This window comes from Lactuca saligna, chromosome 4 (assembly GCF_052625555.1).
Source record: "Lactuca saligna cultivar CGN05327 chromosome 4, ASM5262555v1, whole genome shotgun sequence".
NCBI lineage: Eukaryota > Viridiplantae > Streptophyta > Magnoliopsida > Asterales > Asteraceae > Lactuca > Lactuca saligna.
In genome coordinates this window covers 264,214,113-264,286,201 of record NC_136420.1, presented here as the reverse complement: position 1 = coordinate 264,286,201, position 72,089 = coordinate 264,214,113, and the positions used below count along the sequence as shown (strand labels likewise).

At 38.7% G+C, this 72,089-nt stretch overlaps 1 protein-coding gene across 1 annotated transcript; it reads right to left on the bottom strand.

Annotated features, from left to right (window-relative positions):
* Window positions 1-30,402: 30,402 nt before the first annotated feature.
* On the bottom strand, window positions 30,403-34,917 carry LOC145043569 (Nucleotide-sugar transporter family protein). Its single transcript, XM_078992266.1, has 7 exons — window positions 34,632-34,917; window positions 33,483-33,531; window positions 31,808-32,034; window positions 31,522-31,720; window positions 31,276-31,419; window positions 30,716-30,790; window positions 30,403-30,621 (listed from the first exon to the last, which is right to left on the bottom strand). The coding sequence occupies exons 1-7, from the start codon at window positions 34,769-34,771 to the stop codon at window positions 30,460-30,462; spliced, it is 996 nt and encodes a 331-aa protein (XP_078848392.1). The 5' UTR covers window positions 34,772-34,917; the 3' UTR covers window positions 30,403-30,459.
* Between the last annotated feature and the right edge of the window lie 37,172 nt (window positions 34,918-72,089).

The following is a 72,089-nucleotide window of genomic DNA, read 5'->3' as shown; positions in this document are numbered from 1 at the left end:
GGTTATAGTTACAGGCTTAAGTATAATTCTGAAGCATTGGAAATTTTTTTCCAATGTATGGCAGAACGAATGAGAAGAATCAAATTAGGCAGAAGGATAAAAGTTTCTCAAATCTGAAAAGATGGGAGAGTACTTTAGTATCATGTTATATGATCATCTTAATGATTACGAGACCTTATCACGATTCATCCTCTAAGTGTATTCTGATAACTAAGAAGAGGAGCTATGAATTGTTGAAGTGGTCAAATCTAGAAGATGAGTCATACTTTGTTCCAAAACAAGTCTTAGAGTCATACTCCAAGACTGTAAGTTGAGTGACATGTCTTAAAGGAAGGTTTAAAACACTTGTCAAATGTAAGAGTAAAAGTTTTCTAATCTTGTACATTTAAAATTGGTAGTCGTGATGTTTTGGATAAAACAAAGACCAACTAAGGCCAATTGTGTGAAGTGTTTGTCTTGATTAGAATCCACACTATCTCTTGAATATTTGACAAGAGAATCTTATATGTCAAGAGGACAGCGGGAGTCTTTAAGGTCTTGAAAGTCTCAAAAACTAATCAAGAACAAAACCTAAAGTTCTTAACTTACACATGAATTGAGGTTCATAACATATCGTGTTGACATATTCTGTGCCCATTCCAATTAAAGTTGGCTTTGCATATGAGTTCTTAGAGTTCTCAATTGGTTGCACAACAACTTGGAAGCAATGGCAGGCCCTTGAGCTGCCAGATGGCAAGAAATTAAGATTGAGTTCAGTCCATATGAGCTAGGATTTGTCATTATCCTTGTCTTGTGACTACGGTTTTGACAATTCACATGGATAAAAACACACACACCATTAAATCTAAGTGTCATAAGGTTTCTCTCCGATTCATAAAAATGATTGTGAGGAAACACTTTCACTAAGTATATTTGAGCAAGACAGCAATTGTGATATTTGCATTCTCAAAGTCGTTAGTGGAGCGTGTGTGGTTTACCGACACACTAACATGGACTTGTGAGAAGTGGCAAAGGTCTAAACAATCAAGACTATGATTATGACATCCCTTTTCATAGTACTTAAAAACTGTTTAGACACACCTGTGAGTTATCTAAGATAAGGTGTATGATTATGATAAAGTTTTATCAAAGCACTCTAGTATCAGAAATCTGAACTTTGGTAAGAAAGTCAATAAAGTATTGATTTCTAGAAGTCCAGCTGATTTCTGAGTACATGTCAAAGCTAGTAGGAGCGTAAGTGTTATGCTAATAATCATCATGTTAGTAGGAGCATGATAATTATGATAAGTATTGCAAGTTAGCAGTGTTAATTATAGAAAACAAAAAGTTTCAATTGGGAAAGAGTTGTTTTGCTATAATTAAGAGAGAGGAAATTATACCTTATCTCAAATCTAAAAGATTAGATTGAGATTTTAATCGTATTTAGTCAATGATATATACTTTCCTTTATCTATTGTAATAGACCGATGGGTCGTTATAACTCGTTATAACTCGAATTCTGGCGTTCTTTATATGTACGGAATCCTTGTAACATATACTACAACTTAGTTAACATTATTCATTCTAAATAATCTTCTATAAAAAACATCCATTTTTTATGCTTATTGTCTCTAAATTGACTAGCCCTGATATACGGGCGTTACAATTATCTCCCCCTTAGGATGATTACATCTCGGAATCATCAACGGAATATGACTTGTATAATGATTCCATGCGTTATCTTTCCATCCTAAGTAACAACCGTGATGCTCAATCTTGCATCTGTTTTTCATACTATGTTGGACTTTCAATTGTAACCTTCGAGTTACCAAATAAGTCCTTATTGTGGACTCCTTCTTCTTCTTATGATAGATACTTTCCTTTATCTATTGTAATAGATCGATGGGCCGTGTCCCGATGACCTCTCATCGTATTCGGACTCAATTTGATATGACCACGAGGGTTGGAATAACAACCATCTTACTAGTCATTACCAAAACAATGGTAACGACATACTTGAATAAAAACGAACTTAATTACAAGCTTCTTGGTAACCTTGTGACTTTACCTGATCCAAGTGCGAGTCCTGCGCTTCCGGTAGTATAGATCTTTACTACCATTCACACCTACTCATACTCGTCCCAAGTATTGTTTCGTAGTCAACCAAGTCACCATATATAAATCATATAATCATTCAACACATTAGATAACAAAACCAGGGTTTATATTATTTCTTGAAAATATTACACAAAAGTTCAAGTTCACCCTATACTATGCCTCTAACAGGCTATGCTTCCTGATATAGACTTTATATATTAATATGAAGTTTTCATCTTTTAATCCTCCCATCATTTTCTGCTTCGTCGAGGAGCATATGGAATGCTCTCGGCTGTGGCGGTGTGTCTTTCTTTGGGCAATCTTTAATAATATGCCCTTTTGCACTACATATGTAGCACACCTTCTTGATAGGTGCACACTTGTTGGCGTAATGCCCTGTCTTCCCACATTTGTAGTAAGTCATCTCCTCGCCACATTTCCCGAAGTGTTTCTTTTTATACTTCTCACACCATTTAGCTTCATCTCTTCCCCCAGACTTCAAGAATTTGCTTTCTTTGTTGATCGTTGAAGATCCTTCATTTTTCCTTTTCTCTCCAACTTCAGCTCTCTCCAAACCCTTTTATTTTATTTGGGTCTCAACATTCTTGGCTGCCCAGATGGCGGCTTTCAGAGTGGTTGCTTGCTTGACTATCGGACCAAAGTCCGCTGGTAATCCATTGGCAAACTTGTTGACCTTGGAAAGTTAAGTTGGAATTAGGTATGGAATAAGCTTCATCTTCTCCGTAAAGCTTGTAGCGTATTCAGTGACGCTCAATTTTCCCTTCTTCAGATTCTGGAACTCATTGTTGATTTCTAGAAGATCCTGCTCAGAGCAGTATTGCATTTCCAGTTGCACCACGAACTCCTCCCAAGACATCTTGCTAGCTTCCCCCTTGAGCATTGAACCAGCCAGTAACTTCCACCAGCTCAGTACTCCAGATTTTAACAAAGGAATTGCAAGAGCGGTCTCCTATCTATTGCTACACTCACAACTTTCAAACATTGTCTCCATCTCGGAGATCCAGTCCATGACTTGCACCGGTGTTGGGCTCCCAGAAAGACATGGTGGTTTGGAGGCCATGAAATCTTTATACTTGCACCCACGCACATCATTTCCTCTATCCTGGTTATTTTGCCTAACAATCGGTGGGTCGTCTTGACCAATGATCCCACTAAAGTTTCCTCCTTTAGACTATCCTCCATTTACTTCAGGCTCTTCGACGTGAATTGACAGTTCTTCGTGATTCTGCCTAAGCAGACGTCTAGTTTCCTCCATATGATGATCCAACATCGTCTGAATCATCAATTGCACTCCGGCCATTGTTATTGGCTCAGGTGCTGCTGCTGCTGCAATAGCTACTTGCTCTATTACAAGTATCTGATTCTTGTTTTCGTCCACGTTTCCAACTCCACTCCTTGTTCTCACCATTTTTGATCTATACACCAAATAAGGTAAAATTAGATCCTCATTCACGATAGATATTCAAATCATCCTTATCACTCTGAAACGTTTACATGCTAGTTCTAATAGCGTAGACATACACTTAGAATCCTAAACACATAAGGTTTCCAGATCCGGTCGGCAGCAGACCATAGATTCGAACAAATAATATCATATATGGAAAACATATAACATTTAGCACACAAAAGCATTTTAGGCAACTTTCCTAAAATATAATAGTGCTCGTGTCTTAAAATATGGTAGACACTCATCTCACAATCATCTCTTAGCATTCTAAGTTTAAGTCTATAAATCCTACAAATTCTTAGTTCGCTTAAACTAATGATCTGATACCAACTGTGACATCCCCAATTTCACGGCCAGAAAAGACCGATTTATTTATGCTTTGTTTCATAAATCAGAGTAATCATTTAAAGAAAACGGTTGCGGAATTTGTTCCCAAAACAAGATATGATAATAACTTATCAAAACATTTCTCAAAGAGAATGTATTTTATTTAATAATAAAACCTTGGGATGTCATGTTCCGATACAGACCAAAAGCATAAACAATATAAAATAGACCTTACAACAGTTATTTATAACTACTGATCTATAATCCAAAATCTCTCGTTAAGTCCATCAACTTATACCCTTGTGCCATTACCTGTAACGCAAAGAAAACTGAGTGGGTCAGGCTTGGGAGCCTGGTGAGCATATAGGGTTTTCAACCCACAATAATACATTTATTATATTCAATTATCAAACAATCAACCCAAATACCCATCCCCATTATTCTCTTTATTTCTTAAGGTTTTACCCAAAGAATCAACTATCATTTATCCATTCGTTCCTAAGGATTTACCTAAGGAATCGGCACTAAGTCCATTGCTGCCAAAGTTTATCTATCAGGTACTAAATCCATAACTATCGGGGGCTAACTCCATAGTCACCAAGGTTCACTCAACAAGCGCTAACTCCATAGTCGCCAAGGTTTACTCAACATGCGCTAACTCCATAGTCGCCAAGGTTTACTTTAACAGGCTCTAACTCCATAGTAACCAAGGTTTATACAATAGGCGCTAACTCCATAGTCACCAAGGTTTACTTTAATAGGCGCTAACTCCATAGTCACCAAGGTTTATACAATAGGCGCTAACTCCATAGTCACCAAGGTTTATACAATAGGCGCTAACTCCATAGTCACCAAGGTTTATACAATAGGCACTACGTCTTATAGTTGCCACTATTTCATCTACCCATGTTCTACCCAACATATTTTGTAGATATAAAATACATATATAGTTTTAATCATTTAACACCCGTATAAAAACATCAATTCCAAGCCCATCTCAAATAGACAAATAATACATAACACATAGCACGTATTTCATAGTTAATACTTTATATTTATGTGTTAGAAGAAAGTAACCACACACTCACTTGATTAGACGATGCTCGGATAGCACTACGGCTCTTCAAGTAGAACTCTTCGGTGAAACCAGGATACCTTCACACACCGGGTTTCTCGCGGATAGAGCTTCGGCTCGTAAACTCTTTTCATCTCAGGATCTTCGGGCTTCGGGACTCGCTTCGGGTCTCAGGATGTTATCAGGGCTCCGGGGGTTAAAATAGGGCTTAGAGGGTGTATCAAGAGTGGGAGAGAAGGGATGGAGCAACCACAATCGGCTGGCCCTTCAAATCTATTTATAGGGCAAAATTTTCCCTTGCCACATCGTGGCACCTTTTCCCACGTCGTGGGCTTGGTCGTCACTTCATGCGTCATCGCAAGTTGCGTCTGGGGGACTACTGGAGGTGTCAGAAGACTTGCCACGTCGTGGTATCTGACAGTTTTGGGGTTTCGCGCCCCGAACTTCAGAAATTCATAACTTTCGCATACAAACTCCATTTTCGATGTTCTTTATATCGATGTGTAGGTGAGATTATGATCTACAACTCTCATTTAGACCCTGTTGGATAATTTTGACTTTATTTTTAATATATTATAAATATATCACTTATATATTATTTTTAGTAGATTGAGACAGGAAAACTCCGTTCAAAATTCATAACTCCTTCATCTAAACTCCGTTTTCGTCTGTCTTTTTATCATTGGACTACTATCGACGAGATCTTCGACTCCCATTTAGATTTTTTGGATAAAAATCACTCGATCTCATATTCGAGTATTGGGGCTGCATACCGCTAAGTCGAAACTTCGGAAAATCATAACTTCCTCATACGAAGTCAGATTTGGGTGTTCTTTTTATACACGCTCTTAGTTTAACATATTCTACGACTTTCTTTTAGATCACTAAGGCTAAATATTTCTCTAACGTAAATTCACTTTTTACGTCATTCATCGTCGTGTCGGTTATGTCGCGAAACTTCGACAAGTCATAACTTTTTCGTTATAACTCGAATTTCGGCGTTCTTTATATGTACGGAATCCTTGTAACATATACTACAACTTAGTTAAGATTATTCATTCTAAATAATCTTCTATAAAAAGCCATTTTTGACGCTTATCGTCTCTAAATTGACTAGCCATGATCTACAGGCGTTACAAAATGGAAATGTTATAGCAAAAGACTGGTTTAGTCTTTATGTGTGACATCATGAATCGTGTCCCATATGCTTCGGATATAGGATCAATTACATGTGCTATATTCATCCTTTCTAAAGTTTTCCAAATACCTGGGGCATTAAAAAGGGAAAAGGTCTAGAATTGGATATGACTAAAAGGATTAAACAATTGTCGAAGACAATCTAAGGTTTACCAAAGATTGGTTGCTCAAGTATAGTTGGAAGTATAGTGATAAATCTGGAAGGACCATATTGACATAATCTGTAAGGAGGCAACTCTTGTTCAGAAGTGATAGTCAAAATGGAATCTGGAAATGTTTCAAAGTTAGAAATTATTCAATCTGTGTAAGATTAGGAAACTTAATGCAAGAAGGATGTTTCCAAGATGCTGATCTCCTTTGGAATGCTCTATAATGGTTGTTGTCAAGTCTTTCTAACTTTGTGCATAATCATTACAGGAGGATCAATGCATATAAGTTTAGAATCTAATAGATTTCAGTAAATGACATGAATTTGGAATTCTTGCATTTGCAATAAGGATTTGGGACTGTGAAAAGAGGATCATTGGAGTTATGTTCAATTGATCTATTTCACAAAGTAAAGATCATAGACAAACATAGTATGCATACTTGGTGTATAGCGTGACTAGTGTTTAGAAAACATAGTGTACATGCTTGGAGCATGGGACAACTATTGTTTTAAATTCAAGAATAAAGTTGATAGCTGAAACAGTATACAATGAATAATGTGTAAGCATATGGTGATAAATAAAAGGTGTTTTATTTATGTTCATAGGTTTTGATACCATATTAGATTCAATTATTATTGTGTTTCACTTTGCATGTTTTAACTTCCAGAATAACTAGGTCATTGTCCTGGATGACTAAGTTATTCAAACCATCCACAGTCGGTCATATGTTGGAAGTAGATATGAATTAAGACTGTCATGGGTTGGCTTGTAGAGGTCTAAGATGTTGGACAAAGGGCTACAACACTCATGAGTGCTCATAAGTTCTGAGTGTTGGATTCAACCCGCGCTCATTGGAATCACTTCATGGATTTTATCACGAGTGATCATGAGACGATTATATCTTATATTCTTCAAACCTAGAGATATGAGTTGTTACTATGAATTGGTTGTACATTGATTGCACGAAAACACATTCGGTAACTCGATGTTATAAAACGTGCCTTTGTGTATGATTCAACAAGTAGTAGAACAAGCCATATGAGTCGAAGTTTATCCATTCTTTTACCTTCGGGATAAAAGCGATATATATGTGCCCTTCGATGATTTGATGATGAAAAATGGAAGTGCTTGGCCGGGCCAGGACTGATTTGATTTGTTCAATTAGTCAGTCGTCATAAATTGGAAATCAGGAAACAACAAATGGACAGAGAGAATGATTATAATCCATGTCTCAGTCCATATGATATCTATAATGGAGGAATATATGATCCATTATCTAATGGACAAGTCATTGACAAAGGTCAGAGTTCATCTACAAGGTCAAAGTTCGACATAATCTTTTGAGAGCTATGATTTCCAGTCGGTTCTAAAAGTCATACGCAATAATAGTTTTAGACTTATCCAAGTGGAAGACTGTTGGATTGATGTCTAAGTCCATAACTATAATTAGTGAGACTTAACCCGACCCGGCATGGTCCATTTGGGTTGCATGGCATCATGCATTTGGATAGACTATAATGAGAGAAATAACACTTAAGGTTTGCTAATATATTATGAGTTCTAATATATTAATAAGGATTATTTAATTAGTATTGATCAAGAATTAATCTATGATTAATTAAATGATCAAAAGAAGACTAATTAAATATATGGGTTGATTGTGTAAATCATCCATACTTGTATAGTGGGCTAAGACTCCATGGATTATCAAGTTGGGCTAAAACCCATAGGATGGTCCATGGATGCTACATGGTGTGTTTGAACCCATGGATCCAAGGAAATGGAAAGCCATGACAATTAGGGTTTACCCTAATTGTAACACTATATAAAGATCTTATTGGTGACAAAATCAGCCACTAGAATATATGTGAAATGGCTAGCCAATTCATGAAGTGTGTATGTTCTCTCAAGTCATTCCAAGTGCACATGATGTTGTGTGAACCATTTGAGGTGTCACACTTGGGGCTAGGCACTCAAGCTTCATGAAGACAAGCTACATCAAACAAAGGTATGTATTCTATCCATTTGATTACCCAAGTATCAAGTATTGTATGCTAGATAGGGTAATACCTTGGAAAGTTCATATTTGCATGTATAATAGAGAAAACATAGATCCAAGGTATTTAGGGTTGCATGTACACTTAGGAGTGTTAGAATGATCAAAACCCAACACCCATATCCTCCTTTTTGGGTGTTTTAGGAACCACCGGTATCACTCTGTGAGCCACCGCTGTAGTATCTCAGTGTCTCCACCAGGGACACAACGGGAGTACCGCTAGGTTCGCCCTCCGCTACCTTCTTCTCCTTGGGTTCTGTTGAATGATTCTTGGATATGGCATTCAAGGCTTTTGCAAACTTTTGATCCATCTTCGACTGAATGGAAGCAATGGAGTCTGCCTGGTGCTGGATCTGGTTGCCCTGATGTCATAACTGGCAATTCACCTAGGAAATTCTATGATTTGTAAACATTAACAATTACAACAATGGTAACCCCAACTTGATGATGCATATGATGTATTTCAATAACAACGAACTTCTATCAAAATCCAATTGTAACACCCAAAACTTCGTGCAGAACATTATAAATAGTCAAATAAAGATTAGAAACCCTACAAATCCTAGTTTAAGTCCATTATGGACTAGAATTTCCTTATTGGGCCTAATGGACCAATAAGTTTCCAATTTAACTATTCTGGGCTTGGAACCCTTAAATGGGCTCTAATTGGATCCACTTTCATTAAACTTAATATCTTTGGGGCATGTGGGCCTAAAAATAATCCACTTATCTCTAATGGGCCTTTTGGGCCATAAAAGATTTCATTTGCCCTAATAGGCCGTAAACTCTTTAATTGGGTTTCATTGGGCTGAGAAACTTAACAAGGGGCCCAATGGGCCAAAAAATATTCTTAAACTTAATAAAAATCAAGCAAAGCCAAGATTGAGCCCAAATCACTTCAACTCCTTTCTCCTAGCCCAAATTCTCAGCCCAAGGTGTTTATTAGACAAAAAATGAGAAATTATTTGCAAGTGTCACCTTAATATTGCGTGGTGGTCACCCATGCTCCAAAACCCCACATACAACAAGGTAAGATCTCATGTATCTAGGAAAGTCTTATCTCTCCCTCTTCCCTCTTCAAAACTCACGGCCATAAGGCCTCCTATCCATTTTTTTACTTTCTCAAACTCTCACAAGAAGTCTCTTAAGAACTCTCCTACATTTTCCCTCTAAATTTTCAAGTTTTTGTGTGGTTTCAAGAGGAGTATTAATCCAAGATCATCATCCTTGATAAGATCTCACAAACTAAGTTGATTTACTACATCTTTAAACTCAAATCACTCCTATTACACCATATTTTCGTGGATCATGATTCTTAGAACCATCCAAGTTCAAAAACCTCTTCAAGATGCTTGCTAAAGTTGAGATCTCCTTCAATCTCTTCATCAAACCGGATCCAAACCCCAAAGTTGTGTTCATATCCCCTTGTTTTCGGTTTTTACTTGTTTTTGGGGGGAGAATACAAGTATTATGTGATGATCTATATGTGTTTGCATGCTATATGTGATTTCTTTAGTTTTTGGTTGTGATAATGTGGAAAATTTGTTAAATTTCGAGATCTATAGCAAAAAAGGTGAAAGAATCATAAACTAAAACATAATAAACAACATATATCATAAATCTAAGAGTCCTTAAGTTTAAAAAGTGAAAAACAAAACCAAAAGAACCTTACAAGTGTCATATTTGCAAAAATAACAAAGATTGGGTATAAATTGTAAATTGTTGGTTTTATGAGGGTTATAAGTTGGTTATTTATCTAAAAGCTGATTTTTATGAAAATAGCACTTTCCAAAGGGTCAAACACATAAATTTTAGCTTTATGGGCTTAAAAGTGGGCCTAATGGGTTTTGGGCCCAAGGTTGCGAAAAATGAGGTTTGAAGAGGCTGAGTTGGAAAAACACAACAAACTATGGGTCTAAAATGTAAATAAACTTTTTCAGGGGTTAAATTTGAGTTTATTACCAAGTTTGGACTAAAAATGCAAAGTTTTTTATTTTGGGGTCAAAATTGTAAAACTTACGGAAACTGAGCTAAAAATGTAAACATTTTACAAATAAAGGCTGGAAATGACAAATACAATAGTTTTGGGTTGAAATTACCATTTAAACAAAGTTTAGGTCAAAACGGTCAAGAAAAATGGTTTAAGGACCAAAAATGTCTATTTTCATAAAGAGGGACTAACAGTGCCATTTTTATAGAAAAAGGGACTGTAATGGTCAAACTAAATGTTTTTGGACCAAATAAAGAATTATAAATTTTTGGGTTAAAATATCAAGTTTATAACGCACGGTTATATATATATAAAGCTTCGTTATAAATCAAACGTTAAGATATTTTTGTTTTGTAACGCACGGTTATATATATATATATATATATATATATATATATATATATATATATATATATATATATATATATATATAAGCTTCGTTATAAATCAAACGTTAAGATACTTTTGTTTTATCATTGCGAATAAACAATTAACATACAACAAATACCAACACTACGAATTTAAAACTCGACAACCTGTAAATGATTCAATGATTGGGCTCAAATATCTTCTATTTGTGTTATTGGGCCTTATGACCCAATATCATGATTATTTGGGCTCAATATAATTACACATGTTTATTGGGCTTCCGGTGACCCAATAGCACACCTAACGAACATTATTCACTTTCATTTCTACAACAACTACAATACAATGAACAATTATGAAAGTCATTCACTCTTACATGTTTTGAAATCACCTACATATACACTTATGGGGTCATCACATTTTTTTCGTAAACAACTTTTGTTACAGAAAATATCGGATTTTTGTGGGTTTTACAAACTATATAAACATTTCCATATCAAACCTGCTTATGAACTCACAACATTATATATGTTGACGTTTTTAGAACAAGTTGTATTCTCAGGTAACAGATAAGCTAAAGAAAGTTACCAAGTACGTTAGGATGTTATGTTTTGTGACTTTAAAACAATTTATGCTATGGATATGTAATGTTTAGACAATGTACTTGATGTGAACAAGGTCAGTTGTAATGTATTAATGCATGGTGATGTTTATGTTATGTTTCATTTATATTCATTGTGATGGTATTCAATTGATAGTCACATTAGCCCTCGGACGTTTCCGCCGTCCGGTCTCAGGGTGTGACATCTGATGTTCCAACCGGTCATACAAGACCCCTAGTTCCGTCTCCAACGATTCCAACCTCTTGAGTTGAACTCCACCTGTCTCCTTTCCTCCTCCTTTCTCTTTAGCCATGATCCCAGGTTATGCTCTGGTACCAGTTTGTAATGGATTGTCAGAATAACAAGAAATGCAAGGTCAAGCCTCAAGCTTAACGAGCCATGGCGAGCCATGACGTTTTTCAAGGCGTGATGTAAGGCGGCGATTTTGTATTAATTTAAAATTATATTACCTCATAAATATAAATTTATATTAAATATAACTACTTTTTAGAAGTGTTAAATCAATAACTAGTAACAAAAATTTAACAAAAACCACAATACTTGTATCTCCGATTAGAAAAGACATAACAAAGAGCAAAAAACCATGTCTCAAACGAAAAAACACACGCCATAACACGCCATAACGCGCCATGGCACGCCATATCACGCCTTGCCACGCGCCACGCCTAACAGCAACGTTATGAGGCTTTTCGTAACGGCGGAGCCACGCCTCACGCCATGGCTCGCCTTTTAGAACATTGAATAAAACAGAATAGTAGTATCGATTCAAGAGGCTACGGTCTCCAATAGAAGAAAATTCTAAGAATAAAATTCGATACTAAACTCAGGTTGTTCCCTCCTATAAAAAGGCAAGAATGACAGCTACTGCCCTGAATTCCTAAATTGCCCTTGTTCTCCCACTACGTCTGCAGACCTGTTGGACAGGTTAGTGGACCTTCCTTCATGTGGAATCTTTTTCCTGTTATTCCTTCTCTTTGTACATGAATTTGAGTGGTGGGTGCACAACATCATGCACCAATGTTTTATCTTTTTACCAATTTATGCAACGATAAAAATGAAGGGAATATGATAAAATATGAGAAAGTATTCTAGATAAATATGAATCAACACGAATTATACACCTAGGTTTCAAAGGCTAAAACAACATGAAATGTAGTTGCAAATTTTATCTAAAAGCCCACTTCGTTGCATAAATTAGGGGAAAAATATAAAAATTCTTGATAAGCTTTCAACCCTTCACAAAAACCTCAAAAAACTATATATTTATATGCATATTTCAATAAAGCCAATTCCATTTAGTGCCTAAATCCAAAATACTTATAGAAAGTTGTAGAATGTCCTCATAAAGCACACACTTTAGAGCTAAAATTCCAATACTGAATTGCAGTTACTTGATTAATCACTAGTTTAGTAGTTTTGAATGATAGAGTAGAAGAAATAAACACTTGAGATTCAACAAATTACAGTGTACACAAATTATTTAAACTCCTGCTTATATATACATGCATATATAGTATATACACCATAGACAGAGAGATAACATGTTGCAATAGTTGAAATAGATAAGAAGGATACCTTGATATGAAAGAATGGGATAATAGGGATGATAATCCTTTTCCAAAAATAAGAATAGAAATTATAGCAATAGGAAGATAAAGTACAACTAACAATTATCAAGGCATGAAGGTCACCTCCTTGGTAAATGTTTACAACTCATTTTATGCTAATTTTAAACAATAACTGGATGCCTGAAGCTTGGGTGGTTCGAACCCTGCCAATTCAGTTTTATTATCGTCTTTCTTTTTTCATACCTTTAAAAACCCAAACAATATCGACTCTTATTCTAAGTTGAACGACAAAAGAAAAGGGAATTCTTTGCAAAAACGCATTTAGAAACAAGAAAAAAACCTAAAAGTGTACACAGGTTGCCAAGGAGAAGAAAAGGTCGGTCGAGTTTACCTACGTTGGGAAAAGGAGTGAGCGGTGGTGGAAGAGTGGAGTCGCTACTGTGGTACTTAGGTGGGTTATTGGGCGCGGAGCTAGAAAGCTTCAAGATTTATGGCATAAGCCCATGAAGGAAGGGTTTATGGTCTCGTAAAGAATTAGGAAGAACTAGATGTAAGATCCACTTAGTTTATTTAAAAGCAAATTTAACTATGAAATGCTTTAACATTTTGACAAAATTTAATTTATAAGAAAAAATAAAAAAATAATAAATTACTAAAGTTAAAGTGTTTTTTTTATCTTTTTAAATTTAAACTAATAATTTAGATAAATAAACATAAGAAACTAATAAGACTTTAATTTAGAAAATTTTAAATCAGAAAAAATATCAATTAATGATATTGATATGCATTTATTATTATATTTGTTGTAATTATTATATTTAAATATTATGTGAAATTTAATAAAATAGAAAAACCACAAAATGCTATGTTGAAAAAATTTAATTGAAAAAAACCTCAAAATGACATGTTACCAAATCAATAAGAGTGTGACATGTGGCAAAAAGATTTTCATTTATTAGTGTAGATTGCAAAAGGTAAAACCCCAACAAAAAATAACAATATTTTGTAATTATTTTTCATAAAAATTAACCAAATTCTAATTTTAACCAACAAATCATGTCCTGTAATTTTCAGTAAATGGGTTATCATTTCATGATTTGTGTGTAATTTCTTTGTTGGTTAGTTTGATATGTTTTAAAAAAGAGAAATTAAATCCCGAACATGTTTGACAAAAGTAACTGTTAGCTGAAAGTGGATAGTGGACAACTGGTAGCTGATAGTTGGTGGCAGTGTGCTATAGCTTTTAATGGTTATATGAGTGTTTGACAAAAGTAGTTGGAAGCTTTTGAAATACATAAAATTACATAAAAGGACAATTGTTTAAAAATAAATAAATATATAAATATATTTTTAAAGGTAATTATCGAAATTGATTTCAAAAGCGCGATAGCATTTTGTTAAACGCTACATGAACTAGCTTTTAGATTTGGAACATTTTGTTTAAATGAAAATGAAACGATAATACTGCCAAACAAAGTTTTTTGTTTAAACTAGAGCGTTTTGTCAAAAGCTAAAGTTAGAAGCTCCAAAACGCTTCTAAAAGCTCATTGCCAAACACACACGATCCTCTTACCTTTTCTTTCTACCCATCTTCTACTCACTAGAACAACGCAAGTGTCAAAAATTAAGAGAGAGAATTAGTAGATTCCACGTGTCATCTGAACACAAATATAAGTAGGAACAAATGGTAGAAATATATTTAATTTTTCATTAAAAAATCGCCGTCATTTTTGGATTGAAGGCTTAAAATTTTGAAAAATTCATTAAATAACTCTCTAAGAATATATATATATATATATATATATATATATATATATATATATATATATATATATATATATATAATTGTTAAAAAAGTATCACTTTTTCCCGGATTACTTAGTTTGGAATTGGTTTTTAAATTTCGGAGTTTCTTTTCTTTGAATATGTAACACCCCAAAATACGAGCCAAAAATTTCGTTTTTAAAACGTGTACTTAGCAAAACATTTAGGAATAAATCATTCAACAATCATTTCATTTCACAAAAGATGTTGCACGTCGGAATACATTGTCATAATCATAAAAGTGTCAGAGTACAATTTCCCAGGAAGATATCATAATGCGGAATATAAGCAGGTGTGTGATGTACCACAACCGCGCTAGCTCCTTCCCCTTCGAAGAAGAGGCACCTGAAACCAAAACTGGAAACTGTAAGTACAAAGCTTAGTGAGTTCCCCCAATGTACCACATACCATACAATCACATAACATACATATATCGTCAGGCATATCCGGGTGCCCGACCTACCCCTTCGGTCCTCCCGATCGGATACTGTCTAGCATAATTGGGAGCTTGCCTCCCCTTCGGTCCTCTCGACCGGATACTGACTAGCATATCTGGGTGCTGGTCTCCCCTTCGGTCCTCTCGACCGGATACTGGGGACTATTTCACCCCTACTACTACCACATAACACACATATCTCATAATCTATCTAGCATGGCTGGGCATGACCGCCCCTTCGGCCCTATCGACCGGTAATCTGGGGACTATCTCCCCCTACTGTCACTAGCACATAGCAGCATATCATACTAGAACATAAACATATCACAGGTAGTAGCAACCTTAGATGAATATCACAGAGACAATCATCCATCATACAACTCCTACTGGTGGGCCGACATTGTGGCCGTAGACCCACCGCTACTGGAAGGTAACTCACCTCGTAGCAGTTGCTGATCTGTGTGGGAATAGTCTGTCTGCTGCTGCTGCTCCGAAAATCCTCCGGCTGTAATTCCCACCAAACACTTAGTCAAATATTGCTAACCGCCCTCAGGGTAAATTGTCCATTTACCCTTAACAAGTCATGAGTCAAGTCACAGTCAACTGCCAGTTGACCAGACTCGCCGAGTTGGCTTACCAACTCGCCGAGTCCCTTTCTATATACCCAAGTCCAATATTCCTTCATCCTACTCGCCGAGTTGTATGAACAACTCGCCGAGTTCGCCTTCATCCGTAGAACACTCTAAGCTGTGACTCGCCGAGTTGTTCTTGAGACAAGAAAATTGCCATGAACTCGCCGAGTCATGGCATTGACTCGCCGAGTGACTTCATGAGTGAGTCTGGCTTCCAACCCACTGAGTCATACCCTATGACTCACTACTCCAACTCACAAACACAAAAGGGAACAACCGTGGGACTCGCGACCCGACTCGCCGAGTCTGCCTCATACAAAAACTATACACGTGATTTTGCTTGAATCCAGTCCATGCCATTCATAGATCTGGGTTCCTAGGGCCTGGTTTACACGTAAAGTTTCCAACTTTACGTGTAGATAATCACCAATGAAGGTTTTAGGGCTCAAAGTGCACCAAAAGGGGTAGATCTAGGACTTTCATGCAATATGACTCCATAAAGGCAGTAGATCCAAGCTCCAGGGACTAAATCATGCCTAGATCTAAAGGCTAACAACTTATTACAACCCACAAAGTACAAACAAGCTTGGAGAATGGCTCAAGAAGGACTTTCATGAAGCTATTAGGGACTACAAGCTTGAAAACAGAGGGGAAACGAGCTATACCTCAAGGAAAACGTTGAGATGTCACAAAAATGCTTGGCCTCCTTCTCCTCTTCTTGATCTATTCTTCTTTCTCCACAAAAACTTCAAGAACATACCCAAAACACTTCAATCTCATAAGGAAAAGGGCAAAAACAATGTTGGGGGCTTTGAGGGTGAATGGGGGCGAGCTTGGGGCAGAAATGAGGGTTTAAATAGGGTGCAAACCCTTGAAATTTAGGGTTTCATCAAACAGCGGTGACTCGCCGAGTCCAGAATATGGACTCGCCGAGTCGCCAACTTAAACGTGCTCCCGGACCGCGTCCCTAATCGGCGAGTCAGACCTACAACTTGCCGAGTCTAAGGCTAAAAATGTCAAATACTTAGATAAATTTTACGTACCAGGAACTAGGTGCTACAAATCTCCCCCACTTATCTTAGACTTCGTCCTCGAAGTCTGCCGCTCGATCCTGAAACAGCTCGGGGTAATGCTCCATCATTTCTTCCACCGGCTCCCAAGTCCATTCTAAACCCTTGCGGTGCTGCCATTGCACTTTCACTAGCTCCACCCTCTTGTTCCTTAGATCCTTCGACTTCCGGTCGAGAATTGCGACTGGGCACTCAACGTAATTCAGGCTGTCATCAACCTGTATATCCTCTAATGGCACCACCGCTGAATCATCCACGAGACACTTCCGCAGCTGGGAGACATGGAAGGTGTTGTGGATCTAGCTGAGCTCGACTGGCAGATCCAGACTATATGCCACCTTGCCCACCCGGGCTACAACCCTGAACGATCCAATGAATCTCGGGCCCAACTTGCCCCGCTTCTTGAATTGAATGACGCCTTTCCAAGGCGACACCTTTAGGAGAACCATACCCCGACCTGGAACTCCAGGTCTGATCGACGCTTGTCGGTGTAACTTTTCTGCCGACTCTACGTAGTCTGAAGCCTGCTCTAAACATGCTGGATTCTCTCAGTTGTCTTGAGCACCACCTCAATGCTCCCCATGACCCTCTGGCCAACTTCACCCCAGCATATCGGTGTCCTGCACCTCCGACCATACAACATCTCGAATGGGGGACGGTCAATACTCGCGTGGTAGCTATTGTTGTACGAGAACTCAGCCAAGGGAAGATAGGTATCCCAGCTACCACCGAAATCTAACACGCATGCCCGCAACATATCCTCCAAAGTCTGGAGGGTCCGCTCACTCTGACCATCCGTCTGCGGGTGAAACCGTGAAAGGCGGTGCTAAAATGCAGACGAGTGCCCAACTCATCATGAAACCTCTTCCAAAACCTGGAAGTGAACCGCACATCTCGATCTGATATCACCGACACTGGTACCCCGTGCCGCACCACTATCTCCCTGATATAGATATCGACCAACTTTTCGGCCGAGATACTCTCCGAAATCGGAATAAAATGGGCGCTCTTGGTCAACCGATCCATGATGACCCAAATTGAATCTACTCCTCGCGCCGTTCATGGAAGCTTCGTGATAAAATCCATCGTAATATCCTCCCATTTCCACAACGAGATATCCAATGGCTGCATCTTGCCGTGCGGTCTCTGATGCTCGGCCTTGACCTTCCTGCAGGTTAAACACCGCTCGACGTACCACACCACATCCCGCTTCATGCAGGGCCACCAATAGTTCGGGCGAAGATCCTGATACATCTTCGTTGCCCTTGGATGAATAGAGAATCGGGATTTGTGCACCTCCTCCATCAAGATCTGGCGCACGCCTCCATGATACGGAACCCACACCCGACGGTGTAGTGTCAATAACCCCTGGCTATCATAATCAAAGGAGGTGACTTGTCCCACTATACGCTCACTCTTCCGATGCTCCTCCTTCATAGCCTCCTATTAAGCCTCCCGAATCTGCTCCAATTGGGGAGTCACCACAGTCATCCTCATGCAAACATCCCTTATCGGCACCGCCTTGCAGCTAAGTGCATCGGCCACCACATTGGCCTTCCCCGGGTGATAAAGGATCTCGCAATCATAATCCTTCACCACGTCCAACCACCGACGTTGCCTCATGTTCAGATTTGGCTGATCCATGAGGTACCTCAAACTCTTGTGGTCTGTGTAAATGGTACAAGGAACCCCGTAAAGGTAATGCCGCCATATCTTGAGGGCGAAGACCACTGCCCCCAACTCTAAATCGTGCGTCGGGTTGTTCGTCTCGTGAGGCTTTAGCTGCCTCGAGGCATAAGCAATGACATGCCCCCTCTACATCAACACTGCGCCTAAGCTTGAGATCGACGCATCGCAATATACCACCAAATCCTCCACGCCCTCGGGCAGGGCTAAGATCGGCGCCTCGCACAATCTCTGCGTTAGAGTCTCGAACGCTGCCTGCTGCTTAGGCCCCCATCAAAAGACCACGGCTTTCCTAGTCAACCGTGTTATGGGTACGACTATCTTGGAGAAATCCTAAATGAACCTCCGATAGTAGCCTGCTAATCCTAGGAAACTCCGAATCTCAAAAGGAGACTTCGGAACCTCAAACCTCATCACGGCCTCCACCTTGGTCGGGTCTACTGAAATCCCATTCTGGTTGACGAGGTGCCCAAGAAACTGCACCTCGCGCAACCAAAACTCACATTTGGAGAACTTGGCATACAAGCTCTCCCTCCTCAGGGTCTCCAAAACCTCCCTCAGATGCTCCTCATGCTCCTCCTGAGTCTTGGAATAAACCAAGATGTCATCAATGAAAACTATCACAGGATGATCTAACATCGGTCTACACACGCGGTTCATGAGGTCCATGAACGCGGCAGGAGCATTGGTGAGCCCAAACGGCATCACCACGAACTCATAATGGCCATAACGCGTCCGAAACGCGGTCTTCTGTATATCCTCCTCTCTAACCCTCATCTAATGATATCCTGAACGCAAATCGATCTTGGAGAACCAAGATGCTCCCTGCAACTGATCGAAGAGGTCATCAATCCTCGGGAGTGGGTAACGGTTCTTCACCGTTACCTTATTCAGCTCCCAATAATCTATACACATCCGATGCGACCCGTCCTTCTTCCTCACAAACAGGATCGGGGCTCCCCAAGGTGAACTGCTCGGTCGAATAAACCCCTTGTCTAGCAGCTCTTGTAGCTGCGTAGACAACTCCTACATATCGGGAGGAGCCAACCGATAGGCTGCCTTGGCTATTGGAGCCGCACCAGGAACTAGATCGATCCTGAACTCCACCTGACGCTCTGGAGGTATTCCAGGAAGCCCCTCCGGGAACACATTAGCGTAGTCTCGCACCACTGGAACCTCGCTCACCATCTCCTTACCTGTCTCCCGGGTATCCATAACATACGCGACATACCCCGCGCATCCCTGCTGAAGGTAGCGCCTAGCTCTCGCTGCTGAACATACCATAGGTCCTCGCTGTGGCCTCTCGCCGTGGATCACCAACTCTCCCCCACTTGGGGTCCTGACCCAAACTAGCTGCTATGCGCAATCTATCACTGCCCCCATTATGGCTCAACCAATCCATGCCTATAATCACCTTGTTCCCCCGCAACGGTATGGGAATCAAATCCACCAAATAGTGCTCCTCAAATAACCTCAAAACACAATCCCTGAACACTGCTGATGCTCGCACTGATCGATCAACGGCAATCTCTACCTCTAAAGGGCAATCCAACATGCCTGAGGACTCAGTAAACCTCTTGCTAAGCGCAAGGGAAACAAATGACCGGGTGGCACCCGAGTCGAACAAAACCTGAACCAGAATACCGTTCACATGGAACGATCCTAATGCATATACACATAGCACATATCAATAACATATCATCATAAAATAAAGTAGAGGGAAAGAATCATACCCGTCACCACATCGGGTGCGGCGCGTGCCTCTTTTGCAGTCAGCTGAAACGCCCGACTCCTCACCACTGGAGCCTCTGCCTTGCCCTGCCGGCCATCTGTAATCCGCAGGGTAGCTGGAGCTGGCGCCTTAACCGGCGCCAGTGATGTCAACTGGGGGCAATTGGCCTTCTTGTGGCCCCTCTGGTTGTAGTGGAAACACAGCAACTCCGATGTCTGAATCACAGGTGCAGGGGCGGTACAATCTCTGCTGAAGTGCCCTAACTTGCCGGACTTGTAGCAGCCTGACGATCCCAACTTGCACGTTCTCTCATGCGTCTTGCCGCATTTCCTGCAGCGGCCCCGTCCCTGTTGGCCTTTCGGCCCCGCATCGGATCCCTTAGGCTTCTTCCCCGAAGCCCCCATAACATGCCCCTCCTCCGCCTTCCTCTTCCGGATGTGCTCCAGATCTATCTCCCTCTCCTTTGCCCTGGAAATCATAAAGTCCAGGGTAGGGCAAGCTGAAAAACTAACATGCTCCCGAATATCAACTCATAGCATATTATGATAGCGGGTCCTCCTCATATCCTCATCACCCGCGTACTGGGGCACCAGCAACGCCCTCTCCCGGAACTTGGTGGTGATCTCCGTCATAGTCTCCGTCGTCTGTCTCATATCTAGGAACTCCCTGGCCAGCTGAAGCTCGACAGCCGGCACAAACTCTACCCTGAACCTGGTCACGAAGTCCGACCAGGTCATAGTCGAGGCTCCCAACAAGTCACTGACGAACTCCCACCAATCCCTAGCTCGATCTCTCAAACATCCCGCTGCATATCTCACCTTCGACCCCTCAGGGCAGAAGCTAGTCAACTGTGCAGACTCAATGTCTGCAATCCATCGTTTGGCCGCTATGGGGTCCTTCGCCCCATGAAAATCCGGTGCACCACTGCCCCGAAAGTCCTTGAAGGACAGCGTACGAGATCCCGACTGGCCAGATGCCATGTCGCTCCTGAATGCCCGGAGGCGATCCTCTATCAACTCCAATATCCCTTCCTTGATCGACCCGAAGATGATGGGGGTCGACTCAAGGATACCTCTGGTGATCTCACACGCGATGAACTCGCGTAATCTACTGGCTCGGAACCTAGTCCTGAACCCGATTCCTCTCCTGTACTACCAACTGCTAGCCTCGGGCGTAGTACCACCATTTTGAAATGCAAAGAAATAACAATTGTTAGTGATACTGATACCCCTGGAGGGATCACACCCACTACAAGTTCCCTGGTCTTATCTTATCCTTCCTCGGTTTGGGTATAGATCCTCTGCTTTCAATAGTACAGGCCCATACTACCTTCCACATCTATCCGTACCTTCCCCAAAGACCGCCTCGACTCAACCAGGTCCCTTCCACTACCGCTGATCACTGCTACTCTTATCCTAGGCTTTCCCTAGGAAACCTCTGACCCACCCATCCCAGTCCTCAGCTGTTGATGGTCTCTTTGTGATGCCAATTAGCTATTACCTGAATACAATCACATGCGATGAGGCTCGGATAATCCTTCGAGTAAGGGACTCGTCCCTACAACGGTTAGGACTCAAACAAGAGCTACGCAATAGGGTCAAATCCAACACTCTGAGATTATTCAACCCTGATCACATGTGACCTTAACATATCCACCTAACAGCTAACTCCCATCACTCAAAGCCCACATAGCACAAAGCAAACAACATTTGGACATAAAGAAAACAATCTCAAGCAACTCTATCCTCATAGAGAAAAACTGAACTAGCATACAATGCTAAACTCGTACTATCAGGAATAACCTAAACAGGCTACCCTACTGCTGTCTACTCAATTCTAGCATGCAAATCTTTCATATACTGAAGCACATAAAGCAGGCACATAAGGCATCACTCCTAGATCCTTAGTCCTATTCTAGCATGCTGTTCTACAGAAACTGATAAACATAAATAAATTTGTATGGTTACATTGGGGAATACTTACTTGAGCTCGGCCGGCCGCGCACATCACACACTTTGTTCTTTCTTAAAACCCTTTACTTAGCCTTTTAGAAAACATTTTCTCTTTCCAAAATCTTTTAATCCCTCGATTTGAGTTCAAACACCCCCGAAGGTGTGTCCGAATCCCTCAAACCAGGGCTCTGATACCAACTTGTAACACCCCAAAATACGAGCCAAAATTTTCGTTTTTAAAACGTGTACTTAGCAAAACATTTAGGAATAAATCATTCAACAATCATTTCATTTCACAAAAGATGTTGCACGTCGGAAAACATTGTCATAATCATAAAAGTGTCAGAGTACAATTTCCCAGGAAGATATCATAATGCGGAATATAAGCAGGTGTGTGATGTACCGCTACTTCGCCAGCTCCTTCCCCTTCGAAGAAGAGGTACCTGAAACCAAAACTGAAAACTGTAAGCACGAAGCTTAGTGAGTTCCCCCAACGTACCACATACCATACAATCACATAACACACATATATCGTCAGGCATATCTGGGTGCCCGACCTACCCCTTCGGTCCTCTCGACCGGATACTATCTAGCATAACTGGGAGCTTGCCTCCCCTTCGATCCTCTCGACCGGATACTGACTAGCATATCTGGGTGCTGGTCTCCCCTTCGGTCCTCTCGACCGGATACTGGGGACTATTTCACCCCTACTACTACCACATAACACACATATCTCATAATCTATCTAGCATGGCTGGGCATGACCGCCCCTTCGGCCCTATCGACCGGTAATCTGGGGACTATCTCCCCCTACTGTCACTAGCACATAGCAGCATATCATACTAGAACATAAACATATCACAGGTAGTAGCAACCTTAGATGAATATCACAGAGACAATCATCCATCATACAACTCCTACTGGTGGGCCGGCATTATGGTCGTAGACCCACCGCTACTGGAAGGTAACTCACCTCGTAGTAGTTGTTGATCTATGTGGGAATAGTCTATCTGCTGCTGCTGCTCCGGAAATCCCCCGGCTGTAATTCCCACCAAACACTTAGTCAAATATTGCTAACCGCCCTCAGGGTAAATTGTCCATTTACCCTTAACAAGTCATGAGTCAGGTCACAGTCAACTGCCAGTTGACCAGACTCGCCGAGTTGGCTTGCCAACTCGCCGAGTCCCTTTCACTATACCCAAGTCCAATATTCCTTCATTCTACTCGCCGAGTTGTATGAACAACTCGCCGAGTTCGCCTTCATCCGAAGAACACTCTAAACTGTGACTCGCCAAGTTGTATGAACAACTCGTCGAGTTGTTCTTGAGACAAGAAGATTGCCATGAACTCGCCGAGTCATGGCATTGACTCACCGAGTGACTTCATGAGTGAGTCTGGCTTCCAACCCACTGAGTCATACCTTATGACTCACTACTCCAACTCGCAAACACAAAAGGGAACAACCGTGGGACTCGCGACCCGACTCGCCGAGTCTGCCTCATGCAAAAACTATACACGCGATTTTGCTTGAATCCAGTCCATGCCATTCATAGATCTGGGTTCCTAGGGCCTGGTTTACATGTAAAGTTTCCAACTTTACGTGTAGATAATCACCAATGAAGGTTTTAGGGCTCAAAGTGCACCAAAAGGGGTAGATCTAGGACTTTCATGTAATATGACTCCATAAAGGCAGTAGATCCAAGCTCCAGGAACTAAATCATGCCTAGATCTAAAGGCTAACAACTTATTACAACCCACAAAGCACAAACAAGCTTGGAGAATGGCTCAAGAAGGAGTTTCATGAAGCTATTAGGGACTACAAGCTTGAAAACAGAGGGGAAACGAGCTATACCTCAAGGAAAACGTTGAGATGTCACAAAAATGCTTGGCCTCTTTCTCCTTTTCTTGATCTATTCTTCTTTCTCCTCAAAAACTTCAAGAACACACCCAAAACACTTCAATCTCACAAGGAAAAGGGAAAAAACGATGTTGGGGGCTCTGAGGGTGAATGAGGGCGAGCTTGGGGCGGAAATGAGGGTTTAAATAGGGTGCAAACCCTTGAAATGTAGGGTTTCATCAAACAACGGTGACTCGCCGAGTCCAGAATATGGACTCGCCGAGTCGCCAACTTAAATGTGCCCCCGGACCGTGTCCCTACTCGGCGAGTCGGACCTACAACTCGTCGGGTCCAAGGCTAAAAATATCAAATACTTAGATAAATTTTACGTACCAGAAACCAGGTGCTACAGAATAAATCTTTTTATTTATATTCGAAATATTGATTTCAAAGTGTTCAATATCATTGTTTTTCAAACAAATATATGATTTTAAACATTACAATCATATATACATTCTATTTTACTATATTTGTTTGACTATTTGTTAGATTTTTGTAAAAAAAAAAAAAAAAAGTTCTCGAAATTCTAGAACTACTCATCGGATTTTGGATTTGTTCTTAAAATTCTAAGTTTTTTTTTCTTTTCGAGATCCTAATTGTACTTGTTGTCATTGAAAATGTTTTTTTGTCGAATACCCTATTTTGGTTCCATTTCGGACTTGTCAGTTATGCCAAAAAATCGTTATTTTCTTTAAATACACACCACATTGTGGTTAGTGAGCTAATTACCCAGAAGTTTCTCTTTACGGCGGATGACAAATTTCCTATTAACAATGTTGTAATTGCTATTATCTTTAGCTTTCTTGTTAGTATTTTAGCATCCTGAAACCTTGTAGTAATATATAGTATTTTAATTTTCTTGTTATATATTGGAGGACCATGTTACCAGGTCAGATCATTATCCGTTTATCCATTTCAGAATTGACGTTCAGAATGAACATCTCAGACTGAATGACCATTTTTCAAAATAATATTTTAAGTGGTTATTTTAAAGAAATAACACACAAAAAAAAAATAGATTACTTAATTTCCGATGTTTGTAAAGTTTTCAAAAGTTGTTTGGTATTAGGATTGAATTGGTGTTAGACTTGGACCTTTGGCTCAAATCTAACTTTTTAGACTTCGTTTGTCTTATAAACACAACCTTCTCTCGTAACTTCCAAAAACAATATAAAAAATATTGCATTGCTTTATTGGCACATGTATTATGGTTTTATGGAAGGCAACAAACAATCTAAATTCAAGATGGCGAGAAACTTGCGTATTATGTTCAACCGTTCAAATAACCTTATTCAATTGGTTAAGGCATCCGAGAATTTAACTGAAATAGTTGTTAAATAATAATAATAATAATAATAATAATAATAATAATAATAATAATAATAATAATAATAAGGATTTCCTTTTAAATAAAGATATAAAATCTTACCAACTTATTCACAAAAAAATCCTAAAAGATTTTTATTTTCAGCGATAATATATATAATACTTTTAATAATAAACTATATAAAAGTTATAAAAATAACAATGATACTAAATAATATTTGTTTTTAGAAATAAATTAATAGTATCTCTTGAATTATAATAACAATATTGTTGATATAAAAAACCGTCAACCAAAATTATAATACTAATATCATAATTACAACAAATTAGTTTAGTAAATATAGAATTATTTCCACGTCTTTCCTTTTAAAGAGATATAACTTGTTCACGAAGCCAAAAAAAATCCCAAAGATCTTTATTTTAATATTTGGAAACTTTTCAAACTATTCCATCTGATCTCCCTATTTAAGAGTACACGAAGTCACTCTCATCGTCACTTTCCTCATCTTAGTTCAGACGTACAGTTCAGTTCAGTTCTTGAAGCTCTCGATCAGAACAATTAAGCCATCACAGTTCGCCTAAGCCTTCAATCTCGCCGTCGCATCCACCGGAAAAAATGGAAAACTTCATGGGAGTCGTTTTAATACCGAGGCTGTCTCCTTTCCATCTACATCCTGCTCCATATCCTTACGCCTGCCATCCACACCACGAAGAAACCCTAACGATAGCAAGCGACTTTCCACCGGAAGAAATGGAAAAAAATCTTGGGGTTGTTTTCATGCCGACGCCGACTAATTTCCATCAGCACCCTGTTTATGCATATCCTCGTCATCTTCTTCAACAACAACCACGAGGAAACAAGATCTACAGAGAAAAGATTCCGACGAAATCCATCTGGACATTCCCTGTTAATGTTCTGAAGCTAAACACTGATGGGAGTTCGAAAGGGAATCCGGGTCCTTCAAGCTTCGGGGGATTAATCAGAGATTGTAGAGGAAGGTGGGTGTGTGGATACATGGGTAAAATGAAGGGAAGATCTTATACGAGTTTAGAGGCTGAAATCTGGAGTATTTATAAAGGAGTGTGTTTAGTGAAAAGGATGGGGATATCTAATCTGTTGATAGAAACTGATTGTCAATCTATTTTGATGCTTAGGGTAGCAGAATTGGATAAAGATGATCCAATGAAATCTGTTGTTGAAGATATGAGAAGGATTATGCTTGAGCAAAAATGTACTTTGATTCATACAAGAAGAGATGGAAATCATTCTGCAGATCTGTTGGCGAAATTGGGGGGAAATCAGTCCGAGGAATTTAATGTTTTGGAGAAACCACCAGCCATTTTGATACCTTATCTGTCACGAGATATTGAAGCTGCCTATGAATTTGAAAGGAATCATTGACTTTTAAGTTTAATAGCATTGTTTTATGAGTTTAGTTTGTATGATAGATTGTAGGTCGTTGTATATAATGCATATCTTTTGATTTCAGATGAGTCTAACTTTTTATCTTGAACAAAACTTGTAATTTTTTAGATAAAAAATCACCGGAGCTGATAATTCCACCTACAATTTTTCTCCAATCCACTTAATAAAAATACTGTTTTCGTTTTTATGCGCCTTTGAGAACATAACCATCATCGACCTTCATTTAAATTTTGCCACATTTCTAATTTTGAATGTTATACATTTTATTTGGAAATGATTGCCCATCGTGATTCTAATTTGTTTTATACTTACTTTCATTTCTATTTTTTGTTTTAGTTTAATTTTAATTTTATTATATGTTATTAAAATAAGGTATATATATATATATATAAATAATAGTAATGATATTTAGTATTTGAAGCAAACACTATTAAAAAGTTATATACATGTGATACCAACATCATTTAGATGTATCATTATCTTATCAGAATCGGTTAAATGTTTTTATTTGATTTATTAAGTGTCATATCATAAGCTAAAAAGATTTTTTTTTAATTCATGGTGTAATTTAAACAACTATCATTGTCACAAATAAAATAATAATGAGAGTGATTTGAAATAACAGTTCTCACGAAATATTAGTTTGATCATTTTTCTAACATGCATTGTTTTGAATATTTTTGTTGGCCAACATTGTATCTTAGTAGGATGAATGTGTGATTACCCTTACTATTACGCTAAAATTGTTGTTTCAAATTGTGGCCCTTAGTGCTATTTTATTTGTGGCTGTGCATTTGACACCTGGGACGAAGCTTATGTAGAGCCAAGAGGGGTTGTCGCCCCCTCTGTTTTTTTCTTCATAACTAGTCCTTAACTATTACAAAAATTTTAAATATTAAGCCTAAAACTACAAATTTGATTTCAATCCTCTTGTTCTTCGATTTTTATACATATTTTATTTTTGATCCCTTCAAATCAACACTTCAAGATCTGTCACTGTTTGCAACCACAAACTTGTAATTTTCGACTCTACCGAGGATGACCGTGAAAACTGTTTAAATTAAACAAAATTAATTAAAAAAAAGGTTATGATATGACACTTAATAAATCAAATAAAGATATTAAACAAATACCGATATTGTTGGTATCATATGTATATGAATTTTTATCTAAATTTTCTTCAAATATAAAATATAATTATTATTTATATATACTTTATTTTAATAACATATAATAAAATTAGAATTAAACTAAAACAAAAAATAAAAATAAAAGTGAAAATAAAACCAATTAACATCACATTGGTAAATCATAGATTTCCAAATAAAATGTATAAAATCCAAGATTAGAAAAGTGGCAAAAAATAATGTGCGTTGGTTATTGTTTGCAACATGGCATAAAAGGAAAAATGTATTTTTATTAAGTGGATAGATAAAAATTCTAAGTAGAATTCAAAAATTATAGATGTTTATTAGTTTACAAAGCAAATTTACAGTTATATACAAATCACTATCCAATTTAAATATTACGTACATAAAACCGATGATATTGACATAAAAGAAATGGAACTAATCATTTTGCAAAAACCCTTTCATTCAATGAAGTTATTGAACAATAAAGATCGCATACACTTAATTCTACAAAAAAAAAAAAAAAAAAAAAAAAAAAAAAAAAAAAAAAAAACACCCAATATGTTGTGGGTTAACTGTAAAAAATATAGTATAAATTAGTTGAATCCACAACAAATTGACTATAATTTTGACCGATAAAAAAAAATAGTCGGGGCAATTGCGAATTACAAAATAATGAATGAAAAAAGGGGTGAGGGGGGTAAAATATATGGTTATATTCAGTGTTTGGTAATCTATGAGATTTTTGGTGAAATGTTGATAGAGAGATTGAATATTTAGTATTCACTTCAAAAAAAAATTGTTTTTTTCTAACACGCATGCATTTTTGTTGTCCGAATGATTCTACCATTCAATATGAATGGCTTTCTGAATTCATCTTTAATATAACTAACCCTCCCTTTAATTTATAATATCTTATTTTATTTATTAATTATAAGTTAAACTTTGAATCGTTGTTATTTATTAATGAATTAATTTCTTTTAATAAGTATTAAGCTTTTAATTATAATATAATATTTTAGTATTTTTGTTTAACTATACACGTAAGAACTTATCATCTTTCATATTGTCGGAAAAAACCTTGAAAATGCTTAATTTAATTGTAAAATTTTTTGTGTTAATTAAACATTTTTTTCGTGTAATATTTCATTTTAAATAAATGATGTTTATGTAAAAATTACAAACTTAGACAAGGGTGTTTTATGATACATTTCATATACTTAGAACACACATCTTTATTAAAATGATGTGAAAGCTTTGATACAATGGTAGTGGTGGTGATTGTAGGTGAATAGATTTGATGATCTCAAACTTAGAACTTATGCCCTTATATAAATGGGCTTACAAACTATTGGACAAAAATAAACACGTAAGTGATGACGTTTAAACAATGGCCATTATTTAATTTGTTACATAAGGCCGACAATCTTGATAATTATAAATATACTTTTAACAAGTGGTGGGGATTTCTTGATGACTTTTGAACATCCAAACAACTCAACTTTTGAAAACCCGGAATATGTGAAATAATTTCACATACGGACCCTTCTAGCTTTTGGATAAAGATATGGATCCATGAGACGATTTAATTTTATTGTTTTTAGACAATAATCATCCCACCCGGGGTCCACAATGAAAATTGAATCGTCATCACTGTTGTCACTATCTTCTAGAAATCTTTTGTTGTTGTAGCGACATTTGTTTTCTTTTTGGGTATTGTCTTGGGCTTCTATGGGCTTAGATATTATCGCAGCCCAGTCGTTGTGCGAGGATTTTACAAAGCTAAATGGGTAAATTAGTCAATTAAACCAGATGTTTTTATGATACATTTCATATAAGAAAAAAAACAGATGATACTATGCATACCCCTCACTCCCTCACTTATACAAGTCGTTAAATCATGGATGGTATACAAGCACTATTACATTCACATGAGGATACACAAACCAATTATTTGAGGGTACATATAAAAATTCCCCCAAAAAAAATCAAAATGGTCAATGATGTGAAAAGGTTTAAGTTAATATATCTTTGTTTCATAAAGTTAAGGAAAACTAATGTGAAAAAAAATGCTTGAGATTGATGACCTTGAATGCTCTAATATGCAATCTCCACTTGAAATCTCTCACTACCACAAACTTGGTTGAACACAAATGGTTTTAAACCAAACATAATTATATTAGTTTAATCCGTATTAACAAACGACTATCTTGTTTAATTCATGTACCTTGTTCAAAACCTCAGTTATAGATTCTCACATCTTTACTGCTAGAACAAACATAGTTAGAAAAACAATCACATGTGCGTTTTTTTTTTTTTTTTTTAGTATAGTTTCTCCATAGGTAAATCAAAAATATTATACATATTACGACATGGTTAAAGAATATGAAAGATAGTAAAGAACATCAACTTTAAATCAAAAAGTGCTGTAGAACATGAAAATGTAGTAACTAGGCTTCCTTCTTTTTGATTTGGTAGGGGTACTTTTGGTATATTGAAATGCTTGTCATCACAAGTGGAAGAGCCAAAAGACAATACATTGAAGGTGGTTTTCCATCAAACACAAATTGCAACAAAGCAGTAACAAGGAGAGCAGAGACTATCACAAAACCCTGCATGAAAATAGACAATGTACTTTATTTTATTTATTTTTTATTTTTTTTCTCATAAACAAAAATGAAATAAAATATATTATGAAAAACTTGCCTTTCGTACACCACCAGCATATGATGTCACAAGGCCCACCAGAATCCCACCAACAGCATTCACAAAAACAGGGATCTGAAAAATCAGAAACAGAAACACAAAAGGAAAAGATCAAATTACACAAATGGTCCCTATGGTTTGGAGTAATTTGCATGTTCGGTCCCTAACTTATTTTTTTAACTCGGAATATCCCTACTGTTTGTTTTTGTTGCACGTTTGGTCCCTGTCTTATCTAAAAAGACTATTTTGCTCTTGATTTTTTAATTTATTTAAATAAACACACCCCAACCCCACTTCCACCTCACCTTACCATACCTACCTCACCTTATTTAAATAAATTAAAAACTCAAGGGTAAAATAGTCTTTTTAGACAAGATAGGTACCAAGCGCGCAACGAAAACAAATTGTAGTGACCTTCCGAGTTAAGAAAATAAGTTAGGGACCGAACGTGCAAATCACCCCAAACCATAGGGACCATTCGTGTAATTTACTCAATTACAATTTGTATAACAATTAAGAAACATTGTTGAAAATAATGAAAAGCTACAAGAGATTCTTACCAAGGTAAGTGGGGTCCACCCATGGAAGAAGCCGTGTTGTCTCATTGCTTCACCATCTGGAGACTTGGAAATACTTGCCAACAAACAAAGACTTCCAACTATTGACATTTCTACTGTCATCAAGTATGATGAGTGTTTCTTAACCTAAAATTAACATGGAAAACCAGATTTTACTATTTTTTTATTTTTTTTTATTTTTATATAATAATAACAATAATAATAAATAAGAAGGGAAGTTTAACAAACCTGAGATGCCCATTGGCACAAAGCAGAAGCAAGACCCGAAAGTACAGAAGCAATCAAAACTGGAACAATTCCATAAACAACAATTTCATCACGATTTTCACTTCCATAGCTTTTTCTAGATCCTTCCCCAATGCTTAAAAGAACAGCTGCTAAAATAAGTATGAACAGAGCACCAATTTGTTGAATAGATTGCTTCTGTCTGCACTCAGTTATTATAATTTCTCTGTTATTTAGAAACACTGAAAACATGTATATTAGGAGGATGTAGCATAAAAGAATATAATACCTTAATATGATATATGTGAAGAATGCTGTGAAAATTAACTTTGTCTGGTTTAACATTGAAAAAGTGAGAGAATCAAGGTTTCTGTAGGAAATCTGTAACAGACTGTTTTGTAGTGCATATATAGCTGCAGGTAATCCTGATGCACTTAATGACCCAATCAAAGTCCATTCCTTCATTGCTCTTTTTAGACTTCCATCTTTTGCCATGAGACACACTGCACAAATAACCTACAATGTGTATATATTTATAAATAAATAAAAAAGAAGCATGAATTAAAACATATATACAAGAGACAAAATTGCAAGAATGGTCCCTGTGGTTAGGTTGAAATTGTGACTTTGGACCAAACACGTTTGGACTAGCACTCATGGTCCCACATGTATTCATTTTCTTGCCACTTTGGTCCAACTTACTTTAAATTCTTTTATAATGACCATTTTGCCCTTTTTTTAATTTTTTTTAGTTTATTTATTTATTTAAATAGTTTCATAATTAAAAGAAAAAGAAAAAAATCCCTCTCTCTCTCCTACCCGTCTCTCTCTCTCTCTCCCCCTCCCTCTCTCTCTCTCTCTCTCTCTCTCTCTCTCTCTCTCTTCATTGCAGACCCCATATCTTCATCGTCCTCTTCTTCTTAAGGATATGCAGAAAAAAGAATCCGTAAATGTAATCTCCATTATCAAAAGCAACTTTGCCCATTAATCTGTATCTCAACAAGATCCAATGGTTTTCAGACGAGCTTCTATGAGAGAGAGAGAGAGAGAGAGAGAGAGAGAGAGAGGAGAACCCTAATTGTTGTTCTAACTCTGAAACGAAGGTTTGTAAATGGGGGTTTCAGATCCGCCTCCTCCTAAGAATCAAAGAGCTTCTTCTTTATAGATCGAAGCACAACGATGAAGAGCAAACCACCGGCAACCCCTGAAAACACCTACTGCCACCCCTCTTCACCACCATTTCCAACCATCCCCACCGTCTCTCGACTCTCCTGGCTCCGTCAGACCCTTAGGTGAGCTTTAATCGAGTTTGAAGAAGGAAAGAATGCCAAATGACCCTCGGGTGAGCTTCAATCGAGTTTGAAGAAGGAAAGAAGGAGACCCTATGGTTTTTAGAGGTTGTCGCCATTCTCTTTTCTTTAAATCTTAGGGTTTTTAGAGGCCGCTGCTGCTAGAAACCTTAGTTTCGATCTGTATGCCGCCACCTGAAACTTTTAGGGTTAGGGTTTCGCTGCCAGAGCTTCGATATGGTGTCGTTTATCTTTTTCCGGCGGTAGTGTTTAAGCTTCCCAGCGGGAGTGAAGGTTGGGGGAAGGGTGAGGACGGTAACGTTCTTTAAACTGGAGAGAGAGAGAGAGAGAGAGAGAGAGAGAGAGAGAGAGAGAGAGAGAGAGAGAGAGAGAGAGAGAGAGAGAGAGATTCCTTTCTTCTTTTTATTTTTTATTTTTTTGTTAGGAAAATAATTAAATAACAAAAGGAAAAGCAAAAAACAAATAGAAAGGGGCAAATTCGTCATTTTAATTCGTTTTGGACCAAACCCACAACAAAATGGAAACTTTTGGACCATTAGTGCTAGTCAAAACCTGTTTGGCCCAAAGTGGCAACTTCCACCTAACCATAGGGACCATTCTTGCAATTTTGTCTATACAAGATGTAACAATAATGTAATGAATAATTGAATCTACCTTTACTATCTCACATGCCAAAACAGATGAAGTCACAATTACTTCTCTCCTACAGGAATAGGAAAATAACGATCAGATTATAATGTTAGAGTTGGGAAGATTTTTCAAGGTATAATGTTCTAATAAGTAAAGAATGAAAGTACAATGATATAGTTGAGTAGATCTTTAAAAAACAGAATTGTTACAAACTTTTAATGACTAAGTCCATGGTTCGTTTTTTTTCCTCATTAAGTGTTGTTTGGATAAATGATGTTAGAAAGGGCAAATTTGTAAAAAGATAGGGCTTGATGAGTAAAATCTTCTTTCCCTAACTATCACTATTAAGTCATTTGTTCTGAATTAATTAAAAAGAAACAGTCATTTATAGCTTACAGGATTAAGTCTTGTCCCCATTATATTCATACATCCAAAATGGCTATGTCTACTTTTAACATAACTTTTTAGGAATGATAGACTTCTAAACCAATGATAGCTCCAAGCTGAATCTGAGTTGATCCAATTGTCAAAGCAATAATGTTATCATTCCAAAAGAGCACAAGATCCAATCCTCAATAAGTGTTTCTAATACTTCAGATCATTGTTATGTGACTATTTACATGCATTTGCAAATTCATAGCTCATCTATTCTTACCCTCTATTAGCTCTTCCAACACCAACAATATGCACTACCCCTACCTAGTCCAATCTACACAATGAATTTTAATGTAAGATTACTAAAATCAAATCCATCATCTGAGAAATATCTATCACTATCCAGTTGAAAAGGCTATAGAACTATAAACTATTAATCTCCCATAGTGGTATATCATAACCCAATCCTATCACATAAACACCGATGGCAAAAAACAAGCTGTGAACTGTGTGGAATGCATGATAGAACTTAGGTACCTTCAACATAAAAGGTTATCATAGCGTTTTAAATAAGTTTGCAGAACTTACGACTATACTGTTCTGCTTAGCTTCTACATCAATTTTGCAGTTTTACCTTAATCCACTACTGAAGTGATAAAAGTACCCAAAATAGAACCAATACTGAATCAGTCAAATCAAAAAGTAAAAAAGTTGAACCCCAAAATCTCAACGATCATATGGCTAAAGTTACTTTTTACTTAAGATCACATGCAAAATGACCAGGCGATAAAAACTTACCCGATGCAGCGTTTGGAGATCAGAGGCTGAGCACCATATTGAATTGTAAGCAACAACGAATAGAACCATACTCTTGTGTTAACACCTGAGTTTTCCGAATAATTCTTTGAATTCGAGGTTTTCGATTTGGTCGACGCCATTGATGAGGAGACCTCGCAGATCAATTAGGATTCACCTTCGCTTTATCTTCTTCTTCTTCTCCTCTGGATGATTTCAGACTCCGTCTCCACGCTTTACATGATATTTTTCAGAAAGGAGTCTCTGTGCAGCATTGGGGTTTTTCTTTGTTTCATAACTCCCATTGCGTTGTATTTAAGTCCCTCAAGTTTGTTCTAAATACATCAAGACCCTTGGTCTTCATTTTTTTTAACGATCCAGTTATATATTTATATGGGGAGTGCTAGATTCGCGTACAATACAATTACAGTGATGATATAAATCGATAAAACATATAAAATTTTTTAAATGAAAATATCAACTCTTTTATTTCTATGATGTTAGTTATCATATAAATCCATAAAAACATATATTTTATATGGATGAACTAATTTTTTAAATGAAAATGTCAACTCTTTATTTCTTTAAAAAAATATCAACTCTTTATTTCTATAGGTGTTATAGGGTTTTCATTATTTTTTCGATATGTGATATAGGCTTTTCACCAACCGTATGATATGGTTGCTCACTAGGAACCGTACCAGGAACCACTACATTCTCGTTGTGGTTTGTGGGCGATTTCTTCCCGAACGGGGAACTTTATCTGCCACAGTCTCTTTCTTGCTGTGATCGGCCAACAACCATTTCTTTTAATTTCTTTTTTTAATTTAAAAGGTAAAAAATGATTTGATTTCAAAAGTAACGGTGTGTGTGTATGTATGTGTGTGTGTGTGTATATATATATATATATATATATATATATAGAGAGAGAGAGAGAGAGAGAAAGAGCTAGGTTCAAATATTTTTAACAACTATTGTGTGCATGTATGCACCAATGCGAATTGAAGAAATAATAAATCATTAAATAAATCATTTAAGAATATTATAGTAATCTTGACATATTTAATTATGGTAGATAATTAATATAACAAAACTATAATGGCAATTACATATTATTACTATTTTATTAATTAGGGAAAAGATAATAATATCCTATAAATTAGCACAAAGCGTATACGACCATATCCTTCTAAACCTAGACCCAATTTTCTTTTCACCGTCGGTCACCCTCCTCTACCAGTGTGTGAAAAACACAGAGGCGAGTTCCTCTTGCTGCCATCACTCACAACTTTTATCCTGTGCGATTCCAGTCCCACAACCCACCGTTGACTTAGTCAATGAAGAAAACCTCAATTTGCAGATTTTCAAGTCCAGTCTTCTCATTCTGACCACCTACCGTCTCCTCTGGCTCCTTAACCCTGAATCAACTACATCCGCTCTAGCATCAAAAGCGGTGGCAGTTCGTCTTTGTAACACCTGATTCCTGGTACGCATTTAATTTAAGCTTTTCTGTATTTCCTCTGGGACTCGACGAGTTGGTGGCCCAACTCGTCGAGTAGGGTCGCGATCTGCAGGTATTTTAAGTGACCTACTCGACGAGTCGGGAGACTGACTCGACGAGTAGGTGTTGTTTGAGGGAAACCCTAAATATGAGGGTTTGCACCCTATTTAAACATCTTATTGCAGCCTCCATTGTCCCTTATGCTCCCAAAACACCTCTTATCGAAACCCTAGTCACTTTAAGTGATCTAAGGCCATTTTTTGTGCTTTTGGGTGGTTGTGAAGCTTGGAAGGAAGGAGGAAGCTTGGGAATTCGAGTTGGGGATTGTAGATCCAAAGATCTTATTCCATTTTCAGCTCAATCAAGGTAAATGCATCGTGTTTTGGTCTTTCTTGTGGTTGTTCATCTTTAGGGCTTAGATTTTGGGTGCATTTAGGGCTTTCTAAGCCATTTCTGAATTTATGATGGGATTCATGGAGTTCTACTTTCAGATCTGAGTCATTGGAGGGGTCTCATGGCATAAAGGTGCCAACTTTATGGCCATGAGAGCCTCATGTACATTGTAGAGCACCTTTATGGATTTTTGAGCCAAAAACCCCATGCATGTGCACCAAGTTTGGAACTTTACATATAAAATGGACATTAGGAGGCCAGATCTATGGTTTTGATGTGTTAAGACCCATTTAAATCGACTGTATAGTATTGGTCAAGGATGGACTCGCCGAGTTGTTCTTGGGACTCGGCGAGTCGAGGCGTAATGACCACCGAATCCATTATGCGAACAGACCAGTTTTTAGGGAGGGGAGTCCCGTGTATGTTTAGACTCGCAAAAGGACCTGAGAACCATGGGTCTCGATGAGTGTATGATCAGACTCGGCGAGTCCAATGCAATCTCCCAACGTTTGAAGATGAACTCAACGAGTTGTTCATACAACTCGGCGAGTCAAGGGCAGGACTTGTTCATAGGATGGTAATGAACTCGACCAGTTGTTCATCCAACTCGGCAAATCGGATGAAGGCTCATTCAGGGTTATTTTAGAAGGAGAACTCGCCGAGTCACTACCAAACTCGACGAGTTGAGGCGTGAAGAAGGCCATATGAAAGGATAGGGACTCGACGAGTTGGCGGCCCAGCTCGGCAAGTCGGGTCAACTGGGAGTTAACTTTGACTTTGACTTGGTCAGGGGTAAAATAGTTATTTTACCCTAAGAGTAGTTATTAGTGTCTGATTAAGTGTTTTATGGATTTACAGCCGAAGGATCGCTGGAGCAGCAGTCAGACATCTGCAGATCAGCTTTTCAACAGTCAACCTTGCGAGGTGAGTTACCTTCCAATAGCGGTGGGTCTACGGCCACAATATCGGGCCACCAGTAGGAGCTGTAGGTTAGATAACTATCTTTGTGATATCATCTAGGTTTGCTACTACCTGATATGTTATATGCTGGGATGATATGTTATATGTGATAGTAGTAGAGTTTGGTTGTTAGGACCGAATGGTAGGTTAGGCACCCCAGATATGTCTGATAGTATTTGATGATATGTGTATATGTTGGCATGATATGTTATATGTGATAGTGGTAGTAGGAGGGGAATAGTCCCCAAGTTTGATTGTTAGGACCGAAGGGTAGGTCGGACACCCCAGATATGTCTAACAATATGTTTATGTTATGATATATGTGATAGTAACAGTAGGGGTGAAATAGCCCCCGAGGTTCGGTTGTTAGGAACGAAGGGTAGGTTAGCACCCCAGAACGGCTTGATATGGGTAGGCCAACACCCCATAAGGGCTTGACACGGGTAGGTTGACACCCCAGAATGGCCGTACCGGGTAGGTCGGGCACCCCAGAATTGCCTGGCAGTATGTATGCTATGTGATTGTATGGTATGTGGTACGTTGGGGGGAACCTACTAAGCTTTGTGCTTACGGTTTACCGTTTTGGTTTCAGGTACCTCTTCAACAAAGGGGAAGGAGCTGGCGCGGTAGCTGCACATCATACACACTCTCATTACCTTTCGCATTATGAGATATTATGGGATTTTACTCTGACATGTTATTATTTTCAGTATTTGGGTTTTCAGATGTGATACATTGTTTATGAGATGATATGATTTCACATTGTTACTTACAAACGTTTTGCAAACCCATTAATTAAAAATGAAAATTTTAGACGTGAAATTTAGGATGTTACAAGTTGGTATCAGAGCTCTGGTTTGAGGGATTCGGACACACCCTCGGGGATGCCTGGACTCAAACTGAGGAACTAAAAAGATTTTTACAAAGAAAATGGTTTTCTAAAAGCTAAGTTAAAAAGTTTTAAGAACAAGGTGTGTGATGTACGTGACCGTCCGAGCTCAAGTAAGTATTCCCCAAAGTACCCATACAAGTTTATGTTATGTTTACCAGTTTTAGTAGAGCAGCATGCTAGAATAGGACTAAGGATCTAGGAATGATGCCTTATGTGCCTGCTTTATGTGTTTCAGCTTATGAGAATTGTGTGCTAGTATTGAGTAGATAGTAGTAGGATAGCCTGTTTAGGTTATGCCTGATAGTATGAGCTTAACATTGTATGCTAGTACAGTTTCCTGTTATGAGAATAGAATTGCTTGAGATCGTTCCCTTTTGTCTGAATGTTGCTTGCTTTGTGCTTTGTGGGACTATGAGTGATGGGAGTTAGCTATTTGGTGAAAACGTTAAAGTCACATGTGATCAGGGTTGAATAATCTTAAAGGATTGGATTTGACCCTATTTCGCAGCTCTTGTTTGAGTCCATATTGTTGTAGGGATGAGTCCCTTACTCAAAGGATTATCCGGGACTCATTGTATGTGATTGTATTCAGGTAATGGATAATTGGCATTACAAAGAGGCCTTTAGCAATTGAGGACTGATTAGGGTGGAGTCAGAGGTACCCTAAGGCAAGCCTAGGATGAGAGTAGCAAAGATCAGTAACAGTAGAAGGGACTTAGTGGAGTCAAGGCAGTTCTTGAGGAAAGTACGAATAAATGTGGAAGGTAGTATGGGCCCGTACTGCTGAAAGCAGAGGATCCGTACTTGAATCGAGGAATGCTGCGACAAGACCAGGAAACTTGTGATAGATTCGATCCCTTTAGATGTATCAGTATCACTGACAATTGTCACTATGTATTGTAGAATGGTGGTGCTACGTTCGAGGCCAGTAGTTAGCAGTTCAGGAGAGGGATCAGGTTCGGGTTCAGGTTCCAAACCAGTGGATAAGAGGCTACACGATTTCATCGTGTCCGAGATCACTAGAGGCATCCTTGATGCGACCCTGATCACCTTTGGGTCGATCAAGGAAGGGATTATCGAGCTGATGGAGGATCGCCTCAGGGCGTTCAGGAGTGACATGGAGACCAACCAGTCAGGATCACACACACTTTCCTTTAAGGACATCAGGGGTAGTGGTGCACCGGATTTCCATGGGGCAAAGGACCCCATTGCTGCCAGACGATGGATTGCAGACATTGAGTCTGCACAGTTGACTAGCTTCTGCCCTAAGGGGTCGAAGGTGCGTTATGTAGTAGGATGCTTAAGAGACCACACCAAAGATTGGTGGGAGTCGGTTAGTGACTCTCTGGGAGCTTCGGCTATTGAGGCTATGACATGTCCGGACTTTGTGATGCTGTTCAGGAGTGAGTTCGCGCCATCTGTGGAGCTTCAGCAGCTAGCCAGAGAGTTTTTGGATATGAGACAGACTACGGAGACTGTGGCGGAGATCATCGCCAAGTTTTGCGAGAAAGGGCGTTGCTAGTGCCCCAGTATGCAGGAGATGAGAACATGAGGAGGACTCGCTACCATGATATGCTGCGAGTCGACATTCGGGAGCATGTTAGTTTTTCAGCTTGCCCTACCCTGGATTCCATGATTGCCAGGGCAAGGGAGAGGGAGATTGGTATGGAGGACATCCAAAAGAGGAAGGTAGAGGAGGGACAGACAACTAGGGCTTCGGGGAAGAAGCCCAATGGATCATATGGTAGGCCAAAAGGCCAGTCAGGACAGGGCCGCTATAGGAAATGCGTCAGGCCACACGAGGAGGCGTGTAGATTGGGATCGTTGGGCTGCTACACGTGCGGAAAGACGGGGCATTTCAGCAGGGATTGTACCGCCCTTGCACCCACTATTCAGACATCCGAGTTGTTGTGTTTCCACTACAAACAGAGCGGCCATAAGAAGGCCAATTGCCCCCAGTTGACAGCAGCAACGCCAGTGAAGGCACCAGCCCCAACGACCCTGCGGATTACTGATGGTCGGCAGGGCAAGTCAGAGGGTCCAGTGGTGAGGATTCAGACCTTCCAGTTGACTACCGAGGAGGCACGCGTCACACCCAATGTGGTGACGGGATCGTTCCATGTGAACGGTATACCGGTTTAGGTGTTGTTTGATTCGGGTGCTACCCGATCGTTTGTTTCTCTTGCACTTAGCAATAAGTTTTCTGAGTATTCAGGCGTGTTGGATTGCCCTCTAGAGGTTGAGATTGTGGACGACCGGTCTGTGCAAGCATCAGAGGTCTTCCGGGATTATGTTTTGAGGTTTTTCGAAGAGCGTTATCTAGTGGATTTTGTTCCCACATCGTTGAGGGGGAACAAGGTTATTATTGGTATGGATTGGATGAGCCCCAATGGGGGAGTGATTGACTACACGCAACAGTTGGTTCGAATCAGGACCCCAGGTGGGGGAGAGCTGGTGATTCATGGCGAGAGGCCACAATGAGGATCAACCTTATGTTCGGAAGCGAGAGCGAGGTGCTACCTTTAGCAGGGTTGCACAGGATTCGTCGCCTATGTTATGGATACCCGGGAGGCAGGTAAGACGACGGTGGGTGATGTGCCTGTGGTACGAGAATTTGTGGATGTATTCCCCGAGGATTTGCCTGGGATACCTCCAGAGAGACAGGTGGGTTCAGGATTGACCTCGTCCCTGATGCGGAGCCGATAGCCAAGGCACTGTATCGATTAGCTCCTCCCGGGATGCAGGAGTTATCTACACAGCTGCAAGAGCTGTTAGACAAGGGATTCATTAAACTGAGCAGTTCGCCCTGGGGAGCCCCGATTCTGTTTGTAAAGAAGAAAGACGGGTCGGACCGGATGTATATAGATTATCAGCAGTTGAATAAGGTAACGGTGGAGAACCGTTACCCACTCCCGAGGATTGATGACCTCTTTGACCAGTTAAAGGGAGCATCTTGGTTCTCCAAGATTGATTTGCGTTTAGGTTACCATCAGATGAGGGTCAGAGAGGAGGATGTACAAAAGACTGTTTTTCAAACGCGTTATGGTCACTATAAGTTTGTGGTGATGCCTTTCGGGCTCACCAATGCTCCTGCCGTGTTCATGGATCTCATGAACCGCGTATGTACACCGATGTTGGATCGGTTCGTGATAGTATTTATAGACAATATCTTGGTCTACTCCAAGACGTAGGAGGAGCACGAGGAGCATCTGCGAGAGGTTTTGGAGACTCTGCGGAGGGAGAGCTTGTACGCCAAGTTCTCCAAGTGTGAGTTCTGGTTGTGCGAGGTGCATTTTCTTGGGCATCTTGTCAATCAGGATGGTATTCTGGTCGACCCGGCCAAGGTAGAGGTTGTGATGAGGTGGGAGGTTTCGAAGTCACCATCTGAGATTCAGAGTTTCCTGGGATTATCCGGCTACTATCGAAGATTCGTCCAGGATTTATCCAAGATAGTCGTATCCTTGACTCGGCTTACGAAGAAGGTCATAGTCTTTTGTTGGGGGCCTGAGCAGTAGGCAACATTCGAGACACTAAGATAGAGATTGTGCGAGGCGCCGATCTTAGCCCTACCAGAGGGCGTAAAGGATTTTGTTGTATACTGCGATGCATCCATCTCGGGTTTGGGTGTAGTTTTGATGCGGAGAGGACATGTTATTGCTTACGATTCGAGGCAGTTAATCCTTATGAGGCGAACTACCGGACGCATGATTTGGAGTTGGGGCTGTTGTTTTTGCCCTCAAGATTTAGCGTCATTACCTCTATGGGGTTCGTTGTACCATTTACACGGACCACAAGAGCATGAGGTATCTCATGGACCATCCGAATCTGAACATGAGGCAGCGTCGGTGGTTAGATGTGGTGAAGGATTATGATTGTGAGATCCTTTACCACATGGGAAAGGCCAATTTAGTGGCCGATGCGCTTTGCCGCAAGGCAGCACCGATCAGGGATATCTACATGCAGATGACCGTGGTGACTCTGCTGCTAGAGCAGATCCGAGAGGCCTAACATGAGGCTATGAAGGAGGAACATCGAAAGAGCAAGCGTATTGTGGGTCAGGTTTCCTCTTTTGACTATGATAGCCGAGGGTTGTTGACCGTCCACCGTAGGGTGTGGGTCCCCTATCATGTAGGCGTGTGTCAGACATTGATGGAGGAGGAGCACAAATCCAGGTTTTCTATCCATCTCGGGGCGACGAAGATGTACAGGGATCTTCGTCTTGATTATTGGTGGCCTGTATGAAGAGGGACATAACTTGGTTTGTATAGAGGTGTCTGACCTGTAGGAAGGTCAAGGCTGAGCACCAGAGACCTCATGGCAAGATCCAGTCTTTGGATATACCGTTGTGGAAGTGGGAGGATATTACCATGGACTTCATTACAAAGCTTCCCAGGACTGCGCGAGTGGTGGATTCGATTTGGGTCATCGTTGATCGGTTGAACAAGAGCGCCCATTTTATTCCGATTTAGGAGAGTATTTTGGCCGAAAAGTTCACCGTCATCTACATCCGGGAGATGGTAGCGCGGCACGGGGTGCCATTTTCGGTGATTTCAGACAAAGATGTACAGTTTACTTCCAGGTTTTGGAAGAAGTTCCATGATGAGCTGGGTACTCGACTTCACTTTAGCACCGCTTTTCACCTGCAGATGGATGATCAGAGCGATCGGACCATCCAGACTTTGGATGATATGTTACGGGTGTGTGTGCTAGACTTCGGGGGTAGCTGGGACACTTACCTCCCATTGGCTGAATTCTCCTACAACAACTATCATGCGAGTATCGATCATCCTCCCTTTAAGATGTTATACGGGAGGAAGTGCAGGACCCCGATATGTTGGGGTGAGATTGGCCAGAGTGACATGGGGAGCACTGAAGTGGTGCTTAAGACGACTGAAAGGATTTAGCAGGTCTGGAGCAGGCTCCAGACTGCACAGAGTCGGCAGAAAAGCTATGCCGACAAGCGCCGTTCGGACTTGGAGTTCCAGGTCGGGGAATGGTTCTCCTGTAGGCGTCGCCTTGGAAAGGTATCATCCGATTAAGGAAGCAGGGCAAGTTAGGCCCCAGGTACATTGGACCTTTCAGGGTTACAGCCCGGGTGGGCAAGGTAGCATATAGGCTGGATCTGCCAGCCAAGCTCAGTCAGATTCATGCACCTTTCACGTCTCCCAGTTGCGGAAATGTTTGGTGGACTATTTGGCAGTGGTGCCTTTAGAGGATATTCAGGTTGATGACAGCCTGAACTACATCGAGCGGCCAGTGGCAATCCTTGACAAAAAGTCGAAGGATCTGAGGAACAAGAAGGTGGAGCCGGTAAAGGTGTAGTGATAGCACCGCAAGGGCGCGAAATAGACTTGGGAGTCGGAGGACGAGATGAGGGAGCATTACCTTGAGCTTTTTCAGGATTGAGTAGCAGACTTCAATGACGAAGTCTAAAATAAGTGGGGGAGATTTGTAACACCTGATTCCCGGTACGTATAACACTAGTCAAAGTTAGGTCAATAACAATCACATGTGATTATACCAATCATGTAATGTGATTTTGTCAAAACAAATAATGTATTAAACTCACTATGTATTTCATGATAATTCTAATATAACTATGAACTTTTATACATACTTTATAGCATAAATCAAAGTGTATGTCCATACGATTCCAAAAATATAGAGAACGTCTAAATCTGACTTCGCATGAAGAAGTTATGATAAATTCTAACGCTATAGATCCTTATGACAAGAGGATTTTAAAATAGACTTAGAATTAGCTCTTTGAATCTAAAATAAAGTTGTAGTACTCAAAATTACCTACGCTTGGATATGAAGAACGTCAAAAATGGAGTTCGTATGCCAAAGTTACGACCTTCCAAAGATTCAGCTGTCAGAAACCCTAATTTGACTGAACTCATGACGTGAGCACAGAAACTCATGAAGTGAGGAGTCATTTTGCCACATTTCAGATCAAGAAGGTGCGTGACGAGGCTACGAAGTGATAAGATCCAAACTCACAACGTGAAGATTGATATTTCACGACGTGAGGATTCATATGGCCACCTTCAGGAGCTAGAAGACGGATGACAAGTCTACAAAGAGATAAGCTCGAAACTCACAACGTGAACAATGAGATTCTCACGTCGTAAGGGTCCAAAATCCTTCCTATAAATAGCAGGTCCGACCTTGACACTTCCTTACACCATTTCTCTTTCTCCTCTCTCCTTTGTTGAAGCCCTTTTGCATCCAGAGCCTCAACGACCTAGTACGTTGACCGTTTTTGCTTAGATTACATAAAATCACGCTGCTAAGGTGAGTTTCACGGCCCCACTTTCTCATATTTTCGGGGGAAAACACATGCTAAATATTGTATGTACGTTATTATTATGTCTAAATGATAGTATATTAGTATCAACGTAGATAGTTATAATAACCGGGATATAGTTATTTCGTATCTGAAAATATACAACTATCGTAAGTTTGTTAGCATGTTATTGTTATAGTAGTATACTAATGTAGATCTTGAGTTATAATTAGGATTATATATATATATATATATATATATATATATATGTTGTGTGCGATATAGTTCCAGAGTTATAGTCCAAAGTTCTATATGTTAATTGATAATTATGTTGTTATTGTTGGTTTTATATCAAGATAAAACCAGGTATGTTATATGTTGTTGTTATTGGTTTTATGTCAAGATAAAACCTGGTTTTAATTCTAATTATAGTTGTTGTACTACCGCAAGGTGTGATCCTTGTACTTCTTCAAGGTGTGATCCTTGTACTACCGCAAGGTGTGATCCTTGTACTACCGCAAGGTGTAATCCTTGTATTATCGTAAGGTGTAATCCTTGTACTACCGCAGGGTGTAATCCTTGTACTACCGCAATGTGTGATCCTTGTAATAATAATAAGAGGTATAAAACTAAGTCATACAGTCGCAGCTATAGACTCATGGTAGGACAACTATAGAAGTATTATACTTTGTCGATATACAAGTATGAATGTTAAGTATAAGTTTCCCAAAGACCTATACTCTAAGTATAAGAATCTAGTAGGTATATTACTTGTATATTATGTAGATCACTATACCTATCCTACTTACTCGTATAGGATGGAAATAGATTTATACGTAGCGGTTTTACTCGTATAGAATTGTAATAAGATTTATACGTAGCAACTTAGTTTGTATAGAATTACAAACATTTATACTTATACTCTAGGTTCAAAGAACGTTTAGGTATAACATTTATTTGGTAACTAAACCATTATACCTAGGATATATATACTAAATGTTTGAGAGTCAAAATGATACTTTTAAAACTATAATTTTTGAACTTGGAAAATGTATTAATTTTATATGGAGTCAAAACCTGTGAACTCACCAACTTTATGTTGACGTATTTTAAAATGCATGTGTTTTCAGGAAGTTGATAACTATGATACGAGAAATGACGTTACACCGTCGGGTGTTTCCGCCGACATCCGGGGTGTGACAAATTGGTATCAGAGCTATTAACTAGAGTGAATTAGTACTTTCTTAGGGAAGCACGACTGTAGTTTAGGGTTTACTCTATTAGGTTTAAGTATATCCCTTAGCCTACAATATAAAGTATTAGTAATTATACTACTGAAGGACTACTTACGGGAGCGGTTACAGGATAGACATGTCGATTTGGGTTGTTGGATTCCAGAACGGCTATATACTAAAATGATCCTACCCTTTCGACTGTCCTGACTAGCCGGTGCCTTATCAGCTAGACCTGAAGTAACAAATAATAATTAATAGAGCATGAATACAACAAATAATAAATATAGAGTCATATATGAAGACTCAAACCTGCGATGAGGATACACCTAAATAGCCAGAATGTTTTTGATCTCAAGGATTTAGATCAGATATTCCAACTAAATTTTATATGTGCATAGATCCTATCACAACTAGGTGTAGGTGTACAACTATATTTTATTATGATCAGATCATATGAACTATTTAAATTGGGAGTAATATTTGATAGACTAAACACTTGGTGATCTAAAATGTGTAGGAACTAAACAAAATGCCTCGAAGAAGTAGCCCTTGTCTAAACTTGAACCAACGACCAGAACCACAACAACAACAACCGCAACCACCACCACAAGAAACAAGCCCTCCAATAAGTTCAACAGAACTTGAAGAAATGATAGCCCAAAGAATCGTTGTAGCTCTTGCTAATGTCACAAGAGGAGGAGTTAGAAATGAAAGTAATGTAGGGACCGCCAGAATGTGTACCTACAAGGATTTTATGAATTGCAAACCTAAGAGCTTCCATGGAATGGAAGGGGTTGTTAGCTTGATCCGGTGGATTGAAAAGACAAAATCAATATTTCAAATAAGCTTCTATCCGGACGAATGTAAGGTACGATTTGATGTGTGTACCTTCGCTGATGCAACACTTACATGGTGGAACAGCCATGTGAATACAACGGGTATTGATGCTGTCAATTCCATGAAATGGGAAGAGCTGAAGAGGATGCTAGTAAAGGAGTATTATCCCAGGGAGGAAATACATAAGCTAGAACAAGAATTGTGGACCATAACCATGAAAGGTTCAGAGATAAATGCTTATACTACTAGATTCAATGATCTTGCGGTGATGTGTCCGACACTTGTAACCCCAGAATACAAGAAGATTGAGCGATATATTTGGGGTCTAGCATCACAAATCAAAGGAATGGTGATCGCATCAAAGCCTACAACATATGACAGTGCAAAGTGTATAGCTCATCAGCTAACCAACACATAAATCCAAGTAGGATTTATAGCTGATTCTCCCGAATTTGGAAACAACAAGCGTAAATTTAATGGGAAGAATCCCAGTCAATCATCTGAGGAGAGACAAGATGTGGCAACTAATTATGCAGCCACAACAACAATACCCATACAACCAAGGAAGTATGTTGGAAAACTCCCACGGTGCACTCAGTGTAATCGTCATGACCTAGGTAACTATTCATGGTTCACTCAATGCAACCATTAGCACGCAGGTGACTGTTATATTTGTATGAAGTGCAAAAAGAAGGGACACGTTGCCAATTATTGCAGGAACACAACACCTATAAAAGAAAATCAATGAACAAACACTGAAACATGCTATGATGGATGACGAGCATGTCTTGAGTGTGGTGAAATTGGACATACCAAGAAGGAATGTCCAAAGTTAAGGAGGCAAGGAAGTTAGGCTGTGGTAGGGCAATCGTAATAGGAAGTAGGGAAGCTATCCAGGACCCTTCGGTGGTACCTGTTACAATATAAATTTTCGGGACGAAATTTACTTCAATGGGGGGAGAATGTAACACTAGTTAAAATTAGGTCAGTAACAATCATATGTGATTATACCAGTCATGGAATGTGATTTTGTCAAAACAAATAATGTATTAAACTCACTATGTATTTTATGATAATTCTAATATAAATATGAACTTTCATACATGCTTTATAGTATAAATCAAAGTGTACATCCATATGATTCCAAAAATATAGAGAACGTCTAAATCTGACATCGCGTGAAGAAGTTATGATAAATTCTAACGCTATAGATCCTTATGACAAGAGGATTTTAAAATAGACTTAGAATTAGATCATGTAATCTAAACTAAATTTGTAGTACTCGGAATTACGTACGCGTGGATATGAAGAACGTCAAAAACAGAGTTCGTATGCCAAAGTTACAACCTTCCGAAGATTCAGCTGCCAGAAACCCTAATTTAACTGAACTCACGACGTGAGCACAGAAACTCACGACATGAGGAGTCATTTTGCCACATTTCAGATCAAGAAGGTGCGTGATGAGGCTACGAAGTGATAAGATCCAAACTCACGACGTGAAGATTGATATTTCACGATGTGAGGAGTCATATGGCCACCTTCGGAAGCTAGAAGACGGATGGCAAGTCTACGAAGAGATAAGCTCGAAACTCACAACATGAACAATGAGATTCTCACATCGAGAGGGTCCAAAATCCTTCCTATAAATAGCAGGTCCGACCTTGACACTTCCTTACACCATTTCCCTTTCTCATCTCTCCTTTGCTGAAGCCCTTTTGCATCCCGAGCCCCGGCGACCATGTACGCCGACCGTTTCTGCTTAGATTACATACAATCATGCTGCTAAGGTGAGTTTCACGGCCCCAATTTCTAATATTTTCAGGGGGAAATGCATTCTAAATATTTTATATACATTATTATTATGTCTAAATGATAGTATATTAGTATCAACGTAGATGGTTATAATAATCGGGATATAGTTATTTCGTATCTGAAAATATACAACTATCGTAAGCTTGTTAGCATGTTATTGTTATAGTATTATACTAATGTAGATCTTGAGTTATACTTAGGATTCTATATATATGTTGTGTGCGATATAGTTCCAGAGTTATACTCAGAAGTTCTATATGTTAATTGATAAGTATGTTGTTATTGTTGGTTTTATATCAAGATAAAACCAGGTATGTTATATGTTGTTGTTATTGGTTTTATGTCAAGATAAAACCTGGTTTTAATTATAATTATAGTTTTTGTACTACCGCAAGGTGTGATCCTTGTACTACCTCAAGGTGTGATCCTTGTACTACTGCAATGTGTGATCCTTGTACTACTGCAAGGTGTAATCCTTGTATTACCGTAAGGTGTAATCCTTGTACTAACGCAGGGTGTGATCCTTGTAATAATAATAAGAGGTATAAAACTAAGTCATACAGTCGCAACTAGAGACTCATGGTAGCACAACTTTAGAAGTATTATACTTTGTCGATATACAAGTATGAATGTTAAGTATAAGTTTCCCAAAGACTTATACTCTAAGTATAAGAATCTAGTAGGTATATTACTTGTATATTAAGTAGACCATTATACCTATCCTACTTACTCATATAGGATGGAAATAGATTTATACGTAGCGGTTTTACTCGTATAGAATTGTAATAAGATTTATATGTAGCAACTTAGTTTGTATAGAATTACAAACATTTATACTTATACTCTAGGTTCAAAGAACGTTTAGGTATAACATTTCTTTGGTAAATAAACCATTATACCTAGGATATATATACTAAATGTTTGAGAGTCAAAATGATACTTTTAAAACTATACTTTTTGAACTTGGAAAATGTATTAATTTTATATGGAGTCAAGACCTGTAAACTCACCTACTATATGTTGATGTATTTTAAAATGCATGTGTTTTCAGTAAGTTGATAACTATGATACGAGAAATGATGTTACACCGCCCGGTGTTTCCACCGACGGCCGGTGTGTGACAGTACGCATTTAATTTTAGCTTTTCTATATTTCCTTTGGGACTTGATGAGTTGATGGCCCAACTCGTCGAGTAGGGTCGCGATCCGCAGGCATTTTAAGTGACCTACTCGACGAGTCGGGAGACTAACTCGGCGAGTAGGTGCTGTTTGAGGGAAACCTTAAATCTGAGGGTTTGCACCCTCTTTAAACGTCTTATTGCAGCCTCCATTGTCCCTTATGCTCCCAGAGCACCTCTTATCGAAACCCTAGCCTCTTTGAGTGATCTAAGGCCATTTTTGGTGCTTTTGGGTGGTTGTGAAGCTTAGAAGGAAGGAGGAAGCTTGGGAATTCGAGTTGGGGCTTGTAGATCCAGAGATCTTATTCCATTTTCAGCTCAATCAAGGTAAATGACCCATGTTTTGGTCTTTCTTGTGGTTGTTCATCTTTAGGGCTTAGATTTTGGGTGCATTTAGGGCTTTCTAAGCCATTTCTGGATTTGTGATGGGATTCATGGAGTTCTACTTTTAGATTTGAGTCATTGGAGGGGTTTCATGGCATAAAGGTGCCAACTTTATGGCCATGAGAGTCCCATACACATTGTAGAGCACCTTTTATGGATTTGTGAGCCAAAAACCCCATTCATGTGCATGAAGTTTGGAACTTTACATATAAAAAGGACATTAGGAGGACAGATATATGGTTTTGATGTATTAAGACCCATTTAAATCGACTGTATAGTATTGGTCAAGGATGGACTCGCCGAGTTGTTCTTGGGAATCGGCGAGTCGAGGCGTAATGACCACCGAATCCATTCTACGAACGGACCAGTTGTTCGGGAGGGGAGTACCGTGGATGTTTAGACGCGAAAAAGGACTTAAGAACCATGGGACTCGATGAGTGTATGATCAGAATCGGCGAGTCCAATGCAATCTCCCAACGTTTGAAGATGAACTCAACGAGTTGTTCATACAACTCAGCAAGTCAAGGGCAGGACTTGTTCATAGGATGGTAATGAACTCAATGAGTTGTTCATACAACTCGGCGGGTCGGATGAAGGCTCATTCAGAGTTATTTTAGAAGGAGAACCCATCGAGTCGTTGCCAAACTCGGCGAGTTGTGGCGTGAAGAAGGCCAGATGAAAGGATAAGGAATCAACGAGTTGGCGGCCCAACTCGGCGAGTCGGTCAACTGGAAGTTGACTTTGGCTTTGACTTGGTTAGGGGTAAAATTAAGAGTAGTTATCAGTGTCTGATTAAGTGTTTTATGGATTTACAGTCGGAGGATCGCCAGAGCAACATTCAGACATCTGCAAATTAGCTTTTCAACAGTCAGCCTTGCAAGGTGAGTTACCTTCTAGTAGCGGTGGGTCTACGACCACAATATCGGGCAACCAATAGGAGTTGTATGTTAGATGATTATCTTTGTGATATCATCTAGGTTTGCTACTACCTAATATGTTATATGTTGGCATGATGTGTTATATGTGATAGTGGTAGTAGGAGGGGAATAGTCCCTAAGTTCGGTTGTTAGGACCTAAGGGTAGGTCGGACACCCTAGATATGTATGACAGTATGTGTATGTTATGATATATGTGATAGTAGAAATAAGGGGTGAAATAGTCCCCAAGGTTCGGTTGTTAGGACCGAAGGGTAGGTCAGCACCCCAGAACGACTTGACATGGGTAGGTCAGCACCCCAGAAGGGCTTGACATGGGTAGGTCGGCACCCCAGAATGGTTGTACGGGGTAATTTCCTGACAGTATGTATGCTATGTGATTGTATGGCATGTGGTACGTTGGGGGAATTCACTAAGTTTTATTCTTACAGTTTACAGTTTTGGTTTCAGGTACCTCTTCAACAAAAGGGAAGGAGCCGGTGCGGTAGCTGCACATCATACACACTCTCGTTACCTTCCGCATTATGAGATATTCTGGGATTTTACTCTGACATGTTATTATTTTCAGTATTTGGGTTTTCAGACGTGATACATTGTTTATGAGATGATATGATTTGACATTGTTACTTACAAACGTTTTGCAAATCCATAAATTAAAAATGAAATTTTTAGACGTGAAATTTGGAATGTTACACTCTTGTTGCCATCACTCGCATATTTCAGTCTAAGAAGTCCATTAAAGGGATGTTTTCCAGCCCTAGGGTTAGGTTCCACGTATCGGTTACGCCTGATGGAAGAGTACAGGAAAAGGGTTCTAAATCCACTGTAATGTCTCTCTTCTCCCTATCTGATCTTTGTTCTCTTGTTATGATGTGTAACAAAAAAGAATTTTGTTGCAATTTTCGATGACTTAATGTTGTGTTGAAAAATCCTTTGAAAGCAACCATTTTTCTTAGGCAAAAAGTTGAATCCATTTGCTAGTCGACAATTGTTGACTCATTTGCATATTTTCTCTAATCCTTATTAATACTTATTTAGATAATTTCTTTTGAATTTTAGATGATATTATATTCCAATCTTGTTTTAGTGGAAATTTTGATTTCAAAGTAGGGCAAAGTCCCCCTAAATTTCCAAAGTTAGAAAAAGCAACGATAATTTTTGCTCTTACTATATTTGCATATTCTGTATGCTCATACACCGTTCGATGAAATGCCTCAATGAACTCTTCTTTTTTATTTTTTAAATAAAGAAAACATATTATATCTACAAGAGTACATAACATATTGTTCACCATTCTTTAAGAATTTGGTTATATTATTCAAAAAAGAATGTGTCAATTGCACTGTTTAAGAATTATTCTAATTGTAGTGGTACATGGTGTTAGTCTTTGATGAAAATGGTTAAGCTGACATTCTGTCAGAATTTGCATGACAATGGTTAAGTTGGGGATTTTTTTCATATTAGAATGCAAACACGTGCTCATTCTATGAGAATATAAATATTACATAAAACATGTGTTGCTAGTAATTCTAACAGAATACATTTATACATGCTTTAGAATCTTTATGCATATAGAAAAAAAAAGAACTATGATCTAAGTGCATTTTGTAATGTATTTTTTCAGAATATGTATAAATATAATGCTATTTTTTAAGAATTTTATTCATTTTTGATGATATTGTGTTAGAATATGTATAAATATAATAAAATGCATAAGGATATTAGTCTGTAAGAATATGTATGGATTTGTATTTTATTTTAGATGTGTATTAAGAATAAAATCATAGATCTAACTTGGATGTATATGAATAATAATCTAGAATTTTTAAATCATGCTAATTATCAAAAATATATGCATTGGAAATATATTTTGCAAGAATAAAAGCAAAAATATATTTACTAGTTTATGGTTGGCATTCTGTCATTCTGACAGAATAAAATCAGATTTTTAAATTTGAATTAATTTAAAATATTCGGATTTTCAAAAATTTATTTTTTTTAAAAATATGTTAATTGACTAAAATGCCCTTATGATGAAATTTGTGTGATTATATGGTACATGTTACCCTATTGTAATATCATAGACCCTAAGATCATGACAATTGATTCTATTCCATCTGGTGGTTGAGATATATGCATTCTGGCACACAATAGTTAGTAAAAACAAAATAACCTAAGCCTATATATATATATATATATATATATATATATATATATATATATATATGTGTGTGTGTGTGTGTGTGTGTGTGTGTGTGTATACAAATTTACAACCCTATAAATACTTATCTTATTCTATTATTACAATCACGTCATCTTCTACCAATTCATCTCTATTTCATTCATTATAACAAAAAAATAAATCCCAACAATCCAAGCTTAAAATCCGGTAGAATAAAATCTTGTGTTTCTAGTTTAACCAGACTAACTAGAAACATTTTAGCTTTTGATCCATCATTTTACCGTCCCAAACTTGATGCCCCTCTATAATTTCAATACCAAAATATTCGACAATACTATCTCGCTCAAGTGTCAAATGTTTCCCCTGACATGATCAACAACTTCGTCGCTTTTCCTAATCTACTTTCACCAAACCAACCCCATCTCACACCACAAAGACAAATCCTATCCTATAATCCTCAAACTCAAACCATCGATGAGTCGGATGACAAATTGGAAACTCAACACCGTAAGGTAAAAGAACTGTTGATAAATAAAACAAAGGCCAATACTAAAGGGTGGAGTACGAGAGAAGAGTTATTGTGACATAATCTTGGGTCAACATTTTGGAGGATGCACATTTAATTGATCACTTTTAGCTACACATTACTGAAAGATTTCACACACAAATGCAAATCGCCTATATGTTGGGCCGAGGTGGGTGACACCCAACTAGCAAATGGGAAATCTCCAGCCAGTGCTCTCACAGGACCAGAAATCATCCGTGAAACGACCGAAAAGATAATCCAAATCAAAGCTCGACTTAAAGCACTGCGAGACCGACATAAGAGCTATGCGGACAAGCGGCGAAAGCCATTAGAATTTCAAGTTGGGGACTGAGTGTTATTGAATGTCTCTACATGGAAAGGAAAACGGAGAAAACCAAACCCGCGATACATTGGACCGTTCGAGATTCTTCCCCGGATTGGTCGAGTGGCTTATAGGCTGCAGCTACATGCCGAGCTCAGCAACATACAACCCGTGTTCCATGTCTCAAATCTGAAAAAGTGTCTATTAGATGAAACTCTTGTCATTCCTTTGGAAAAATCGAGATAAACGAGAATCTTTTGTTCGTCGAAGAACCGGTCGAGATTATGGATAGGGAAGTGAAGCGTACAAACAAACGTCGCATTCCGATTGTGAAGGTTCGATAGAACGCTAAGCGTGGACTGGAATTCACATGGGAACGCAAGGACCAAATGAAGCAGAAGTACCCTCATTTATTCTCTCCTCCATAATCTTAGTTTTCAAAAGAATTTCAGGACGAAATTCCCTCTAACGGGGGGATGATGTGACAACCATCAAATATTGGTCAAGTCAAAGTCAAAAAAAGTCAACAAGTCAAACTGGTCAACTCAGTAACCCTTGTATACTAGGATTTACGCTATGTAATTACTATACAACTCGCTATTCTAATGAGAAATCATCAATTGAAAAGTTCGTATATCTAGACTTCCTTAACCTAAAACTGCGGTAAGTAACGAACCAAACCGATAAAACCATGTTGCGTACTCATCGGGAGTGTGTAGGACCCTTAAACATGGCTTACTGGGGTTTACGAACCTTGCGTTGCGAAGCCGGACACTCAAAAATGTCACAAACGAAACCTCTCTCAATGGTTTTCACTCTATCTTTCTCTATTTTAAATCTCTCCCAAATCTCTCTCAAAAGTTCCTGTAACTTTTTATAATCATTTGGGTCATCCTGAACCTTAACTGGGTCAAAAATAGCTCAAAAACGGAAGTCTACTCGAAAAACAGCCTTAAGGAGCCGAAACCCCTCTTAGGAGCCGAACCCTAGGAGGACCGAACCTCCCTCTGAACCGAGGACCGAACCTCGCCTTCAGCCGAGGACCGAACCTCTCCTCCAGCCGAGGCCTCGCCTCGCCTCCTGCTCCTTTACCTCCCCTCGCACCTTTGGTCCTCCCTTCTACTCTCGGTTCCTTCCTTCTCCACTCTCGGTTCTCACTCCCTTAGGGCCGAACCTCGCAGGTTCGGTCCAGATTTCCGGTTTTTGACCTAAACTTCGTTTTAAGCCAGTTTTTCATCATTTTAATGCGAAATTTTCACCCAAAACTTTATTTTAACATATAAGGTCCCATATTTATTAATTAATCATATTTTTGGGGATAAACCTTATCCAAGAAGAGTGGGTGAAGTACAAAGGGTGGAGTGTTGACTTTCCTTTAGCTTATGACACAAGCAACCACCCACACCCACTCCATGACCAGCCACACTCCTTCCTCCATGCCTAGGTCATGTCAATGTACTTTATCATCATTTCCATCCATTTCCCACGTTCTTAGAGCTGGAACATCCATCCTCTCTCCTCACACTTCATTCATTCACTTATTTTCCACCAAGAATCACACTCCAAACTCTCTCATCTTTCTCCCTCAATTTCGAGAACTTCAAGGCATACTCCAAGATTTTCTCCTTCATTTGGTAAGTATCATAATATTTCCTATGATTATTACACATCCTCTTACTTAAAAATCATAGATTGCTTACACAAATTCCATCACATTTGTGTTAGATTCTCGAATCTTCAAGACAATCTTCTAAGTGTTCTTGAGTTGAACACTCCTTTTCCTCAACATCCAACCACTGAAATCATATAAGGTGAGTTCATACCCTTAAATTATCATGTTTTCTTAAGTTTTAAGGGGGGGGGGGGGGGAATACAAGTTAAAACACCAAGAACATAACTAAATTTATCCAATAGCTTTCATCAGAAAAATTTAACTCCATCACGGACTGTTTTGGTCAACTTAAATATTTTAGTTTTCAAAACTATATTAGATGCAAATATATCAACTTTATACCTTTAAAATGACTACTCACACATGTTCATACGATTTTTCTACAGTTTTTAGTGATTTTTACAAAATTGCCTATCACTGTAGCTACGAATTCGGACCAGTATGTGAATATGGACATTTTCACACAAGTTAGAGACTTTTAAAAATCATGATAAAATTTATGAACAAACTAGAAAAAATTTCTAAACTCTCAGAGTTTACGGAGTTTTCGATGTCGTATGAATTTTCTATGATTTTTTTCCAAAACAGCGCAGAATTGTTAAAAACAAGTTGACAGCTTACAACTTTCATCACACTTTGTAACATGTTGAGCAAAGTGTTAATCTTTGGTGGTTTCATATTTTACTTATGTTTTCTGTTGTGGAATATTTATATAAAAGGAAATACTCACTGATTTGTAAGATTCCTTTGTCATTACAATTTATACAAGATAAGGCATGATAGACATAATTATGTTTTGCTATACATTCAACTCACATAAAATGGGGTTCTTTTGCATTACAAATGTTATGGATGAACTGTAATAAGTATGGTTTATGTTTCAAATCCGTTACAAACAGTTAGGATAAACTATAATAGGTATAGTTTATGTTACGTTTACATAACAAACCCACTACTAAAGAGTATATTTATACAAAAAGGGGTTTTTCATTTTGTTACACGTAAATTCGTTAATGACTTTCGTGAGACATTTGCTTCACTTTACAAATAATTCCTGTATTATAATCAGAGTCTCCTGAAAGGAGAACGTGATAGTTGTATATAGATCTATATTGGGTCCGACAAACCCACACCTTAGCTACATGCAACAGCTAGACATGCAGGTCTAGGGTGACAAATGTCATAGCATTTCCGACGCCTAAAGAACATCGTTTCAGGCCATCTAGGTCATAACATGGTTATAATAACTCACATTAAGAATTAACAAACATAGGATTTATGGGAATTTCATTGAAATCAAATGAGTTTATGTCAATTTAAACTTGCATTAATTACTATAAGTAAGGAACGTTACCTATACATTTTGGTCTTGGGTTTTAAGACTACATTTTTACGTATTAAGGAAAATATTGGATTTTCTGGAACGAACACTACTTTTACAAGAGAAGGTTTTCATAACTACACACTAATGCTTATGAACTCACCAACCTTTGTGTTGACACTTTTTCAAACAACTTGTATTCTCAGGAAATCACTAAACAGGTAACCAGGTGCTTTTGAGGATGGGACGTTAAGGCGTCAAAACATTTCATTTTGTCAACATAATGTAATTGATTTGGAAACATGCAAATTCATACAATGATGTAACTCCTTCAATTATATTTATGTTGGTTGTGTTTACTTTAATCATTATTGCAATGTTTTTATGATACTATACATGAAGTCATCCACTCCCGGATGTTTCTACCATCCTAGGTTTGGGGGTGTGACAGATGATATCACAACAGGAAATTTAGTTAGGAAGTTCTGTGATCATGTAAACATCATCTATGATAATACTTGTAGCTCTAACTTGATATCATACACTATATGCATTCTATGACAATACACTTAGTCAAGATTTACAATTGAAATTCAAAGCTCTATGCAAAACATTTCTGAAAGTCAATTGGGAGTTGAAAACCCTAAAAATCCCGGTTCAATTTCTATATGGACTAGGATTTTCTTATTGGGCCTAATGGACCAATAAGCATTTAATTCGACTATATTGGGCGTAGGAACCCTATTTGGATTCTAAATGGACCTAATTCATAAATCTATAACATTTTGGACTATTTGGGCCTATAATGATTCATTCTAACCCTAATGGGCCTTAATGAGCCATAAACTCTCTCTTTTATTAAAATGGGCAGTGAACCATCCTAAGGGCCCAATGGGCCGAAAAATAATATTGGGCCTATGAAATTCGATCAAAGCCAAGGATTTGAGCCTAAAGCTAATTCACCTTCATTCATTGAGCCCATTCTCGGCCCAATAGGTTTATAAAAAATTATGCATGGATTTAAATGATGCCACCTCAAGTTTACCTTGTGGTTCTCCGTGCTAATTAACCACTAAACAAAAATATAAGTTCACATACATCTAAGCACCCATCATATCATCACCTCCGCTCTCCCTCTCTCTTTATTACCTTCGGCCGAGAGGCCAACCGTACACACACAATATCAAACCCTCTCTAATACACTTTCAAGAACACTTCTCCCTTTCCATCAAGAATTTTCGATATTTAGAGCTTTCCAAGGAGGTTTTTCATCCAAAATCACTTCAATATACACTCTTGTGGTAACATCTTGTAAACTAAAGTTGATCTAATCCATATTTAGCTAACTCACTCATTATAAATACCTGCTCTCATGATTTTCTTCCTAGCACTTATCTAAGTTTGAAAGTTCACTCAAGGAGTTAGCTAGAGCCAAAAACCACATCATCTTCTTCCGTTTCTTCTTCAAAACTGAAGCATCAAAGCAACGGTGAGTTCATAGCCCCTTGTTTTCAGTTTTTACATGTTTTTGGGGGCAGAATACAAGTATTTATGTGCAGATCTATGTATTTATGCATGTTATGTATGATTTTCTTGGTTTATGTTATGTTTGTGTGATAAAACTCGATGGATCTTTAAAACTTTAGCAAAAATTGGTGAGATTCATAAACTAAAACACTCTAGTCACCATACTACAAAGTTAAAAGTGTTATACATACCTAAATTGTGAAAAACAAAACAAAAATATCGTATAAGGGTCATTTTTGACAAATAAACAAAAGATTGGGACAAAGGTGACACCTACAGTTTTATAAGTACCAAAAGGGTCACGTTCACTTAAAAATGAGTTTTTATAACAATCATATTTTCTAAAGGGCCAAAAATGTAAAATTTTGCATTATGGGCCTTAATGTGGGCCTTACGACTTTTTGGGCCCAAATTGCAAAAATGACAATTTTTATGGATCAAAATGTTATGAAATAAAAACTTGATCCAAAAATGGTAACCCACAAGATTAGGGGCTGAAAATGACACTTATTTCAAGATTTGGGCCAAAAATGTAATTTTCCACAAAAATGGGCCGAAAATGTCAATATATGTATTTTTGGGCCAAATCCGAAAATTACTAAACATATGGGCGAAAATAAATTTTTTTTTAAATTAATGGGCTAAAATGTTTGTTGTAATTAAAATAGACAAAAAATGACATTTTATGTAAAAATAAGCCTTTAAATGTTCAATTTAGTTCTTAAGGGACCTAAAGTGTAATTTTTATTAAACACGAGTTCAAATTATAAAATTTTGACGTAACAAACTAAAAATATCATTATAACAAAACACTATATTCTTTTATAACATTATGGATAATTTTTTCTGACTAAATGAACTATACTATAACAAAGAAACGAAATACAACAACGGTACGAATATTGGGCCTAATACTTCCTATACATGCTTATTGGGCCTTCGTGATCCGTTTGCATGTTTAATGGGCCCAATATATTCATTACATGTCTATTGGGCCTTAGTGACCCAATTACATGCTTAACGGGCCTAAATTATCATTTACATGTTTATTGGGTCTTAGTGGCTCATTTACATGATAATTGGGCCTGAGCAATTCATTATATGCTTAATGGGCTTTAAGTGTCCTTTTGCATACCTAACAAGCCTTGAAAACAACTTACATGTCTAATGGGCCTTATCCGTTCACATTCATGAATCATTTGGTGTTGGCAAAAATCTAAATACATAAAACGTTATACATATTCATGTGGCAATAGTTGGGATCTAGTGAGACTTGTCGGTTGACACCATTGAGTGTATGTCCGTAGCTTGTAGTTATAATCAGAGTCTCTTGGAGGGAGAGTGAGAGTTTGTGTATAGATCTGTATTGAGGTGACTCCCCCACACCTGAGTTGTTCGCTACATTTAGACCTGACCAGTCTAGGGTGACAAAACCTTGATCAAAACCGACGCTTGGAAAAATGCCAAGACATGCGAATCAGTCATTATCATTGTAGGGTTTCAAAGAACTCCTTGGATGATGGTAATGGGCCCCTTTGATGAAGTGTAGGTTAAAAGCCCAAGACTTGTCTTTTCCCTATAAATAGTCATGTATTATTCATTATTAGGGTTAAGAGTGAGGCAAAATGTAGCCGCCACGTTGTGAGGTTTCTGTAGAGTTAGATTCTTATTTCTTAAGTGTAATTTGTTCCTCACAATTCAATAAATCGAGTGATCATTCGACCTAATCTTCATATTTGTGTTTGTTCTTATTTTCCGCATCTTGTTCATCAAATCTCAATTAGGGTTTTAATCCCAATAAGTGGTATCAGAGCGGGTCTTTGAAGATCTACTAATTTTTGAAGTATCGGTTCTTGATTTGATGATTTTCTGCACAAGTTATTGAAGATTATTGGTGTTTTGGCATTTTGGAATCAAAATTTTGTTTAAGTTACTGTTCATGGAGATCTATGGTGTTCTTCTACTATTCAACAGGTATTTTTTTTTAAATCTGATTCGTTGTTTTGTTCATATTAGATTTGTTCTTTTGCCTAAATCCAAAAATCCCTTTGCTTTGACCCAATTGGATCTATTCGAATCTGATTTTGATCTGGCCCCATCTCTTGGTCGTTCACTGTTCATGGTCCATATGTTATTATCGATCCATTTTTCTTTTCTTTGGCCCTAATATTACATTTGAGTCTCCGATTGCGTCTTGTTCTGTGCTCAATTCGATAATTCTTGTTTGTCAATTTCAACATCCGTGGCTATCGACTAAAGATATTGGGTTTTAATCCCAATAAAAAGTTTGGATGATCGTTTATGTTTCCTGTTCTCACCTGTTGCACAATTTTTTTTAATCGATATCTTGTCTTGTTGGAGTCTAATAATCGAAATCAAGTTGTATGATTTATTTGACATCTATTATGGTCGATCGTTTGTTATGGTTATGATAAATCTTCTTGATCTAGAAATCGATTTTGAAAGTGCAATTTGATGGGTGTTATACTGATATTTCGAGCACCTGTGTTGAACAGATGAAGAATGGATGAACAAATCTGAGTTTTGATTTTGATGGTAAAACAAATCAAAATCAAAATTGGAATGAATGATTTCACCTGTGAATTTAATTGATACGAATGACATGTGAACCGTAATCGGCATTCCATTTGGTAGCGTTCAAAATTAGAACATGATTGGGTCTTCATAAACCGATTTGCTGTGTAATGGGTCTTGGTATGTTGGGGCTTAAATTGGAAGTGTGGTCAAACTTCAAGGCCAAAATTGCTGTGAAAAGTTCTTACCTGTAAACGAATGAAGAACGAATCGATCTCATCTGGATGAAAATTGGTCAAAATCGAAAAGTCAAAATTGATGATCTGCGAATGCCAAATTGCGAACGAACGAAACTAGGCTCGTTCTACACCCACGAACATTCGTTGACTATTATTCACAAACGAACCTATGCTTAGGTTTGGGGTATAATCGACGACCTTGGAACCAACCTGGAACGAACTTGGGTTCGCGTGATCATGCTTAGAACCGAATGGAACCGAACGTTCGGTTGGGTTCACTTTTTGGGTATTTAATCAAACGAACCTTACAATCACAAGCGAAACTCATAGAAGCGAAGGTCCTAGACGCGAACATTTGAAGCGAACCTGAGATTCGCTTCCGATTGACAAGATTCGCATCTTGTGCTTGGAACAAAAGTGTAAATTTGGAGGATATTGATTTCTTGGATACATAGGTTAGTCACGAGTTATGTCGCTTTATTCATTCATCTACGTCTAAATGGGGAAGATAACTCAATGTTTCAATTTTGGTCCCTGCAACTTCAGCAAATTGACATTTTTGGTCCCTGTTGTTTTCACAGTTTGGAAGTTTTGATCCATTTTTAGAAACTATTACAATTAAAGGGGGAAATTGATGCAAAATTACCATTCCAGCACCTGTCTTTCAGCAAGTGACAGTTTCTGCCCAATATTTATAAAAATTTACAAATTTGAGGGCTGGTGAACAGTTTTGAATTCTTTAATGCACATATTTTTTCGTGAACAAAAAAATAAATATTCCATCAAGTCTTGGCGGTTCGAAAAGTCGTTTTTCATGGTCATGTCAAATTTTCACGACTTTTTCGGATTTTATACTTCATCGTTTATATCATTTTGTCACGGGGGAGCATAGTAATTTTTTTATCCATTCAAGATCATTCTCATGACCATTTGAAAGCATTATAATCATGTTTCGATTATAAATTGCGGAAGAATTTTGTATGGCCATTCGAAATTAGATTTTCAACTTTTGAAAGTTGTGACAACCCGAAATTTATTCCGTCATTTTTAACCCCTTATTCCGTTAATAAGCCTCATTTTATTTAACTGTCCGTTAACTTTTGGACTGGCTAATTAGTTTGGGACTTTTTGAATGAATTTATGAAGGTTGAAATAAATTAGAAACACCCCAAAATTTTCCTTTGAAAAATTTTAGTTTCAACCAAGTCAAAATACGACCACTAAATCGGGTGCAACCAAAAGCCCCGTTTAACGGCAGTATCGGGTAGGCTTACACTAAGCCCCAACTCAAACCCCTATATAAGGGTGAGTGGAGTCCATATGAGACTTTTTCACTCTCTCTCCACTCTCTCTCTCTCTCTCTCTCTCTCTACAACGTAATTACGAGCCAAAATCGTCCGTTTCGAGCCCCCAAACGAGTAAGAAATCTATCCTAACTTGTTGTATAGCTAAGTTAACATGAAAATTCATGTTTAAGACATAAAATATGGGTAATATTATGTGTTTACGGCCCATGAACTCTCTTGGACCGTGAACATCATTAAATGGGGTTTTTAAGCCCCTAAACCCCTCCAAATTGCCCTAAAGCTTGGATATGACTTGTGGACTTACACCTTCGAGCTTAGAACACCAAAACCTTTTGATATGGATAGTAAACATGAGTTTATGGCCCAAGAACACTCCTGGCCTGTAAACCCCTCTTCATAGGCCGTGAACACCTTTTAAGGTGTTAGAAATGCCCTCAAACACCTCCTATGGCCTTGGAAAATGTTTAGAAGCAACCCCCATTGAAGTAAAGGCTTTAAACATTTAAGAAACCATGGACTTAGGATTTTACGGCTGTAAGCTCCCCCTAGAAAAGGTCCATGGGCCATAAACTCCCAAAAGGTGGCCAAATGATGCCCTAACAGCCCCATTTGGCTTGGAATAATGCATAGAACTTTATTCTCTACCATTTAAGACCTCAAAACACAAAGGGAAAGGGTGAGTAGGAGTTTAGGGCCGTAAACTCCATGTTTACTACCGTAAACTCCCAAATATGGTCCATGTGAGGCCTTAAACCCTTCATAAGCCCTAGATTTGAGTCTAGCCTAATTCCTTGAGTGATATAAGACATTTTGGCATCCTAGAACACCCTCACCATGAGTTTACGGTCGTAAACTCATGGGAAGTTAGTCCTAGGGCTGTGAACTCTAGGAAGAGTTTACTCTTGAAGAGTAAGCTCCCTATTTAAGCCATACACACCCTTAGATGTTACCCGGGACACTCCAAGCACTTAACCAAAGTGTTTTCCGCACTTTAGGATGCGTATACGTGTTTAATTAGTATTATATTTTCTAATTGTATGTAAAAGTATGTTATCATATGTTTAATAGGTCACTAAGTGTGTTCAAGTCTTTACTTGACACCGAGCACCCAACCGACACCTTCGTCGGATCCACTTACAACAGGTGAGTTCATACCCCTGAATTAACATTTTAAATTATTTTACTTGCTTTTAGGGGGGATGCAAGTTAAACATGCCAGTTATCATATCAATCACATGTTATTGATAACCCGCATGCACAAGGATTCATTACACTGTCAACTGTTTTACCAAGTATAATACTGTAAATGGTTTTCTAAAACGTCTTTATGTGTTCAAAGTTTTTTCTCAAATTGCCTCTCATGTTGTATGTTTTATTTCAAACTCTGTTACAGCAGCATTTTAAAGAAAGGTTTTCTCTACTTTATCAAGGTTACAATCAAAACTTGTTTATGAATGATTTTCTTAAAGTATAAAGGTTTTCCAAAGATCTCATCAAAGTTTTCTTCCATGTTTTTATACTCCTACTTTGTTAAATACTACTGCTTTGTTATACTTCTACTTAGTTAAATGCTACTACTTTGTTAACACTTTTACTTTGTGATACGCTTATACTTCACGATACATTTATACTTCACGATACGCTTATACTTCACAATACACTTCTACTTCACGATTCACTTATACTTCACGATACGCTTCTACTTCACGATACGCCCCTACTCGTTAACACTTATACTTTGTGAAACACTTCTACTTTGTTAAACACTTATACTTTGTTAAATGGTTCTACTTAGTTAAATGTATGCATGTGCTTGTATAAGTTTTATAAATAATGTTTAAAGGACTTAGGAAGGCTAGTTCGCCCTATTTCCTTTTCTTCGTTGAGATGTGGTATGGTGGGATCGGATATCCGTCCGAAGGTCGTTTGATCATTAGTTATACATTATGTATACAAGCATAGACATATAGGTTTACATCGGTCAGTTCAGTTGTGAGTCTCTATCATTTGTCCAATATTTTACACTAGATCTCACTATTCGAGATGCATCATCAGGACACGACCTTCTCCATCATCTAGTTGGTAACCAGAGTCTCTTGTAGGGAGAGAGGGAATTATGTGTATAGATCTATACGGGATTGAAACCCCCGCACCCTGACTGCTAGCTACAGTCCACGGCCTACCAAGCCCAAGGAGTAACAAATGTCACATTATTTCCGATGCTTGCAGGGCGTCAAGTTCTCTAGTGTTATCAGTATGGTTATGAGTATCTCGGGGTTACCTTATAATTCATGGCCTTAAGGTAATGGAAATTAACACTGTATTCACTGTTTTTAGACGTTTCTAGACTTATCATTCATTTAATATTGGCTGGGGTCTGTATTCACTATTTTTAGACCTTGCCAGACTTATCATTCATTTACTACTATCTGGGGTATGTATTCATTGTTTTAGACCTTGCTAGACGTATCATTCATTTGATACTGTCTGGGGTCTGTGTCTCCTCTCGTTAGACTGATTTAGGAGCGTCGTTCATTCGATACTCTACTGGAGTCTATGATTTCTTTTGCCTTAGTCAGCAGTCTTCACTGCTGAGGCATATGTTGTTTTCTCTGATATTCTCCTACTTTCTTTATAATCAATACCTTATTTTTATAATTGTAGTGTTAAGGGAAAAATCACTTTTTACTACATAACTCCGTCCAGTCTTGGTAGAAGACTGCTTTTAAATTAGAAAATATAGGATTTTTGGAAAGGACTCTAACTTAGTGTTTATTCTAAAACTACTACTTGTATAAAGTTATTTGAATTAAAATGACACTAAATACTTATGAACTCACTAGCATTTGTAAAAATGCTGATACTCGCTTTCAAATAACTTGTATTCTCAGGTCAGCAATAGACAGGCACATCTCAGGCGCTTTTGGTGAAGACCGTTTAGTACCAAGCTGCATCTACATTATTACTTGTATTACTTTGAAGTTTCTATGTAATGTAAACCATGTAAAACTATTACTATTAATGCAATGGTTGTTGTACTTTGATCACTATACTGCATATGTTGTGATACTTGACATGTCGTCATCCACCCTAGAACGTTTCCACCGTTCCGGTTTTGGGGTGTGACGGATTGGTATCCGAGCATTGTTTATAGTGAGCTAAGTATATCAATTCATAAAAGATATACATCCTATATATACATAGGGATAAAACACTCTGACCAAGAATTATACTTTAAAATATAACCATATTTTACCAAAGTACAAGAACATCCAGAATCTAAACACTCGAACACAAGTATCACAAGAAGAACAAGAATAAAAGTCTTCGGATGTTGAGCATTACCGTCAAACCTGGGTAGTTATGTAATCGTAAGCTGGAATAAATGTAACCTGATCAACTACATTTATTCGAGACGCGATGAATGTGTGCTTGGGAGTGATAGTGGTGTTGCAACAGGTCTGAAACTTACCAACTAGGAATGCTAGAGCCAAACATAAAGTTTAAAATACTATAGGAGTATTTTGAAATATTAAAAGACTCACACTAATCCCAGAACCATATTCAGAAGATAAGAAACAAACAAAAAATTAAAATACCATAGGGGTATTTTAGGATCCATAGATAACCTTGTGTGAAGAACTAAAAAGATCCTTATTGATATACCTACAATTACAGAGGGTATACTCCTAAGGTTATATATAATAAGGATCCCATAGGCTAAGAATGTGTGGTTTCGCTCTACTTCCTTTTCCTTGTTTGGATGTGGATATAGAGAAGTGTCACATATTCGAAGGCCTGACGGATCTAAGCTATATATGATTTGTGTACCCTATGTAATCGTAGCAGGACTCGATATGGATCACTCAGTGAAATGTTAATAATCTCTTAGGATTATTTAGACATTTCCATTCTCGCACGAACCCTGTAGAAAACCCTATCCACTTCAGAACTCGGCAGAAGAGGTGATGCAGACCCAGAAGAGGTTCATTGAGAGGATTTCCAGTTAGGAAATAAATGAACCAAGACGAGACTATTGAAATCACCAAGTGCCTATATCTTTTAGGGACATGGTGGGAAATTCGCCTAAACTTCCGAGATTTCCAGTCATCCATCCTGAAACGATGGCACTTAGATTCGGAATCAGAAGGAAGGCGGAGTAGAGATTCAATATGTCCATACGAGGAGAGAAACTTAGGTAACTACCCGAAGGAAACCAACACCGGTCCCAGTCAAAAATACAAGGTAGACAGAGGGAGCCAGTACATGGAACCCGAGAAGTGTCTTTTCCTCGTGTTCGTCATGCTAATAAACCCATAAAATAATACAATTTAGTGAGTTAGTGGTTACACTACTCACACTATATGTTAGGTAAATCGCCATTTTCCGGTGCCAGTAACACGATTAGAGCGGATCCCCAACACCTCTATTGGGGATATTTAGCCATAAGTCTTCATGAGCTTTTCTTTCTGCGGAATTCGTTCCGGACTGTTCTCAAATCTTTCCAGGCCGAAGAGTGAGACCTTTCCCAGTATAAAGGTAACTTAGTAGGAACGATTCCCATCTTATAGCTTTTTCCGATGCTCACACTCCTACCTTGAACACCAGGACTACATCATAGGGATGTAGGTCGACACTCAGACAACCAATATCCGAGGCATGGGAAAAATTTATGCCTAATACAGTAAGGACAAATATGTCGAGGGTTAACCATCGTCTCTCATCCGCTTGAGTTCCTTTCCGTATAGGGAAAAACCATGCCTTCGAGCAAGCGTAACTAATCCAATAGCAAGAAACCTACTCTCCTACTCGATGAAGCTACCTTCCAGACTGCAGTCTCGGCAGCCGTTGCAGCTGCCATGGCTCAACTGAATGCTAACAATGCCAATGTTAGCAATAGCCCTATCGGGAATTCCGATCCTAGTAGTGGACAACAGCAACCAACCCCTATGTACCCAGCCACCCAAGAACCTCCACCAAATCCAATGAAGAGAAAGTTCAAGATCGAGGAGGGAAGTACCTCGGCTCAAGGACCTTCCGAAGGGCAACGAGCTAAGGCAGTTAATACCCCTGTCAATCCTTCCCTCCTGACTTCAAGAAGACCATACCTACGAAACCTTCCCCGCTGCAGCAAATACAGTTACCACCATCGTGATAGTTGTCGAGAACTCTTTTGTGCTAGGTGCAATAGGAAGGGGCACACCTTTCGTACCTGTAGAGCCCCGGTTGAGTTCATTACATCAACCACCAATGTGGCGACCAATACATTTTGCCACCTATGTGGTGAGATTGGACACTTCAAGAAGGATTGCCCAACTGAAAGAAAAGACAAGGACACAGGAGGAGTCTGACTCTAATGATTGGGGAGAAGCATCAAGGAACCTTGTAGATTTTGGTACGTCTCTCAATCTCAGATAACTAACTGAAAACACTAAAAGGCTAACTCTAAATGTAACTATTTCCCGTTAAGGCGAAAGTCGCAGCACTGTTATAAAATTTAAAATTTTCATCAGGTAAAACAATAATGGCTAAACATATATGTTACGACCATGTATAATTGAGATGGATAGACCTAAAGTGAGTGAAGTCCGCCTCATTTCCTATTCCTCGTTTGGTTGTGGATTTAAGGCGGAGTCGCTCAGTCAACAATCCTCCCCACCTTAATTATACATGACTAGTATATGTGAGGTGATTATAGAAATGCCTCGTGAGAATCCATTCATGAAAAGGTACTCTATTCAGAAACATTCAGGACCCTCTATAGTTCCGCGTCGACGCTATTAGTCAAGTATCCACGGCAGTGATACACGGGACGAAACCCGAGACGCCCAGAACTTGTGTGACCATTCAGCACATGACCCTATCGACTCTCATTCTATATCATATCGATGTATGCCAACTTCGACGCCTCTATTAATCATGGTCCGACATCATGCAACCATGTGTAAATCCTTAGTGTTGTGTAAAAAGAACTTTCTCCATAGCCATTTCGGCAAATAAAGATTCTTCCGAACCTAAACATAACAAAAATAATGAAAACTAAGGCGATCCGTCAGTCGTCACTCGTATTTCAACCTTTCGAAGTACCCTGGAGAAGGGTATCGTGCGCTGAAAACCAACCTTCTTAGATAGAAAGAAACTGAAGTAAAGACACTACAGGCATTCCAGAAGACGATAACCACCATAAGCATACCTCGTAGATCCCTCAGAAAGACCCTTCATCCCATCCCATGGAATAAGAACTAGAGTCAAGAGAACCCCTGCGGGTTGAGCTACTATAATGACCACAAATCCGAAGTTTGTGGTCATCCTTGTTAAGCCAACATAGTAGCTAACACCCTCAGTTGATACAGAAACCTGAGTCGTAAGAGTCAAGGACATTGACTACGACATTCCATTCACGTTTAATCCCACAAATTAAGCATCTCAGCGGATATCATGGAAATCCAGAAACTGAGATAAGTTAAACCCTGAGAAGAGTGGATGAGGAGATTAAAGTTCCGAATGATGGGACCCTATACTCACTAGATTTGACCTAGACTGAGAAAACTCAAAACCTTCGGAAGAGTAGTTGCAGAAGGTGTTTGCACTAATCAGGCACTTCGTCCACCCCGTTACATACGAGTAGTGCCTAGGATCCTCCGCCCTCTCGCACGGAGGAAGTCACCGTTGCCTTGTAGGCGATAGACTGCATTCTCCGAAGCGAACACTAGAATACCGAGAACCACCGGATAACATTCGCAGCCAAGAATACCTGATAAAAGTGCAAAAGTAGATGCGTTAAGCCTTATAACCCAGATCCCGAAGAGATTATAGAATTGACACCAGTCTAGGTGTTAGTCGATGGGTTATACAAGAGCAACCGTTTTCCGCACTAAAATAAACCAACGTCTTAGAGATTCATTGGACTAGTAGGTGTACCACAAATACTATCTCACGCAGAAATAGTAGAACCACCTCCTGAAATAGTCCAACACTCGTCTGGTGAGACCCTATCTCCTCGACCCTGAGGGTTTCCGTTAGGAATATCTCAAGATTCATTAGTACAGGTTCATTTTGCAAAAGATTGAGATAGCCACTCTACAACAAAAAGATACCATAGACACGCAACCCATCCGATGATCTAGTAAGTCTCTAAAAGCCAATTGACAAGAAACGTGAAACTAAGGACAAGCCGAGCTTACTAAGAACCAACCTGAAGGACTACACTTCCAGTATGAGAGAGAACGTTAGGAACTTCGGAATGGCAATCATGCCAGTGATGATCTTGCCATAGAAGTACACTATGTTCTAAGTACTTAAAAGCTCTACCCTTCCAAGAGATTTGGACCATCCGACATCCTTTACGGAGATTGGTCCAACCCTCATCAGACCACTACTACTTTCGGACATTCCACAAGCTTCATCCTAGATCGATCCACTTCTTAGACTTCATAAGTACTTGCCCAATGTCACTCTTCGTATCCCACACATCTTGATAGAAACCACTAAGAATCCTAACTTCGTAGACATACCTGTAGGAAATCGCTAACTACACGAGACGGAATCCGCATCCCATAGGTGAAAGTTTGTTGGAATGACAGACACAGGCTAGAGATCACTTGGTAGTGCAAGGCAAACCGAATAGGAAGTACCCTCCTGCCTTTAATCGGTCATTCATACCTACTTCCTTGCCTAAACCTGGATTTCCGGATGAAATTCCCTCTAACGGGGGGATGATGTGACAACCCGAAATTTATTCCGTCATTTTTAACCTCTTCTTCCGTTAATAAGCCTCGTTTTATTTAACTGTCCGTTAACTTTTGGACTGGTTAATTAATTTGGCACTTTTTGAATGACTTTATGAAGGTTGAAATAAATTAGAAAGACCCCAAAATTTTCCTTTGAAAAATTTTAGTTTCAACCAAGTCAAAATACGACCACTAAATCGGGTGCGACCAAAAGCCCCGTTTAACGGCAGTATCGGGTAGACTTACACTGAGCCCCAACTCAAACCCCTATGTAAGGGTGAGTGGAGTCCATATGAGAAATTTTCACTCTCTCTCCACTCTCTCTCTCTCTCTCTACAACTTAATTTCGAGCCAAAATCGTCCGTTTCGAGCCCCAAACGAGTAAGAAATCTATCTTAACTTGTTGTATAGCTAAGTTAACATGCAAATTCGTGTTTAAGACATCAAATAGGGGTAAGATTATGTGTTTACTGCCCAAGAACACTCTTGGACCGTGAACACCATTAAATGGGGTTTTTAAGCCCGAAAACCCCTCCAAATTGCCCCTAAGGCTTAGATATTGTAACGACCATAAATTTTCAACAAATTTAAACTTTTCAAAACATCCCAATTACTTTAAATTTTTACAAAAAGGTTTTCAATACATTTATTATCAGAGTATTCCCAGAACCATAATATAAAACATAAACACGAGGAGCGGTACGATCACGCCTTTGCCTTGCCACGATCTCCTGAAGAACCTGAAAAACATTAAACCACAACTTGTAAGCTCGAAAGCTTAGTGAGATACCCCCAAAATACCAACCTCATATACCATACACACATAAAATGTTATATCATAACAATCACAGAACAGCCATGCATATCGGGTCTACTGGGTGACTGGTCCGCCGTATCGGGCCTTCAGTCCACCGAGTCCACCCTCCGAGTCTAGTCATGTCCCTCGAGTCTGCGGTGTGGTTGGTCCGCCCGCACCGGGCCTTCAACCCACCTGGTCCACTCTCTGAGTCTACAGTATGAATGGTCCGCCCTCATCGGGCCATCAGTCAGCCCGGTCCACTCTCCGAGCCTCGACACGTCTGGTCCGTCCTCGTGGGGCCTACAGCCTGTCCGGACCGCTCGGTAGGCCTTCGGAATAACCGGTCCGCCCGGGGTATGTTGGCCTACAGCACAAAGCAGGTCCCGCCTCAACCCAACCCCAGTCAAACAACCAAGTGCACATAAACATACATTCCTATAACAATTCACATTCAATCAAACCGTTCTAGCAGATCACGTATCATAACATACTATAAGCAGGATACCAACCTAACAGGTCACTAGCATAAACCATCCTAATATCTGGATGCAAACGTAACAAGACAACAACATAACAACGATACCCATATTACAATCCGAAAAAGGGCCGACCTTGGTGCCTTAGACCCTATTGATATAGTGAGGATAACTCACCTCGCGATTGCCGAAACCCTGAACTGAAAAAGCAAATTCCTGAATCACTGACTCACCGAAAGACCCGAACTATCCATCATAACAAAATAATCATTAGGCCAAACATACATCCACTTATTGGGCCAAGGCCAAAGTCCAAATCTTCTACAAAGCCCAATATTGGCCCAATTTACTAAATTGGGCCCTCCTCACCAAATGGACCTATGTCCAAGGTCCATAATAATAATTGGGCC

Excerpts from the sequence above, each read along its gene's own strand:
- LOC145043569 (XM_078992266.1), bottom strand. The coding sequence starts at position 34,771 with ATGGCGTCGACCAAATCGAAAACCTCGAATTCAAAGAATTATTCGGAA. Across the intron at positions 33,532-34,631 it reads ATCTCCAAACGCTGCATCGG|GAGAGAAGTAATTGTGACTT; the intron begins GTAAGTTTTTAT and ends CTATTCCTGTAG. Across the intron at positions 31,721-31,807 it reads TTCACATATATCATATTAAG|ACAGAAGCAATCTATTCAAC; the intron begins GTATTATATTCT and ends AACTGAGTGCAG.